At 55.6% G+C, this 63,617-nt stretch overlaps 1 protein-coding gene and 2 long non-coding RNA genes across 4 annotated transcripts in view; 2 read left to right on the top strand and 1 right to left on the bottom strand.

Moving 5' to 3' along the window:
- Nucleotides 1-26,282: 26,282 nt before the first annotated feature.
- Nucleotides 26,283-28,342, top strand: LOC119103938 (uncharacterized). Its single transcript, XR_005094842.1, has 3 exons — nucleotides 26,283-26,343; nucleotides 26,988-27,062; nucleotides 28,211-28,342. It is a non-coding gene; the product is annotated as an uncharacterized LOC119103938 (long non-coding RNA).
- A 659-nt stretch (nucleotides 28,343-29,001) lies between these two features.
- Nucleotides 29,002-36,781, top strand: LOC119103600 (uncharacterized). 2 transcript variants are annotated; one of them, XR_005094783.1, is made up of 4 exons: nucleotides 29,002-29,143; nucleotides 30,684-30,817; nucleotides 35,873-36,078; nucleotides 36,626-36,781. It is a non-coding gene; the product is annotated as an uncharacterized LOC119103600 (long non-coding RNA). The 2 variants fall into 2 exon arrangements; XR_005094784.1 differs by having other exon boundaries at nucleotides 36,577-36,781.
- A 5,784-nt stretch (nucleotides 36,782-42,565) lies between these two features.
- Nucleotides 42,566-63,617, bottom strand: part of LOC119102982 (myocyte-specific enhancer factor 2) — a 26,058-nt gene continuing 5,006 nt past the window's right edge. Inside the window, exons 2-8 of the mRNA XM_037226433.1 lie at nucleotides 60,654-60,759; nucleotides 57,083-57,286; nucleotides 50,764-50,919; nucleotides 46,803-47,025; nucleotides 45,943-46,073; nucleotides 43,949-44,154; nucleotides 42,566-42,749 (exon numbers count right to left, since the gene is read on the bottom strand). Of these exons, the coding sequence (XP_037082328.1) occupies nucleotides 42,566-42,749; nucleotides 43,949-44,154; nucleotides 45,943-46,073; nucleotides 46,803-47,025; nucleotides 50,764-50,919; nucleotides 57,083-57,286; nucleotides 60,654-60,707 (1,158 nt within the window). The 5' untranslated portion in view covers nucleotides 60,708-60,759. The remainder of the gene's footprint in view (nucleotides 42,750-43,948; nucleotides 44,155-45,942; nucleotides 46,074-46,802; nucleotides 47,026-50,763; nucleotides 50,920-57,082; nucleotides 57,287-60,653; nucleotides 60,760-63,617) is intronic.

Here is a 63,617-nt window from a genome sequence, read left to right as displayed (position 1 = left end):
CGCTACCTGCGGCCGGCGCGCGTGGTGCCCTGCGTCGAGCCCGTCGGCGGCAGCATACGGCGCGTCGCCGCCCTGCTCAACGCCGCCGTCGACGACGACAGCGACGGCACGGCGCCGGCGCTGCGCCCCCGCGCCGTCCGGGGCGACCGCGTCGACGGCGGGAGGCCGGCCGCGAAGCGTCCGTTTGCCGGGGCCGGAGCCGGAGCACGCAGGGGGCGCCACCGGCCCGGCTGCCGCGGCTGGCGAACGGGCACCAGGGACGCGGGGTCTCGAGCGGCCCCCCTGGAAAGTGCCCGTTCGACAGCGGACTGAGGCCCAACGCCCGGTGAGGCCAGTCGGCTGTGCAGGTGGAGTTTGGGCGCTGGCTAGCCCCTGGTGTGGTCAGCACCGCTGGGGCGGCCAGTGTGACCCAGCTCGACCATCGGGCGACGAGAGCAGGTCGGTGACTGGCTCAGGACCAGGTCTTGGGCTGATGATTGGCTGTCGGGCTCACGGAACGCACGCACCGGACCGGCCATGTGTTGAACCAGTGTGCCTTGCGGCGGGGTCACCAGGAGCGTTGCGCAGATACTAATATGTGAGGAACGGTTATTTGATGTTGGCTGCGTTGGTTCCGCCATTAAGTCACAGCCTGATAATCTGCGGCAAGCTACAACGGTGTTTTTTTTTTTGTTAGTGCCCCGTGATCATCTCAATACGTGTGGTTGTTTTTCCGAAGTTCGTGATATTTCACGGTCTTTACGGGGCATTTATATTTACACATTGGTCATTTAAGGTTGATTTTGTTGCGGGGTTGTGTGTGTGTGTGTTCACTACATATTCAGGTCGCCCATTATTCATCTTGTTTCGTGATGCAGGGCTTTGATGTGGGCCACCGGCAATGAGGCGGTCTGGCTTTTTAAATCTACTTGGGCGCGGTGCGAGGAACGCTATCCTTCATAATCGCGACGGGCTTCCACCACAATGTGCCGAATGGGGGAGTACGACTCATGACCATCACTGTGCACCTCCTTCACCACAATGCGTGCCGTCATAGCACGCGACATAATGTTGCGGTGAAAGTGTTCGTAAACATGCTCATTTTGTTAATGGTTTTGCGAAATATACGGCAAACGCGAAGCACATCTCAGCTGGTCGGTCTGCAGATCCAGCATACGGTGAGATCTTTCATATGGCTTATTTTTCGCCGCCCGGTCAGCTCTACAGTGTGTGCCTACATAATGGGTACGAACACGGTGCTGTCACGGCCGCCTGCCGATAACGTGGGTGTCTTTCATGGGTGTCGAATTTCCCAAGATGATTGGTTTGGGCCAGAGTCATGGAAGTCGCAATAAGAAGACAAGTACGAAAAACTGCGCTATCCTATATATATATATATATATATATATATACGTATGTTATATATATACATACATATATATATATATATATATATATATATATATATATATATCTATATATATATATACGTATGTTATATATGGCAAGCGTAGTTTACACACACACACACATATATATATATACTATATATATATATATATATATATATATATATATATATATATGTGTGTTGTGTGTGTGTAGACTACGCTTGCCATATATTTTTATTAGCGCATGTGCGCAGTCCAGCAATAACATGGAAGGCTGGCGCATCAGCTTCATATAAATGTAATTGTTTTGTGAACCTGGATGGGTGCAATTGCGCCTGTCTTGCGAACTGAAAAGTGAAATCTGTGCACAATTTATCATTCTGTGCTTCTGTAGTTGTTTGGCGTATAGATTTATGCACTCACAAGAATAGTGTCCACAATATGTCTGGCATTATGGCACAATATGTCTGGCATCCCATTTATATGAAGATTCTCGACATTCCAGAGATGTCGTCGATAAACTATATGTATTTCAGTTAATGTTAAACGAAGCATAAGCAGTCCTTCACGCATCATTTCAGAAAATGGTTACCGACCTTTCCCCAAAACGCTGAAGTACATACCCTACTCTTGATGATATCTTTCCACGCCCACGTCATCAAACACGCATTGCGAACCAGCTGTAATTCAGGGAGACACTGTTCTAGGCTATTATGCCACTCACGGAAAGCAACTCAAGCTCGCTTCTTCAGTTCGAATGTACGTCAACTGAAACGAGCATAATATCAACGTCACGCGCAGCACGTTGATGGTAAAAAAAAAAGTTGCTTCGGCTTGAGATTGAGCTGGCTCCTCAGCGACCATGCTCGTCTGGGAAAATTTAACTCTTGCTCAGAACCGATAAGTGTAAGAATTACGTAGCAAAGCTTTGACCGCGCGAGCTCCCAAGCCTTAGAACCCCGATGCCCGACGTTGCAGTCTCCGTGGGCCGCGCGGTGCCGGTCCATTTGCCAGTATAGATGGTGGTCGCTAAGCGGACGAAAACGGCAGCATTTCTAAAAGGAGCATCTTTGAACGCTGTAGGATGTCAATTCGTACGTGTAGAACATGGTATGGGGGCATGTTTCTCCTGCGCAATTTATATATATATATAAGGGACGGATTACCATGCAGTACACCGCGAACCGGTGCCGGAATTTGGTGTTGGAACTACACAAGTAAACATAGAATCTCTCTTTTCTTGGTGCTGGACATCTGCTCGAGGTCCCCCTTCCAACGGGGCTCTCAGCCCATTGGTGATTGACGCATGCAACTTGCCCAGGACAATCAAGGTGACGCGAGGATGTGTGATAAAGCAAGATAAAGGATAGGAGGAACGGATGATCAGCAGCTGTTTCGCTTTCACTTTATTTGGCTTAAAGCGTTTTGGCCCGTTCAGACCATTACACGCTTTGAAGAAAAAAAGCTAATGAAAGGCGTTATTTTCGAGTATACATATCATCTGAAGTATGTTAATAGGTTTTAGAAAATGGAACAATATCAAGAAGAAGTGGATGATCATAACCTAACAGGGTTTTTAAAGATAATTCCAGGCTGTGCCGACGGAAATAGGCTTGCATAGTATTTTGTTGTCGGTATTCGCCACATTAAAGAGGAATGTGTTTCACCGTTATAGGCCGGTCGCTTGGATGGCAAAGGGGGCGTGGCTGTTGCAAATGTAAATAACTGCGAGTGAGATGTTTGTGTCCAAGTCGAAGATGGGTCAAGACTTTTTCCTACAAACGGCTTGTGCGGTTTACTGATGTCCAAGGTGTAATATCTGGTTTAATGTCATGAAGATGGGCTCTATTGTCTTCTGTCCACTGACGTTGCCAGTCGTTTTGTCAATTACCGAGTGGATGTCTTCATAGTGGCATGATCAACAGGGCTGGATGCAATATGAGGGTCCGTCAAGGCTTCCTTTGCTAATTGGTCGGCCGCTCATTCCCTGTGATACCACTGTGGCCTGGAATCTACACAGATTTAGTTACATTGTCCCGTGTATGTAAATGATGGTGCTGGCTAATTATATTGACGAGGAGGTGGTGCGTTAGATCGGGTTTAATAAGTGATTGCAAAACCGTCTTTGAATTGGAGCATGGCATTTGAATAGGAGCAACTCCTGATAGATACTGATACTGATACTGACTGATACTGATACAGAGTCCTGGTTTCATGAGATTGTCGTTCTATGCGCTGCAAGGACAGAAATAGAACAAATAATTCCGCGAGGTAAATAGAAGTGTGATTGGGTAATCTGCCTTTTTGTGAAAAATGCATGTGGCATAGTACGGCGCATCCAGTGAGGCATTCATTCATAGAACCATGGGTATAAATAAAGTGGCAATTTCGATAATATGTCACCATACGTTTGAATTTTTGTTGTACAATGAGCAGTTGTCACAGAGCTTTTAGGGTCTGTAAACAGAAACAAATTTCCATTGCGTGAACTGCCAGGGAGGCAATGATAAATCTGGTGGAACAGAGACCCACGGTAGAACGCAGTTTAAGATCTGACAAAAGACGGTCACATGGAGCGCGATCGTGAGGCCCGAGCGACGCTCTGCCGGTCCCACGTATGCGTGATGATTTCGTGGCAATATGTGTATGGAGGCAAATGCTGGATGATCAGGATGTTGTCGAATCTTTTTGATGTACCTCAAGGTGCATTCTATGCGTTAGAGGGCGAAAGGTCTATTGCGTGTATATACCTCGAGTCCGGAAATTGGAGATGTCCGTAGTGCTCCTTGTGCGAGCCGCAAGAACATATTTTGAACGACAGCTAGGGATTTTAGATTATTTTTGCTACCACCTGCATACCCTACGGAGCCATATTCAAATTATGGGAAAAAACAAAAATTCATGTCACAACAATAGCGTATGCCGGTCAGCTCCGTATCTTGATCCTGAAATGCATGTGAACGAATTCAAGTGTTTCGTGCATTTGGTTCGGACATGTTCGACGTGTTTGCACATTGATAATCGTGGGTCAAGAAAGACGCCAAGAAATTTAAGTGATGAAATAAAAGGAATGTGGTGACCATCGAGATTAACAAAATATGCCGGTGTATCTCGTCGTCTTTTGCTGAAAATCATAACGGCCGATTTTCTAGAGGAAAACTCGAAACCATGACGTCTTGACCATTGTTCTATTTTATCCAATGCATTTTGGAGGCGTGATAGCGAGTGATCGTATTCTGTGTCTGAACTCCAGATTGCACGGTCATCAGCGAAAAGTGAAGAGGAAATGTCAGGCGGGAGTTCTCAAAGAAATCATCATCGTCAGGATGAAAAACAGGGGAAATACGGCTGCCTTGCAAAAATCCGTTTTCTAGGAGGTGAACATCTGAAACAGCCGATGGACACCTTACATGAAACGGTCGTGTCCCCGAGAGAAATTTACCAGATTATGTGCTAAATTTCCCTTAAACCCCAATTTATAAAGCTTTAAAATAGGTGCCGGCTTATATACCACATCGTAGGCGCGAATAATATCTAGGAATACAGATGTGCCTTGGTGTTTTTGACGAAATGCGCGACGAATGTCTGTTTCTAGGCGTATTATTTGGTCGCAGGTGGCACGGTTCCTCTTAATCCTCATTGTCGATCCGATATCAGCTCATCATGATTTATTAACCAGGCAAGGCACTTTCAAACCATGCGTTCCATGATTTTTCCCAAGAACCTGGTCAGTGCGATAGGACGATAGTTGGCTGGGTCGTGAGTGTCGTTGCCTAGTTTTGGAAGGGGGATGATTATGGCGCCCTTCCATGCGTATGGAAACACATGGGAAGATCGCAGGTCGTTGAAAAGAGTCAAAATGAGCTAAAGCATGCTGTCAGGTAAAAGACGAAAAAAATAATAGGGTAGGTCATACTGACCGAGTGAAGTATTGCCGGTGGTTTAACTGCATTTCGAAGCTCTTGTGGTAAAATGGCACATTATAAGTCTCTGTATTATCAGAAAGGAAGCGGGTCGGAGGCAAATAAAAACTGAGCCGTGACTGATCGATGAATCCTAGCTTGTACTCATCTGATGAGCTAGTGGGCCTTACTTTGGGCAAGGGTGTTCATGATCTGCGGTAGTGCGGTAATTAAAGCATTGTTGACTGAGAACTGGGAGTGAAAATGAAGGCCGTTTGCCAGATAGTGAATGAGCTAATCCCCAATTTTTACTTAACGGAGTAACTGCTGTAACTTGTCGTAGGAGGTTTAGCCAGCAACAACGTTTGGTGGCCCTTATGATTTTCCTGGTTCGAGCGCGCTCGGAATTGCGGGCGAGTAAATGTGGAATATCGTGATTGCGGGCGATAACTGCGAAAAGCATGTTGACGTCTGGCAATGACTTTCTTAACGTCATCTGTCCACCACAGCATAGGCGTAGGAACGTTTCAGAAAGTGAGGGGGGGGGGGCAAGCTCAAGGGCGCACTTCACCAATTTTTTTCTGGAAAACAAGTGCGATGACCGGGGGGGGGGGGAGGGGGAATGGTAGAGATGGCGGTTATGGCTATTTATTGAAATGTAATGACTGCTATTCTAGATATGCATCTAGAGCTATTTCTTACTGGTGCACACTCTTGCTTGTGCGAATCATCTATGTCATTCAGGAAATACGGCTATCTAGCTTTCCAAGATTATTGGTCCATTTCAACGTTGCATTTCCTGGGGAGCCGAAATCCCACGAGCGGGTAAGCATTTTGGGACATTGAGGAGACATCTGTCTCCACAGGGTAGATGCCAAAATATGGCCAGAGCACGGGCTGGTGAAAATTTTGAAAGTGAATCAATAGCTCACAGTACAACAAGTTGTGATGCGCCTTCATTTCGCTGGCTGCTTTTCAAGAGATAAGACTTGTCGCGCTATTTTAGGCGGAAACAAATTCGGAACCTTGAAACTGCCAAAACCATGCGACAAGGGCGATAGAACTGAAGATTCTTCTTTGGAAACCAAGCCACAGAATGAAGGCCCTTCTGCCATATATTCCTTCTCTGAGCCCTGCCCCGTCCGCCGTTGGTGGCCACTGTTCTGGCCCGGCTGTCTCCGAATGACTGGCCGCGAACTGATGGTATGGCTGCTTTGTTGCACATTTCTGGGTCAGCATTGCTACTAATTAGGATGTAAAACATGTGTTGGACACCTGCAAAAGTACCTTTTTGCGAATTACCTTCCCTTACACCACACCACCCCAGAAAACTGCCGCCAGTAAGCTGTCTACTTGAGGCATCAATTGACCCAACGGACACTTACTTGCCCGCCATTCAACGAAGATGACTTAATCTGCTTTTGTGTATAGCCAGAGTCTTGCTAAGGGGAACAAAAGGTTGACGAAATGGTGATACCCTACACAAATTTAATTGTTCACAAGGGATGCGGTTTTCTTCGTTTCATTGTTATTTTTACGTTGTAACCAGAACAGAAACCAGAAGCTGCCGTGAAATCAATTCTGCATACATTTTTTTTTATCACGCGCCCGGTTGGCCGGTTAGATACCCTTCGCTCGGGTGGGGGACCATTTTGAACCCCCTGAGATCTCGGGAACTAAAAGAGCTAGAGACGCCAAATCCACAGAGCGTATTGGCCTGTACGTGAACTCACTGAGGTGAAAGTTTGAGGGTTCTAGATCATGACTCTCCGGTCAAATAAGGTCAAACAAGGTCAAATTCCAGGCTGGTCTCTTAAGTACCCCAGAACCTAGAAAGCTGTTTCTTGGGGAAAGGTCACATGTTCAGTTAAGGTCGGTGACCTTTTTTGACCTTTTGAAGGTCATGGTGACCAAGATCATACAAGACTGCTCTGAGTTTTGCATTTGAATAAGCGATAAAAATTATGCTAGGCAGTATGCTTCTAAAAACAAAATGCTAACCTGGGTCATCTTAGGTTAATTAACTATGTACCTCTGAGAAGTCCGTGGACGATGTATGATGCGGCTCCTGCTATCAACAGATTCCAAATGAGCACAAGAAACTATCCCATACAGCAAGCCCTAGAGTACGTATTATTTATATTAAGTACCATTGCCCTTGTTTAGCAGAACTAAATTGTGTGTATCAATAAAATATTCTACCAAGTGTCCTCGGCGGTCGACGGCCTGGGTGCCGTTACCCCACGTTGGACTGTGAGCGTTACGGAGGAAGCTTTCCTACTTTTTCACATACTAGTCAGCGGTCGGGCCCACGCGCACAGTTGCATGGTATGACGATGTTTAAAGACGAGCAAAATTGTCACGTTTCGCGGGATGAAAATAAGAAGTTGGGCATGGTTGGCAGTTATTACGGTAAAGAGACCTGGGGTCGAATAACTTGTAACCGAGCAAAGAAAACGAAAAAGTTTCTTAAACCTGTGGAAAATATGTAAAAACGCCACAACTAATCACCAAGAACACGAACACATAGCAAGGCTTGGCCCAGCAAACACTTCCAGCACCATCACTGCCATTTTTCGGCGAATTAAAGTACTTTGTGTATGTGCGTAGCAATCTTGCACGGCTAGTCTGGCAGCACCTCAACGTCATACGAACGTTTTATGACGCAACAAAAATGACGTATGAGCGCATTTTGTAATGAATTGCGAAATTTTGTCATCTAGAACAGTCTTTTCCACTTGAAAAATGTACCAACACTATAAGCTACCTGATTTTATCACAGCTGCTGTTTGCGGCCGATTCGCTGCTTTTAACAGCCGACCCTCAGTGTCCCAAACTAGACAGTATAAAGTACTGGATAATATGTAAATATTGGAATTCATCTGGCCGCAAGGACGTATTTCAATTGTCGCGACGCGACCGTCATGAGGTGGACGGTGGCTTTCAATGCAGTCCAACTTTGCAAGTGGCATTTGCACTGCAGTGTCATGAATACCCGCCTAGGGTTTAATTTCTGGCCTCGTTTACTTCGTTGGATGCGACGTGATGTAGCACCCTGTCATCAGCAATGAGAGGCATTGAAACCTCAGGGTAGATGGGCGGGATGGTCCGATCAAGGTAGAAATGGACCTGTGATTATCCAAACCGCCTTTTCAAGACACCGAAAAGGCTGTTGACTCATTGAAGAAGTCACAAGCGACCAGCCCTATTCCCTTTCAAGGAGCTGTGGATTTGATGTTGAAGCCTGATGGCACTCCCCATGAAGGAGAATAATGGGGGGCGATAATAGTTCTGAAATACCAATTTGCGCCATTTTTGTGCTTGTGCTGATTGAAAATGATTACCAGTCGCACAGATCTTCAAGACAGGGGTGTTCTTACTTCTCATTTAGTTCAGGACTTCAGCCCCCCTCAAGTGTGAATAACTGTGCTAATCTGGGAAACATCCATATTTTGGGGGGTACATTGCATAATTTTTCACTGCTCTGTAACCTATCTTCAAAAGTTATGCACCCTAATGGAAATGCAATTATTTCATCAATGTTTTGATAGCTTCTAAGCAATTATTCACAGTTCAACATCTTGTTAACTTCAATCTTGGTTGCCGGGAATTTATATGATGCCCAATGATGTAGGCCATGGAAGGGCAATGAAAATGAAGAGTGGAGTGGTCTAACAATTTGGGCAATGAGGAGGGGGTGCCGTACAGGTTTATTGCCATCTCCCCTTCACCAAGAGTTTTACTTTAAATAGCATGATGCCGTATGGTATTGTGGTCCAACTGTCCTGTGGGGCCAGTGAAAGGTTGGCGTTTGGTTGTCTCTGAGGACAATGTTGGCTGTTTCCTGATGATGGCTTTCCTACTGTAGCAGGAAAGGTCTGGAGTCATTCGTTCTGCAGTACTCTTTGATGTCATATTTTCTTTGCACTCGTGAGCGTTGCATTGCATGGATGCAGATATGTTATGTTTCCTTACTGTTTTTGCTAAAATGGATTGTAAAATTGTTCTGATGCAACCATTAGCATAATCACTGTATACATTTAATTACAGGCTGTGGAGACAGACGCCCTGCCTTAAATGCAGCCTACATTGGCAGCAGAAATCAATATAGTTTGTGTGGTGGTGGCGTAATGACAGGAGTGCCAATTTTTTATACATGATGAGGGAGAGATAGCAACCGATAAATCGTGATAAAAAATCGAGTCCAGAGAAGGTAGTTTTGTGTTATAGTCAGTTTTCCCCTATCTTTTTGTAATTTTCCAGCCAGGAATGCTGGCTGTGGGGGGGGGGGAGGAATCAGTATTGAGGGGACCCATCCAAGCATAGATATTGGGCAGTGTCCCAGAAATTAATTTGAAGTGAAACTGCTGCATTTTACATGACAGACATCACAGATAACCATAGATTTGCACGCTACTTGCATGCAACAAGAAATTTTGGCTTGCTGATTGAATTTCTACCAATGTTTGGATGTTGGTAGTGAAGTATGTCATTCTGCTGTAGAAGTTTATGTTTTCATGAACTGAAATGCAGATTTTTACGTCAGCGTATGAAAAATAAGTAAAAAAGGAAGGCAGCCAATAATTCTAACCCCCTACCCTGATTCGCCAGTTTCTGTGACACGCGGAGTGGTGAAGGGGAGGGGAGGGGGATTCCCTGACATTTGCAAACTAAGAAAAGTAAAGCCCCGCAAAAAATTAAGCAAACAGTCAACTGTCCTTGGCGAGATCTTGTGATTGGTAAGGAGCTTGCTGTTGTTAACTGGCCGCACTGTACCAAGTCGAAGGTAAAGTTGTCCTCAAAACCAAACAGCAACCTCTCATGTCCATATATATATATATATATATATATATATATATATATATATATATATATATAAATATGCCATGAAGTGACATGGAACATGAAGTCGCGTGGCCCTTGTTTAATTATGAGTACAATGACATGTAGTTGTATCTGTTTAGAGCCTATATTTATAATGTAGGGCTTTGTTCATGTAACAGTGCCGACCCTCCGCGCGGCCCGCAGAATCGTCGCTTGGTCCCCGCCGCACCCGCCGGCCTTGAATCGTCTTGCAATGTCGTAAAAAAGCATCGCTCTTTTGAAACCAGAATTGCTGGCGGCACTTTTTCTGTCAACTCTCATACAATGGAAGGCCCAGATGCTACCGAAGATTTGAGCGGGACTGCACGATATGCCGCGTTGGTATTCTCATAGAACCGTAGGGGGCGGGTGTTTCGCATCGCCCATCCTCCCGCTTCCTGTCAGGGCGAGTAAATTGTTCGGAAAGAGCTATCCGCCTGATGTGAAGTTATCGACAAATTTCGATACAGCTGTTGGGGCACGGCGAGAGGCGCCCACCAGTCAAAACATGTCGCAAACTTGGAGCATGCCTAAGGTGGCTGCTTTGATAACGGTTTAGGTGGGGCTCGAAGCACAAACATGATTTTCATAAGGGGGCATCGCCTCGTCGAGGCCACCATGTTTGACATCCTTCCCAGTGACGCTTGCTACTGGCTCGGAATCTGCCACGCATTCTGCTGCCCTGGCTATCAAGGTCCTTCGCTGTTATTTTGCAGTCGAGGAACGCAAATGCAACCGTAGATCGAGTTTGAACGCCAAGCCCCGGCAAGTCCAGAGGGTGGAAGGAAACTCCTGTTGTGATCGGGCTATCTCTTTAGTCTAGGACAGTCTAGGACAGTCAGACAGCCAGGACAGTTTAGTCTGCTTTCCTAGCAGCGGCATTTATTCTGACTGTTGTTCAAGGGCGTATGACTGAACGTTTCGGGTATGTGCATTATATTGAAAATTGCAGTGATGAAAGAGACTTTCGATGATAGGCTGGTTGCTCATGACACTACTGGGCATGGTTTTAGTAACCAGTTTGTAATCTGGTATCGCATGACGCTACTGGCGCCAATTTTTCCTCCAAAATTTTGGTCCGCGACAAAAAGTACAATTTTACCACCCCTGGTATGGGTCTGTGTGGGTCTTTGTGGCGAAGCAGGAGCTGTATGCATGGACCTGTGGGGAGCTTTATGGCGAAACAGGGGCTGTATGTATGGGGCTGTGTGGGGCTTTCTGGCGAAGCTGCATATAAATTGATCGCCTGCCTGACGCCGGAGACCCCCTGACACGGAAATTTGGGCCTGGATCGACGCAGGTGTTTCGCATTGACGCAAAAGATATCTCTTATCGACGCAGGTATCCAATAATTGGCACATATACTCCAGTACTGCATAACGGGGTTCTGGCTGAAATAGAGTGGAGAGCTGTAACGATGCCCCTGACTGACTGAAACACTGACCTGGCCTTCTATCGTCTCACTGTGCATTCTTGGCGTGAATGAGCATATCCACTTCCATTGCCAGACGCCCCCGACCAACACAATAGGCTCTCTAGCACTCTGGGTCCAGTTCTGTCCCTGTTCAGCAAATACTACCCTGGCCGACCCGGAACCCCTTACCGATACAGAACCCTCTGTTAGGCGCTGTGGGCCCCTGACCGATGCAGGGGCCTCCTTGTTTCAGGGGTCCTCACCAATGCAAATCGCGGGTCCCAGCATTGCAGCTGTTTGGGGAATGGGCTATGAGGGCTCAGACCGGCACGGAACCGACTGCCCGTCGTGGGTGGTCTCCGACCAAAATAGAGGCTCCCGTCGTCCTAAGGTGTCCCCAAACGGTGCAAGAGACTCTCTGACTGACATTTCAGGGCCCGGTGCTGTAGACCGGGGTCCTTAACGTGACTCACAGCGAGCCCTTCGCACCTTCCAATCAGCACTTGATCGAAGGCCGTTCTGCGGGCGCCTCGAACCCTTGTTGCACACTGTGATCTCCAGACCGATACAGGTGCCCTTCATTGTCTCGGGGCCCCGACCGATGTAAATCGTGGGCCCGGCCTTGTCCCTGCTTGGGAAATGGACCCTGAATCTTAGACCTGACGCTGCAGTAATCTGGTTGCGCCACGTGTCACGGTCGTCAAGTCTCTTCTGCAGGGGCGTAGTTTCGTAAAATAGACGTATGGGGGCTGAGTGGGGAAGCCCTAGCCTTAACTTTAATACCAGTTGTTTCCTATTTGACTCACTTTCCTCTCAACATAGTGGCGTTTGATTCCCGCCCAATTAAGTAGTAAACTACAGTACTGTTCTAATACGTTTTCTTCGTTCTGCCTCGGCGAAATATATTGCCCTTGGGCATCATTACTTTTTTGGTGTCAATCGTCGAAGCCGTGTTTAGGCAATCGACATAGGGCAGATGTCCGGCTTCAGACGTTTTTTTGCATGTACGGCGTTAGGAGTGAAGGCGTAGTTTGATGTGCGCGACGATTTAAAGCTGCCACAGAAACCTCCGGCTGGTAGCCACAAGGCGGGCTGAGGCTGCAACGCAACACTCGCGATAGGCGTGTTTGACACGGCCCATGCTGTGTTGTACCCATTGTCGGACGACTGTCGCTATCGGTTTATGTAGTCAGGTGGCGACTATCGTCATGTTTTCATAACTGTTACGTCGAACACTCACGTCGCATTGGAGGTTGTCACTTTTCAATGGTTCTTTCGGACGTCGGCTAAAAATTTGTTCACGTTTCTGGGTGGCAACATCTGGCAGGCTTATTTTCAATTTCAGATAAGACATCCTGTCATATCGCGGCAAAATGACGCAACTTGCTACAGTCTGCGAATGTTTAAACATTATTAAATAATGCCAAAACACTCAGACAATAGCATAAAACGATATCGGAGTGAACAAGACATATTAATCTTGTAATCAAAAGCGCGCATCGTGCAAAAGAGCAGAACGTACTCCAGTAAATGAGTAAAAAGTGCAGAAAATACCCGAAGTGACAAGTACGGTACGACTGCGGAGCTTTTGCAGCATGACTAACTCAGCCAGCTGCATTCAACTAAAAATAGCATAGCGGTTTTCTTTCTTTGTTTGCCCTTTACATGTGAAACAATTAGTAGAAACCTTCCTTAAAAACGTCATGATTTAATTTCCCATTTGTACTGTCCTGCTTGTACTTTGGCTCTTAAATGCTGGCGGCCAGACTCACCGTTGGGGGGGGGGGGGGGCAAATCGGACGTGGGGGGGGGGGGGGGAGGGCAGTGGGCCTTCCAAAAAATACAGCTCAACATCCGTGGTATCCTCCAAGTTAAACCGTTAGACATACTTCTTTTCGGTTTTCTCGAATGACATCGATCTGACAATGATCTTAAACTTTGCTGCCATGGTGATTTTTGGCCGACGTAGACTTGACCACTAAGGTGTTTCATCAGTGACAAAACCATGTGAGACAAAACAATTATTTGGCGCAGGAGTCCGAAGATACACGACATAGCAAAAGTTCTTCCCAAAAACTTAAATTCGTGAGGCGCGAGTCGATCGAATTATCGCCGTAAATCGATGCCCGGCGTTGCAGTCACCCCATGCTGGACGGCGCCCGCCGCCGCAGGTAACACCAAGCCGCGGGCAGCAAGTGACACAAAATACCTTTGCGTATAGAAACCATGCTACCGAGCGCTCGTTATGCTGTCGAACGAGAATGCCCCGGTCTAAGGTCTAATATGCGGATCAGATTTTGCCCGATTGATTGTCATTTGGTGGAAACTTTATGTGCTGTTGAGTATGAACTCGTTGTACGAGTGTGCTGGGTAGCATTGCTTTAGACTTTCACTGCTCTAAGACAACTCACGTGATGGAAACAAAATTATGTATAGCATATGACTCAGAATATATTGTTTGGTGTGCAACTTCAAACATACAGCAAGTTCTGCAGCCTGTACCACGGACGTAGAGAGTGAGTGGGAGGTAGGGTGACCCCACGCACATCTTGCTCGTTGCCGAGGCTGTGTATTCGATGCACCGGCCCAAACAGCAATTGCTCACAGACTGGAAACCCAAAACGCGTGTTGGCAGAGATCGCACGGCAGCAGAAATATCTTCGCAGCTGGGATCCACATCTTGCTGAAGCCCCAGCTCCAGCTGAAGACGTCCTCGGCAGTGCGGCGCTGCGTCGCACTCCTAGTGTGAACCAGATAGGGCAAGGTGGTCAGAGGTGCATGCACTTTGTTCCGCAGCTCGCAGTCGGCGAGGTCTCGCAGTGGAGGCTGTGCGACTATTCCGTGCCAGGGAATCAGTTCGGTGTACCTCACGGCCTCGAAGTTTACTGCTGAGATGGCGAAAACCCTGGGCTGAAGGAAACGCTCGGTTTGTTGCTCACGTGCGGCGCGACGATCGGAACCGCCTGTTCGCAGACTATGCGGTTCTCATCCCACACCATGTCCAGCAGCAGCTGTTCCGGACGGACCCAGTACCCGTTACGCGGGAGGACTGGCTGCACCGTGGCCTATGTGCTGCGGCAGGTCGCGGAGCAGCGCGATGCTCCGGAACAAGTTGCGTAAGCTAAAGTTGCAGCCGCTGTTTTGCCGGCTGGTGGACCATACCGACATGCAGTGGCCGGCCACGCACTGGACGAGGACGAGAGGACGAGAGAGCGCCGCTGGAGGTCTCGGTAGAGATGTGAACTAGGAGCAGACGAGCGGCCAGTGTCAACCATCTGGAAACAAAAGCGAATGGATTGGAACAATTCGCTGCAAACTTATCGTTAGATGATACCAAAATCATTGCGCCTCTGTAGTGTATGTAATTATGCCGATATCCAGAGTCCTTAAATGTGACGGAATACATATCAACAAATATGCTAGGAAGCATGAACCAACCATCAAATCATGTGTCATACTATGGTACAAAATATGATAAGTAAATGCTTAACAGTGAGCACATAGCAAATTAGTTCATACTAAATGAACTTTAAACGCTCAATGCTATAAATTCCAAGAAAATGCCTTTTCATATTTACCTGACATGGTTCGATGGTCCGACTCGCTGCTGGGCTGCCACGTTTCGGACAGAGCCGTTTTGAACGCCGGAGACCAGAAGGTACAGCAGCTGCTGGCTGGTGCTCAGCTGCTGAATCAGGTCGATCGGCAGGTTTGGCACGCGCCCCGACCTAGGATTGAATGCCACAACGTCTCTCTCCCAAACCTCTCCGGCACAGGTCCTGCCGATGGGTCCAGAAAAATTTTGGTCCCGTGGTCGTGCCGTCCAAGCTCGGCAGCAGGTGGTGGAGGCTCTGCTCGTTGCCGTGCAGCTGACAGATGAACCAGTGTATGGGTGACTCGGTGGTCAGCTCAGACAGCCGGAACACGTCGCCTATCGTTTCGGTGTTGACGGCTGTGCCATCGCAGCCGGGCACATTGATGTGACCGTCGCACTGCGGGCTCACGGAGTGTAGCTCGTTGAACAAGTGCAGGGCGCGGCCGAACTCGGACGTAAAATGAGTCACGTAGCAGCTGCCTGGCTCAGTGACACAACCACGTGATTTTCGAGGGCATTCGTCTGTCTCCGTGTGGCTCATGTAGCTTCTGCCTTCGCGTCCGTCGGAGTAGAGGATGGTCAAACTTGACTCGTGGATGGCTTCAAAAATTGTAACATTCCTTTCTCGTTCTGTCTCTTGCTCAACAAGTCTTCTCAGGATCTGCGTTATTTGATTTCAAGTAGCGGGTCCGTCTCTGCTGTCTTGTTGCAAGGCGTTGGTGATAGCAGCAGCGGCCCGGATTGAGCCAACGCAGCTGCCAACCGTAGCTGCGGTGTACGTGACTCATTTTACGCTGCGCAGTCAGATCGTTGACATAATAATGTACGGTGGCAGTGGTCTCAACCTGAACGAACACTAGGCGTCGTCGCCACCTTCTACTATGTACGGAACTGTGTAAGAATCCGTGCTCTCGGCTGACTCGCCAGCGCTGAGATTATTTGGTCCCAGAGCAGGCTCGAGGTCAGCACTAGCAGCCAGCGCTGGCTCAGCAGACGGCGCGAACTCAGCAGTTGGCGGGGAAGGCGACCCAGGTTCAGCCGCAGACACCGCCTCACTAGCGGCCGAGCCACAACGCCCCTGGAGTTTCCTGGCCATCCTCCGCCATCCTGGCCATCGCGGGCCTCCCTAGCCACAATCGTAACCCGGTCATATGACCCTAGGGTAAGCTTCCGGTGCCTCTACTGGTCCTTCGTGTCAACCTCCTGATACACTGTGCAGGCAGTTGGACGTGGAAACCTGCACTGAGGCTTGCACTTGCATTTCGCGACATCAAGAAGCTTTTTGAATTTCGCGGTGGCGGCGTTGCTGTGTCACTCTCTTTTTTGATCTCTTGCTCATAGCTCTGTTGGGATGATATCAATCCGTCTCGATCAATTTTGTCACGTATTTTAGATCATGGACAGGGATCGCCTCACCGGTCCACAGTACCCTGATTTCTACCGTCGCGGTCTTGATGGTATTAGTGAGATTCCTCTTCGATTCGCTCAGCCACCTGATGTAGCTCAGTGCTTTCCTGTAGTCGGCAGTTGGTGGTAGGACAGTGGAGCCGGGTGACCTATCACAAATTGCTTCGTGCGCGACCGTGTATCTTTCGGCATGCTCATGCAAGTAACTGCTCGAAAGAAATGTTTTAGCACCGGCAAAACTAAACTAATAAGCCCATATCTGCCACGCAAAAGCACATAAATTGCAAATTTACATCAGAAAGATGGGTTAGCATTAACGAACTTCGACCTGACCGGGTCTGCTGAAGCATTCCCATATCTGCACAGCCTTGGGTTTTACCCAAACGTAATGTGCTTTACTAAAAAGTCAGCTTAAAAGCCGTTTGGCAATGTTTTGCTGGTGCCCTTCATGATATCTATTTCATACTTAATCCACCAAGTACCAGTAGTGTGGAAAGTGGCAGCTTTAAGGGTTGTTGGAGGATGATCCCAGTGCGTAAAACAGGTGACGCTAGTATCGAATGCGGCTTTCTTGGCCTATCAAAGAAAAACTGCTCCCGCCTCACGAATGTCAACATTGGTGCGGTGCGACAGACTTGGAAGTTTATCATCAATCCGTGTGCCAAGGAAACACTTTGTCTCAGCTGATTGGAAGAGATTCACCCCCTCGATGACACACCCTATCGACCACGCGTTTAATGTGCGTGAGACACTTCGATGGATGCCACTTCGACACAGCTGAGCTTCAGATCGTAACCCTGGCTCACAAAGTAATGCTCCACGGCGAGCCTGATATGCTGAGGGCCATATTTGTGTTCAACCGCGGCATGCTTGCGCGACCCGCTCGGCGGGACAGACTCGTGCGCCTCCCTAGGCCGAGAGCTGAGGCCGGGAGGACACATTTTGGGTACCACGCGCCAGCATTGTATAATGCACTATTAGCCCATATCACATAACTGACACAGCAGTGCTTCGCACGCGCGGTGAGAGCACACCTGCTTGAGCGCGTTTACTATTCCTAGCCGGTGATTGGGTGTCTGTGTGGCGTGTTTTGCTATTGCTTTTACCCGCATATTTTTGGCTCCTGTACTTTTGGCACTACTTTTGGCACGGAGCTGTAGTAGCCGCGCTCCATTGCGAATGGCTCTATGAAAGTAATACAATACAATAAGAATACAATGCCACTACAACACAAATACTGAAGCTAAACGTGCTCAACTTTGTCGTAGTTACGATGTTTATGCAGCCGCTGCAGCTATTTGTTTGTGCGGAGAAATCGCCACTGCCACGTGAGGTCGGGCGCTATCGCAGGCCGCCTGGACTCCAAGAGGGTCACTGATCGGGAGAATCGAGATCGGATCGGAGGAGGGCTCGGTGGGATGGCCTTCATCAGGCGACCCACACCCCAGCACCTGATTCCACGGAGGCTGGAGACCGTGAACTGATGCTGGCTACAGACAGACCACGGACCGGACGGTCTGCCGAACACGGGCCATGAGCCGGAGCACGGTGACATCCACCGGCTCTCTCAGCTGCCTGCCAGGATCCAGAGCCGAAGCCTGACTCACCGACAACCGGACAACCAGTCTGTTTCGGTCGGGTGAACCAAAACTACGCGATCTCTGACTTAATCGTCGCCCTGCTTCACCATTTACGCTGACTCTTAGGGCGGGGAGGGAGGGGCGATACGACCTCCTGCCGTTTGCAAGCTAAAAAGATATACTCAGCTGAATACATCATTAGATTGGTCTAAGTTGTATGCCGCTGGGCCAATAATTGACTCCACCTATACCAGGTCAAACGTAAAATTTTCTCGAAAATAGAACGTTTACGCTTCACATGTTCATATATACGAAACCATGCCTTGTAGCGCCCCAAATCCAAGTAGACATGTTCTTTGTTCAATTCTGAGTGTAATAGCATATGGTATCGACCATATATGAATGATGCATGACCCATACAAATGTGGAACACCCCCTTTAATGTGACGATGTCGGCTCGTGGCGACCGCTCTACGACAGTCGGTTGCCGCCTGCCGCCCTCGCAGGCCGTAGGTCGCCGCGCAGTGTCCCTCAAAAACCGCCGGTGGTCTGGAACGAGAATTTCCAGGGAACGTTTTAGGTGTCAAAAACACGGGCAATGAATGAACCACAGGTTGCTGCACTTTTGGGGGCGACTGTACAGCATGTCGTTGTGATATCATAAGCAGAACTTTAGGGGGGAGGGGGTCACGTCGGCCCCGACTCTGTTCCATTAGGGCGTGGTTTGGCCGAGCAGGCAACAGGGGGTACTGGCACAGGAAAGACACTGGACCGTTCCCCGCCGCGATTCTGCAGCGGGTCTTTCAGCCCGCGGCCAGCTACCCGCCCAAACTCTCCGCGGCCCAACAGCGCATGGAAGCATCCAAAGCCCGTGATCATACTGGTAATACGAAATTAATGTTCAGAACGCCATCATTCCGTGTTGTAAGGCCACACATTCTGCGTTTCAGAAACGGCTTTACCGTACACTGTGTGCTACACCCCCCCCCCCCCGCATGGCAAGCTGCGGCTGGTGTGCCTCCGCGCGAGGGTGGTGGTGCCATGCCAGGGACCGTAACATTACCAACTTATATGGATATTGCCTATATCTTGCACTATTCTCGTGGTTTACAAATGACAACAAATATACGGCATGGGAAGTTGTTGTATGAAAACCTCGCTCGTCTTCTTTGCACCGATCTGCCATTTAACCTCCAAAGCTCATGGCCTAAGAACGTGTTGAAAATAGATCTCGCTGCAGGCAGGGGCACGGAAAACTATGTTCGGTTTGGGGAGACAAAGTTCAAAATACGTGAATGGCTTCCCTAAGGTTGGATAGCATGCCCCCTTTAAGCCGAAATGGGCCCTCTGCCATCCATAACTGTTTTTTTCCGGGCCAGAATGGGCTTTCCGCATTCAATAATGGGCCTTCTGCTCAGGATGGCCTTCTAAGGCCAGAATGTCCACCACTGCCGGTAATGATTCCTCTTCAGGCCAGAATGTCCACCACTGCCGGTACTGATTCCTCTTTAGGCCAGAGTGGGCGCTCTAGTCAACAATGGGCCCTCCGCAGGCCTGAACGGTTCCTTCTAGAATGAGCTAGATGGTGCTAGAATGGGGCCTCCACAGTCAACAATAAGCCCTCCACTGGTTAGACTATGCGCTCTACAGGCCAAAATGGGCCATCCACAGTCAATAAATGACTCTCTGCAAGCCAGACCGGGTCCTCTACAAGCTAGAATGATGGGAAGTACAGTCAGTAATGAGCCCTCTGCGAGCCAAAATGGGTCCTCTATAGGTGATAATGAGCCATGCACAGGCCAGAATCAGCCCGAGGGCACCTCGGTATTGACTGTGGAGAGGCCCTTCGACAGGCAGGAATGGACTATCTACGGCTCACAAAGGGCCTTCCATAAGTCGTAATGAGCCCTCTGCAGATCAAAATGGGTCCTCTGAAAGGCCAGAATGAGCCCTCCATTCAATGCTGGGCCGCATGCGGATCAGAATGGGTGTCTACAGACCGGAATGGGCCCTCTACAGGCCCAGAAGTGTCATATTTTGATCAGAATAGATCATAGACAGGTTTGAATGAGCCCTTGACAGGTGATAATAGACTTTTAAAGGCTTACGTAACTCTTAAAGTTTAGACTCGGCCCGTAGCCTACCAGAATGGGTCACATGCAAGCCCTCCAAATTGGGGTGACGCCGCTCCAGCTTTCAAGTTGGGGGGGGGGGGGGGGCGTGGCGAGCTGCCCTCATTGTCCCCCTTAGCTCCTGCGTCGTTGATTGCATGAGGCTGGTTAACCTGGGCAGGTTAAAGGTAAGCCCATCAATAAATGAGGTGTTTCGTCTTAAGCGCGTCCCAAGAAACAAACTTGAACGTACCTGTGCATTTCGGTAACCCTGGCAATACCCCAGTTAATTCGGTCAAAGGTTCTGGACTTCACTGTCACTGCAATCCCGTTAAAGTTTAACATATGCAGTGATCATGTATCATGCAACGATGTCACTACCCATTGGTCGCACTAGTCAGAATGCAGCCTCAAATGTCACGCGAAGACAGACAACCGTTAGTGGAGGCGTTGCTGCTTCCCGACGTAAATATTGCATGTCTGGGGAGACTGCACGATTACACCTCGGATGAGTCGACCGTAAAATCTGTGTAATTTTGGTTCCCGCGTCGCCAGGGACATTAGACATCGCCACAGGATGACCGACACACTGATCGAACTCAGCAGCCCTGGGCAAGGGAGTTGTTCTTGGAGCGTGGCCTACAAACCATGTACTAACTAATGCATGCCGACTGTGCTCCCGAGCTGTGGCGTCGACCTCTCGCCAGACGACCCGACACATACTCAAGGCAACGCAATGCTAGGCCAGTATGCCGCGTGTACTACTACCACACAACGGCAACTCGAAAACGTCAAGAGCGACTTCAACGCGCGCGGACTGCGTTTGCTTGGCGCCCATTTTTGAGTCGCGCAACGCGAGCTTGGAACGGGCTGCCCACGGAAGAGGAATGCCCGGCGGGCCCAGTCGCTCTGAAAACGACTGGCTGACAATGAATGGTATCCATGTCACGCAGACAACGAGTTTTAGCTCTTTTTTGTAAGATATGATGCGTTAGCATGTCCGTCCATTTACGCAAACTGGCGAGGATTAGTAGTAAACCATGTTATGGATGTTTTCGAAATTTACAACTGATTGATTGATGATGGGCATCCACGTAGCAAGCGGCTCCGAGATCTTAATCGGATGGTCAGCTGACTGCAGACCTGATAGTTCACAGGCCTTGGACCACACGGTCAAAAGACGACGGACCGAACTGACGGTTCACAGACCGCGCACCGGTCCACAGACCACGAACCGGACGGTCCACAGCGCACGGACCGGACGGCCCACAGACCACGGGCCGGACGGTTCATGAATCACGAACCGGAGAGTCCACGGGCCACGGACCAGACCACTCACGAATCACGGACCAAACTGCTCGGAGACCACAAACTGGACGCTTAGACCACGGACCGGACGGTCCACGGACCACGCACCGGAGGGTCCACGGACCACGCACCAGACATCACGCTCCCCACCGGTCCTGAGAGCACATGCCTTACGCCATGTGACGTCACGCAAGACCAGCGACTCACGCGAGCGGCAGCGGTCACGAGTCACAGGCGCCGGGGACAGGCACGGTTCGCGCCGGCGGTCCCGCGCGGCCCGGCGCGCCGCTGGCTCAAGTCGCATTACGACGTCACGCGCCAGTGGTGCATCTCATGTCAGCCCGATTCCAGCGTCCGTGCTAGAATGGCGACCTGTCATTGGGCGCGGGGAGCCTAAATGCCTCATCGGGCATGTGTGAAATTTGCCTGCCATTGGCAAGTATGTCTCGCGAGTAGTTTGTTACGGATGACCTTACAAAAGGTGTTCCCTTTTGTAGAGAGCTTAAAATTATTACTCCACACAATAAATTTTCGTCCCAACAAACCCAAAGCAGCAGGAGCAGTGCAACTTTTACTCTTATCACATGCTAACTACAGGCTAACAGGCTAACACACAGCAGGCTGTTGCAGACTAACGCTGTAGCTAGAGCGCTGAAACAGGCCAACGCTGTAGCTATAGCCTTGGGCTGTTTGACGGGCTGAATACAAATTGTTCCGTCTGAAATGGCTTGCCATGAATTGCCAAAGGAAAGCGTTGTCATGAACAATAGAAGGTCCTAGTATTGTGAGGGTGTTTGATGTCCCACAGGAGGCCCTCTAATAGCTGAGAAGAGACACCACTTTGTGCTGTAGACTTCTTGGCTTATAAGACCGCTGGTTCGGTAGAGGCCCTCGTCGTGATGAATTGGATCATAATGCAGTAATATAGGAGGGCCTAGACAGACTAAATGGAGATCCTTTCATGGCGAGAAGCAAACCACTGTGATAACTGAGAGGAGGCCTTTTGGGATGAGCCTGGAATGCCTGTCGTGGAGAGGAGCTTGGGGAGGCCCAAGTTAGACAGGGGCGAGTAATCCAAACATCTGTGATGGCCGAAGTGCGTGGTGTGACAGCAGTGGATTCCCGAGACATTGGACACAGAAGGCATGTGCCACTCGATCACTCAGGCCGTCAATAACGTTCATGACATCATCATCATCATCATGACATCATGACATCGATCAATGACAAATGAAATTCCTCTTCACATTCCCAAGATGCCCCAACATAAACCGTCCGTCTGTACCATTATGCACTGCGAGGAACCCTTTAGCCCGTGTAACTCCCATCTGCGGTGGAAACCCATCAAAAGGTCGTCGCGCAGTCCAGACGCTGAATGATCAGAGGGTGGTGCACCGTCTCCCGACATTAAAGCGCAAATATGCTGCATCTAGCAAGAACCATTGCTGGCGGATATCCTTTGCATCGTCGTTTCTCTCAATAAAGCATGCGTTTTGTGCAGCGGAGCAAGGTGTTATGGCAGCCACTAAAAGTGGGCTGGTTGAAAGTAAATCAGATAATTCCGTTTCTCCTCCACGCGGGCAGAACCGCGCGCGTTACATAAGTGCCTGTCAACCCGCTGCACTGGGCACAGACTACAGGCTCTCGAGAGCCGTAAATCGGCGTCGCGTAGCGGCGTTGATGCTGTTTGTGTCGCCACCACGTCATGGTTCGCGCACTCAAACGTCAGCCGTGCGAACGCTGGAGCGGACCCAGGAGATGAAGATGGAAGGCAGCAGAAGCGGGCCCAGGAGATGTGATGGTGGGCGGCGGAGGCGGACCCAGAAGTGATAAGCGGCAGAGGCAGACCTAGGAGGGATGGCGGGCGGCAGAGGCGGGCCAGGAAGAAGTAATGATGCGCGGCAGAGGCAGACCCAGATGAAGTGATGGTGGGCGGCAGAGGCGGACCAAGGAATGTCGGTGGGCGAAATCGGGACTGGCAAGAGGACTGATTGGATGGCATAGGGCACATACACCTCTTGCTCTCCCTCCTATATCTGCCGGTATGTGGAGGTGAAGCGCGCACGTAATGGATCTATTCTGTGCCCACTTGCGTGAATTGAAATCAAACTGAAACGAACTGCACAACACAAGCTGGAGGCCGAAAGTCAAAACTACTGCCGGCATCATTTCAATGTTATGAGCGAAGGATGCTCCTGACGGTTCATAAACTATAGAAACTAGGCGATGGTGAGATTCATCTCCAGTGTTGCTACCCGCCTAGCATAGCAGGCTGGCCCATCATGCATGCGGGACTTCCGAGTGCAAGATTGCAATAGAATGAAGTGCAACGATACATATGCACAATATAAGATGTACGTCTTATCAAAACGACTCCCACTAGGTGCCGCAATATGTAACAGCCACGATATATTTCAATCATAACCGCCGAAGCAACTCACTGCTTCTGAACTGCGCATATTTTGCGAAATTGCGCATGCAGCGGTATTTTATAATTTGTTACGAACTTTAAGAAATAGTTTTCGGCAGTCAAGAAGAAATTCTTGGATTACATTGGTGGTTTCCATGGCATCCTACGATAGAGTTTTTCACAGTACTTGACTTTCAGTTTTGCTTAACATAGTAAGGTACACTGTGTAATTCCTGTAAGAAATTCGATGAACGATGCTGCAGGATTTTGTGAGTGACTGTGTGGGATGTTTTGACATTCCTTGCAGGTTTGTTATGGATCTTGCAGGATCCCGTGAAGAAACCTGCAGGGTTTTGTGAGATATTCTGACTGACTGTCCGAGGGATCCTGAAAGATTTGTAAGGGATCATGCAGAGCTTTGTGAGAGGTCCGGTGGGTCTCTATGAGGAATCCTGCAGGTTGAGGGGGGGGGGGGAGGGGGAGGGATGCGCAAGATGTTATGCAGGATATTTTGAAAGCCGCGCATTTTTAACTATTAATTCTCAGAGATATCCTGTAGCATATCCTAAGAAATGTTGCTGGAATATCTTGTGAATTATAGGCTATATTCTGAAAACCCAAGCAGGATTTCTGAGGTGTTCTGGATAGTTTGTCTAGGAATATTGTAAGAATGTGTGTGGTATCCTACATAGCTTTAGCCAGGATACTGCAGGGGATCCTGAGATGTCCTGCATAGTTCATGTGAAAAACATCACACCAAAACCACAGAACATACCTACGTGCGTTTTATTTGACTAAGATTAGGTTTATTTCTTCGCTGAATGTGTAACAGGGTGACGGAGTGTAGCGGAGTAAGCTCATCCTGCCCAGGGGTCACACATGTTATCGTGTGTTACACCCTTTCCTCTACCCGTTCTCGCATGGAAGTCTGGCACGTCCGGACGCAGGAAGCCCCTCTGGCGCGGAGCCGGGGCGCCAGAGCGTGCAAGGTGGCGGGGGAGCTGGCACCCGCGAGCAGGCCGTGCGGAGAACATCATCCAGCTGCCCTCCGGGCCGAGAGAGAGGCGACGGGTGAGCCCGCCGTCGTCACGGCCCGATGAGCCAGATCATATCAGAGCGCTGCTCACGGTCTAAACTGCTGCCATATATCGTGACCAGAGCCCGGAAGACGCTTTCGTTGTGTGCACTTGATAGCCTCGACGGTGATATCATTCCTGCAGTGAAGGTGACGCCGAAAAACTCGTACTCTTGAGCTCGGGTTCTTTGGAATGCTTACAAAGCTCAACATCCAGAGCTGCAAAAGACTGTCAAATCTTGATCTGATAAGACTTAACAGCTCGAAAATCTTCTGCACATAACAATTCCTCAAAGTTGATATGCTGATGGGCTGCTAGAACACCTTCGAGCTGTTTAGCGTTTGTGGCCCAAATTCCCCGTAATCATCGCAATTTTGCATTTTTTTTATCGTCATCCGAGTGTAGTTATAACGTGCATCTCACCAGGTACGTTTACACTTGTAAGTCCCTAATAAAGGAAAACATGGCGAAAGAAACAAGTCAGAACGTGGTCAAGATGATCAGTGATAAATAACGAGAAGCTCCCACGAACATTGCAAATTTTGGACATCCACGAACATTGCAAACTTAGACATCCCACGAACATTACCAACTTCAACATCCACGAACATTGCAGGCTTGGGCATCCCACGAACTTTACAAACTTGGGCATCCCACGAACGTTACAAACGGGCATCCCACGGGCATTGCAAAATTGGATATCACTCGAATATTACAAACTTGGACATCCCATGGCAATCTTGGAGATCCCTTAGGCATTGCAAACTCGGACATGCCACACACATGAACATAACATGCACGTTAGAGGACTGCATGTCATCTGCTGTCATGCACGCATTGTTCAGATTTGATGGGATTAACCAGGCATATACATATCCTTGCGGAGCACTTTTTGATTGCCAGCAAAGGCGTATGATGAGATCGCTCTCAATTGTGTCTGCTTTTATTGCCCGCATCAGCAAACTCTGTGTGAAGAAGGAAGTCTAATTTTCCACAAAACCAAACGCTCCGGCTTTTCGCGTTGAAGCATACTGCGCTTACAGTTACTGCATGACAGGCAGCAGGCAAACCCTCGTTTAACCGGCGATTCAGGAGCCCCGCGTCTGATGAATACCGCTGCGCGCGTGCATGCAAGACTGCCAGCGGCACACCCTCGCGAGCCGCCCGCCACTTATCACGTTCGCTCTTTCTCGGCGCCGACCACCGCGTCGCTGACGGCGCGTCTATAAAGCGACGCCGTCGCCGTCTGCGGCCAACAGTGGCCGCTCCGCGCCGGTGAAACCATGAGGGCTCTGCTGCTGTGCACCGTAAGTGGCCCACGGGCCCCGCTCTGTGGGCCCGCTCTGCGGCCCGTTCCGTGGCCCCCACTTTGTGGGCCCCGCTCGGTGGGCCCGCTCTGTGGCCCGCTCCATGGGCTCCGCTCTGTGGGCCCCACTCTGTGGGCCCCGCTCGGTGGGCCCGCTCTGTGGCCCGCTCCATGGGCTCCGCTCTGTGGGCCCCGCTCTGTGGGCCCTGCTCTGTGGGCCCCGCTCCGTGGGCTCCGCTCTGTGGGCTCCTCTCTGTGGGCCCCGCTCTGTGGGCCCCGCTCTGTGGGCCCCACTCTATTGGCCCCGGGGCGAGACATCTGGCCGTAGCCGACACTGCCAGCGAGTGCTGGAGTGCAATCCCAGGTGGAGTATCGCACACCGCTGATTTTTTAGCTAAAATGCCGTTTAATCGTACGTGGTGTAGCTGACCTGTCTGGTGTTCCCCGGTCCCCTCTCTGACCTGTCTGGCGTTCCCCGGTGCCCTCCGCGGCCGCATTTGGGCCGCCGGCCGCCGGCGGTTGGCTTTTGGTGTTACCTTGCCGTGCGCGACTGCAGTTGTTTCGGCGTGACCGCGTCGGCGTTGAAGTCGCTGGACGTGTGTCCGGCCCAGGCGGCTGTTTAACGGCTGATCTGACGCGGCCCAGGTGATGGCCGCCAGCGTCGGCGGCAGCTTGGCCGCCAGAAGGGCTGCGGCCGTCCCCAGACGCATCCAACGAAGGGTGAGTCAGTCGCCCAACGTCTCACACCGAGCACCCGCTCAGATATGTGAGTGCACTCACAGAGAGCACTCACAGGGGCATTCACGCAGAGCACAACATGTGCTGGGACCGCGAGGGACGGCCCACAGTGGCCCTGTCTCGCCAGGGAGCACCTGCCCAGAAAAACGCCAGCTCCTCCTTTTTTTTTGACAAATTTGAGGATCTGGCAGGATCTGCGCAGATTAAAAACATTTTCTGGATTCACCGGTCTTAGTTTTCAAAGATAATGTTCTGCTGAACCTTTCTGAACTCTGTCACTTCTGAGGTTGAGCACAGCTAGAAATACTGAGTACCTTAAATATCATTGTTAATTAGCATCATTAAGTCGCTAAGTGGTACCTCCCGACTCCAGGTGTATACATATATGGTCGTAAATGACCGTAACAACTTTCAACTCTTACCAACTATTTACACTTACACCGCACATCAGCAGGCTCACCGGAGCAACATTTTGCCCAACTTTTGGGGGATATAAACGATTTATTTTTTACGAAAACGACAGTGAGCTGAAATTATTATGTCAAGGTCTTGAATATTGAGCATTTCTCACGGGCAATGTCCTTGCTAAAAAGTAGCAGTATAGGGTAGCAATGCCAAATTGAAAGGAAATAAAACCACTACTTCCGAGTACTCAGCACTTTCCTTTACGAAAAAATCCATGAAGAGCACCGGTCTGAGATTGGAAAGCACGGTGCTGCCACTCATCTGCGACGTCAGTAATGATGTAGTGTAGTTTTTAGTATAATTCTGTCACCTGCTAATGCTATCCCGTTTAAAGCTTCTATGTTTGGCATCATACAGTGGAACGCCAAAGTTTCTACATGTGCTATACACAGCTTACGCTGCAAGCACTAGCGAATACAGACGAATAATAAGCTTTGTGTTTCGTCTGGCTGGGATGGACTGTTGCAGTATGGTCCGGTCTGTTGTAATTTTTTCATTTTCTTAATTTCGTCACCAATTGGCTCGCAAAGTGTCCGTTTTTGTCACCGATCATATTCGATAAATCAGAAGTTTTTCACCCCGGTGATCGACCCGTTCCGACCTTTGACCCCAACGCATGAAATATTCCACCCGGTAACCAGCAAATCACGCGATCCCTCCACCAGGTCGACTCCCCATTCACTGGTGACCTGCACCAAAGCTTCGAGGAGTACCTGGAATCGAAGGGTGTCGGCTTCGACTCGCTGTTCGACGAGCCGTCGGCCGACCCGTCACCGTCCGCGCGTGGTGCGCCACTCCGGGAGCCCTCCGAGCGGAGCGCCCGGCCCCCGCAGGTGTACGAGGACCTGCCTGTGCTCCGGGCGTACCGGGAGCCCTCCGAGCGGAGCGCCCGGCCCCCGCTGGTGTACAAGGACCTGCCGGCACTCCGGGCGGACCGGGAGCCTCCTCAGCGAACCGCGCCGCCGCCAGAGCCGCCTCTGGCGTACGGGGACCTGCCGGCATTGCGAAGGACAGCTCACAGCGGTCCTGCCGCCAGGGAGCGGCCAACCCTGTACGATGACCTCCCAGATCGGCGGGAGTACCCGCTGTACAGGGACTCACCAGCCCGCGAGCACCCATCAGTATACCCGCCAGCCCGGGAGCAGTCACCGCTGCAGCCACCAGCTCGGGAGCAGGCGTCGCTGTACCCATCAGCCCCCGATCAGCCGTCGGTCTACAGAGAGCTCCCGGCCCGCCGTCGGACGTCTCTGGAAGACCAGCAGCCTTTGTACGACTCGGTGGCCCCACCCCAGCCGTCACTGTACGCTGAGGTCGGCCCTCGCGAGCAGGCGCTGTTCGACGCGCCCGCCGCCGGCGCCCGGCCCTCGGCCGGCTTGACTGCCGGTCGCAGCCGGCTCCCGTCAACCTCGCTGGTGCAGCGGCGCCGGCGGCCCGTCATCGCGTTGCGTCCGGCGCCGCCAAGCGCCGACGCAGCGCTGTCGGCGGCAGCCCTGACGACCCCGGCGCGCCGGCAGGGCCTGCCCGACCCGCGTGACTACGTGGCGCCCTTCTCCGCGTCTGAGGCGTCCCCGCCCCGAGCTGCGTTCGCCGAGCGCCAGGTCGGTGCGGAGGAGGAATGTTCCTGACCTGACCTGGTGACCAGGTCAGGATGTGCATCTGGGCTTCTGAGCCCTGGCCGTCTGACCTCCCTGACCTCTAAGCTCTGGCCTATCTGACCCCTCTGACCTTTGAGCTCTGACCTGTCTGACCTCTCTGACCTTTGAGCCCTGGCCTGCTTGACCTCCCCGACCTCCAAGCTGATCTGTGCTGAAGCGAGGTGTCGGGTGATACGGTGCGGAGTTTGGGCAACGCGTGCACTTACTCATATTTTAGCCTAGAGTCGGGTAAGATACGCTATAAAAAGGGAGCCACGCGCGGTTTTGACCCTCTACTGCTGCGAAATATTGCTTGTTACTCAAATGTTCAGAAAACAGTTGACTACCTTACAGAGTAAGCTTGTTGAAGATGCAGGCTGGTGACCAGCACTAAGGAACCCAACATAATGGACCCCATGGAGTGGCATCTCAGCCCGTGAATGGCGTCTTGTAGTGACGCATCGAAGGGAAGGAGCGGCGGGACCACGGTAGGACCAGACCCTGTCCCTCTAAACATAACGGGTCTCTCCCACATACCAGCTGGCTGCAGTGACGACTGGCTGTGTGGATTTGGACCGCTGTGCCGGCGATTTGGACTACTGTAGGGTGCATGGTGCAGACGTAACTTGAAACGCACTAGGGGTCGAACCTTCACATTCGAGACAAACGCCAAAGTTCAGATATTCGGTTCTATCCAGCTCAATATTAGTTGCACCTTTGCACATAATTTCGAGCTGTGAGTCCCACGAGCAGCGGTGAACCGAGCGTGCGCGCCGAGAGGCCTTACATGTTTGATTCGAGGAGGCCGCGCATATTTGAGTCTGGAGACCGTGCATGTTTGAGTCGGGGATACCGTGCATGTTTGAGTCGGGGAGACCGTGCATGTCTAAGTGAGCCTGGAGGACGTGCATGTTTGAGTGTTTGAGTCTGCAGACCGTGTATGTTAGAGTGTGTGAGTCTAGAGGCCGTGCATTTTTGAGCCGGGGAGACCGTGCATGTCTGAGTGAGTCTGAAGGCCGTGCATGTTTGAGTGTTTGAGTCTGCAGACCGTGCATGTCAAAGTGTTTGAGTCTGGAGGCCGTGCATGTTTGAGTCGGGACGGCCGTGCGAACGCGGTCAGTGCGTGACGTGCGCCTGGAGCCTACTCTGACCGCACGCTCCCTGACCGTGACCGACCATAGGCAGGGTGTGACCGACCGTGAGCGCGTGAGACATGACAATCGCTGACGGCAGCGCGCAGTCACAAGACGCCCTCGAGTGATTCCGCGCGACGGCGTGAGTCCGAAGCACCGTGAAACTCGGGCGAACAGCGGCCGACCAGGAATGAGGCCGCCGGAAATCGTCGGTGATTCGGCCGCAAGAGAGTCGTCTGAGCGCGTGACTCGCGTGTGACCGTGTGATGCGGTGCGTGGGTAGGTCGTCCAGCGCCCGCTGACCTCGACGGCCGGCGGTGACCGCGCGCGGACCCGCCCGAGGCACGCTGACCAGCCGGTCTGTGCCGCAGGCGATCGCCAGTCCGCGTCAGGACGACTACGGCCTGACCATCCCGAAGAAGCAGGAGAAGCAGCGGCTCGAGTTTCAGGTGCACGGCCAGGAGGGGCCGCACAGCTACCGCTTCGGGTACGACACCGGCACCGGGTGAGTGACGGGGTGGACGGCGGTGCGGCCGCACCGGTGCCGGCTTCTGGTTTCGCTCCAATGTCGTGGCGTGGCGTCCGTTCTCACACTGCGACGTCACGTGGCCTCTGCCGTCACGGTGCCGGCACCTCCTGGCCCTGGCAGCTGACACCACACTGACATCCCGTGCGGTGACCGGGCCGCTGTGGCTCCCATGGTAAGCCCCGAGTGATAACGCGTCAGCACGCGTCGGAGGCTTCCGCCGATGTGCCGCCACCGCTCCGGCGTCCGTGGACGCGGGATGGGTGCCCCGAACTCGGCCAGTAAATGACGCGTCACAGCACGCGGTTCGTGACATTATGTCTGCCGACAGCTCTTCCCGGGCCTTTTTTAGCTAGCCTATCCGAATCTTTTGAATGCATGAATTTCTGCGATCATAGCTCACTCTGAGCTGTGCTTGTTGTTTGAGTCCTGACGCTTACTATCTGATCGTGCAATTCCGAGTCAACGACAGAATTTTCTGACAAAAGTTGATCGTGCTGCAGTGCTCGGCACGGTCCGCCCTGCCCTCTGACGTCGCCTAACCTTCAGCTGGGGCCTAACCCATGCGCTAGATTGTGCCGTGATGCATTTCACTATTTATGAAGCTAGTTGATGCTGAAAACGTTCAATGATCTGATTATTACAATCCCTCAAAAGCGAAGCCAGCCCCGATTGCTGGCACTGAGGGGAGCAAGACCACCTTTCACCAGGACTATGGTAACACACACGGTCGCTGCGCTGTCGTGCGATTATCAAAAGGTGTCGCACCTGTCCGGCTTTTGTCTTGGGTTCAGTGCAACTTTGTCGGGTCACCCTTACTACAACCTTAATCTGGCTAAGTAAGCAGAGCTGAATAGCCAAGTGAAGTAGAGCATGAAGGAGAGACCGACGCAGAGAGCTATCAAGGAGCACATTTAAATAGTGGAGGCAGCGGGTAAATGATGCTGGACATTGATCCTAATTGAGGAGCAATTCCCAACCATCAAGTAATACGACTTAAAGGCAGGTCTTCGGGGTGGAGTGCGGACCGCACACGATATTCCAATGTAGCACACGTCATGAGATGCTGCACTTGTCCGGGAAAGATTACTTTCCGCAACATTCTCTTCGAACCATGTATTCCATACACGATTGATGTCGCAAAGTACATCACACCACGCTGACGGCGACGTTGTCACGATTAGCACCGGCTCGTGCCGTCCAGCCGCCTTGCGCAGGTGCACGAGCTAGCCGTCACGGCTCGGCGGGCGGGCTGCCTGTCCCGTGTCCGACGCTCTCCTATTAGCCTGACCACAGCTGCCGCCCCAGCTGCTCTCAGCGAGCTCGCTGCCTGTCCCGTGTCCGACGCTCTCCTATTAGCCTGGCCACAGCTGCCGCCCTAGCTGCTCTCAGCGAGCTCGCTACCTGTCCCGTGTCCGACGCTCTCCTATTAGCCTGACCACAGCTGCCGCCCTAGCTGCTCTCAGCGAGCTGGCTGCCTGTCCCGTGTCCGACGCTCTCGTATTAGCCTGACCACAGCTGCACCCTAGCTGCTCTCAGCGAGCTGGCTGCCTGTCCCGTGTCCGACGCTCTCGTATTAGCCTGACCACAGCTGCCACCCCAGCTGCTGGAAAACGCTGCCCGCTGTCTGGGAGTCGGGCCGGCAGCTCCTATCGCGCAGGTTGAGCCGCAGCAGGAGCTCGCTACTAAACGCGTTGTGAAGAGGCTGGAAGTCACTTGAAGGTCTTGGCTACCGTTAAGGAAGCAAAGCATGGATCACCGCTATCTGTTATAGAGCGCTGACACATAACTAAACACGTCAACAAACGTTTTGGGCGCGCAACGCGTGACCCAACTAAATGAGTTTTATTATGTTCAAGCACTTGGTAGCGACCATGACCGCATAAGTTTGGACATGTTGGCTATCTTTCGCCTGACATGAGACTGCCATCAAGCAAAGCACGATTGACAGATTTGAAAGCCACTCACGAGTTGAATACCCCAACTAATGGCGGCACACGCGGGACATGCTCTGATAATGATTGATTCTCTCACGTAACGTACTGCTATGTTTGTAGCATCGATTCAGCCCCAGATCCATGACATACATGGTGCGTAGTTTATTGTGAGCATGGCCGTAGTGCTGCCCTGCCACCCTGTCCACCACGGTGACGCCTCGCGTCTCTCGGAAGGGGGCCCGTCGTACTTCCCCCCCCCCCCGCGTTCAACGCCCGTCAGAATGGCTCTATCTTTTCAAGCCGTGACACTGCATCCGCCGTTCCCAGCAATGGGAGCAGGCTCACACGTTGGCGCCTTAACAGCAAATCCTTCTCTACCGTCCATCTCGCGTGGGTAGTTTGTCTGCAAAGCTACCCAATTTTGCCCCAACTAAGCAGGTCGTAAATAAGTGCAATGGACTTTTCTGCACCGCTTGCCAGAAGCGAAGCCATCAAATTTTAAAGCTGTGCTCACAATCCAATATGAAAGGCTCCGCATCATGTTGAGGCATAAATGCCCCACTGGGGCTGGGAATCCGCAGACTAAGGGAAGTTCGTGCGTCCCAGCTTACGAGCGGAAAGACTACACCACCAAAGCATGCATTAATCCCACTGCCAAACTTAACAACGCTATGCAGTTCACATGAACCCTAGCTTAGCAGAAGCCATCAGTGCCTACGATTAACAGGCATGGCACCAGACCAGATGCGTTAAATGCGCATTTTTCCTTGCGGAGGTTTGTTATATTTGGCGATTTGTGTGGGCCTACCGCTAGCGCTAATTCGCAAGAGATGCATCCCCAAACAGTAACTTTTGCTCAACCTCCTAGGTCAAAAAATTCCTGGAGTCATGCTGGCTCAAACTTCCTTACGTAACTAAGGTAGGCGACAACAAGCTGTGGAACCGAGGGGTGTGTGAACGGATGTCACCTGCGGCAAAGTGTGTCTGCGTGACGTAGGTCCGGGCCGGTCAGGTCCGGAGCTGAGCACCGTCGCACCCGCTCGCCCTCTGCGCACCCGTTCGACCGCCGCCGCCGCCGCCGCCGGCGGCTCTGGCCCAGTTTAGCGGGCGCCGATGCGTCTCATTGGCGGGCTCGTCTCGCGCCGCGTTTCTGCCCGCCATCGGCCCGTCGTGCCAGCCGCTCGGCCTGATGGACGGAAAATCACCCAGCGAACCCTCTCGGCGGCTAATCGAGTCACCGGTCTCAGTGAAGGATGTGACGATGCTTGGGAGAAGCGCACCCGAGCGCGACGCCGGCCAGTTCCGAGCCTCCGCGACGAGAGAAATCGCGGGATGAATCTTGACGGTCGCGCCTGTCTCGGTGACCACCCAGCTGTGATCGCCACGGGAACATGGCCGGCGGCGCGAGTCTCGCTCTCTGGACTGCGTCAGAAGATCCGAACGCGTCTGGTTCCGCCGTGGCCGCGGTTCGCGGCCATCTCGCCCCTCGCTTTCCGCCCCGTACCACGTCCCTGCCGTGCACGAAACCGCCCCAGGGGTGAGGTAATACTGCCCCGCTCTGTCTCCTCAGTCTGTCTCCTCTCCCCTGCGCTCTGTCTTCCCTCCCTGCGCTCTGCCTCCTCTCCCCTGTGCTCTGCCCTCACTCCCTCCCTGCGCGCTGCCTCCACCCCCCTGCGCTCTACCGTCCCTGCGCTTTGCCTCCTCTCCTCTGTGCTCTGCCTTTTCTACCCTTGCGCTCTGCCTTCTCTCCCATGCGCTCCGTCCTCTCTCCTTTGCTCGGCGCCGCTCAAGCCGGTCAGGCACACTTTCGCTGAAATCAGTGGTGCGAAACGGAGCTGTGGCGCGTCGGAGCCGGACCGTGACGAGAAACGAGCCGCACGGCGATGTCGGCGCAGCGCGCCGGGAACGTCACCACTTTCCCCGGAGCCGCGGCGGATATGATGTGGTCCCGCCATCCCTCCACGAGGGACGCCTGTGGCATGAACGTGTCCGGGGGGGGGGGGGGGAGGAGGCGGAGCATCTGACAAATCCAGGGCTGATAGCTCCGGATGAGGTGTAAGGGGAGGGAGAGGCTAAGCCGACGGAGCCCGGCCGACGGAAACTTTTGGTAGCGTGATGGTCGATGCTACACATAACCAGAACAGGCCGATGGTTTACTGGGTCTTGTAGTAATCAGAGGAGCACAACATTTCTGTCATTCGGGCCGACGCGGAGTCCGATGGAGCGAGCGCACATGACAGATGCTCGACACACGTCACACGGACGCAGCCAACGGTCAGACCAAGGTCGTCCTTACGTGACCAGCGTCAGGCGCGGACCCGCCAGACGTGTGCGATGTCGGTCAGGCGGACCAGATGACGGCCAGACGAGTCTGCGCACGACAAGACAGCTCGCCGCCGAGTCAGACGGCTCGCTGTCGGGTCAGATGGCTAGTTGTCGGGTCAGATGGCTCGCTGTTGAGTCAAACGGCTCGCTGTCAAGTCAGACGGTTCGCTGTCGAGTCAGACGGCTCGCTGTCGAGTCAGACGGCTCCAGCGGGCGGTGCGGGAGCTGAGGATCCACCGGGCTGCCGGTCGGCCGGTGCCGCTGTCGGCCCAGTCGGTGACCTCCAACGGTATCGACCGTCGGAGCCGGCCGGCGCGGGGGCGAGTGCCGCCTGCGGCTGCAGTTTGGTCGATGCCGAGGTGCCGTGATTCCAGTCGACCGCAGCCGACAATGGGGCACTACGAGGCACAAGTCCGCCGGCTAGCGTGCTTGTGGGAATGTGGCGGAGCCGTGGTAGAGTGGGGAAGCCTCTTGCGCATCACGAAAAAAGTCATGAAATCTGACCTTCTCCGAAAGGTCTTCGGAGGGTTGGCTGGGATATTTATGGCACCGCTTCCAATGAAGCGACAGCGGGCTTGTGCCACGATACCTGCTGACCATAGTGTGATACCGAATGTGCAAAAGGAAAGAGGTAAATATTAAAGCTGACAAACATGCTGAGATCCGTGATGGTATTATAAGTGTGGTGCAGCATACATTTACGGAACTATGCAAATCTCAAACACTACTCGGGTGTAGTGTTGCCGTAATGTTTCTGCCGCTTTCTTCGCAGGTACAACCGCCAGTTCCGGTTTGAGGAGAGAGACGGGTACGGAAATCTGAAGGGGCGATACGGCTTCTACGATAAGTCTGGCAAGCTGCAAGTTGTGAACTATTCTGCTTCCCCGAAGGGAGGATTTCATGCGGAGGGCAATTTCGGAAAGTTTCCTGAAGCCGGTCATTAGATAAGCTTTCTACAGAAACACCCGCGAACACGAGGTATGTACCAGTCAGTCATGTACCAAGATGCAAGAAGTCAAAGTCGGATACCAGAGCATCCCTCGCCAAAAATTACAAAGGAATCTTAGGGATAGAAAGACGGTTAAAATGAATTTAAATTCTGGACCAAAGGAGACCTCCTTGAGAACAATTGGAAAAATGCCGAATCCTACGGGAGCATTTGGCAGACTGTACGCAAAGATCTTAGATCTTGGGAGAGTTCTCAACAACTTCACAAAGTAACGTCCCGAGAAGAGGTGAGGTCCCGTAACTTCGTGGCCTATATTTCGAAATTGTAGCATCACTTTTCCATGCACTCCACGCAAGCAGAGCTAATTGCTTCGCTGACGCAGCACCCACGCCGCTATCCCGATGGCAAGTGTCATACCGTGAGTGAAATGCAGCAAAGTACGCCTGAGAGTATCAGCGACCCACACGATAGCCTTCCGGCTGTTTGTAACCAACTGCGCGTCCTCTGAACGCCTTGGCCGTCGACAGGCATCGTTTGGCCAAGGCGCTCAGTGCTGTGTGCCTGTGTGCCGCGCAGCCCCGGCTCGCCAGCGGCAGCCGTCAGTCGGCGGCGGCGCCGGAGCTCGGCCGTCACGCCCGCTCCGCTCGCCTGGACTAGACGGCCGCCCGGTCCACGAGCGCCAGCTGCGCACGTGACATACTTCGGACGGCGCCGTACCCGACACCACCTCAGGGCGGGATTCGCCGCTGGCGCCGTCTAGTGGTGAGCTCTGGAGTCACAGAGTGCCCGGGTCGACGGCAGATGTCGCCCGTGATGGGCGTGGTGAATCGATAGTTTCGTGCTAAACCCAGGGGGTAATTAGTTATCTCACGTTGATATTGATTTTCGCGAGATAGGTCGCGCCCATTACAACCTGTTACCGGGAGTTTCGTTGTGTGTGAATGCGCTGTTGTCTGTTAATGAGTGCTGCCTGAAAACTTGTTAAAATACACCGATGCCAAATATCAACCAATGCGGTCGCGAAACTATGTGCTTTGCCTGAGCAGGTAAGTGGTTATTCAACACCAACATTAATCATTAAACGTGCATGGCAGAGACACTTCCGGACGTTGGTCACGTCTTTTCCACTTTCCGTCGTCATGGGGCTAGGATGTTTTTTACCCGTTTCCATGCTGGGGTCCTAGTCCTTTGTTAGTCTTCGTTTGCCTTCGGGGCCTTCGTTGCTTTTTTCATTTCGTCGTCAAACAGTTTCAGCTTCAGTTTTGGCGAGGGACATCACTTTCATTAGCGATAAATTTGCCCATAGCGGTACGCTGGCGAGCACGGCCGCAAGTCGAAGCGAGTTTTAGTGTAAGCCAAACGATCGTTGGATGCCGTCAGCGGCCCAGCCCAGTCCATTAAGTCATACAATAAGTCCAACAATAAGCCACTTGTTGGAATGATTCGTGAATGCAATGAACTGAACTGAACTTAGCCCTGACACTCTTCTCACTGTCATGAAAATTTCAACAAGAAGCAGTTCAATTTTTTCACAGTGTAGTTTATATATGTATATACATACATACATATGTATATACATATATATATATATATATATATAAATATATATGTATGTGTATACATATCTGATGCCCTAATCCGTAGTTTTTATACGCATCTGCATCCGCACTGATCAAGCTGTATTTTTGGGAACATTACAGTTTCACTGCGTCACATCCCCACTCCCAGCACATCCCCAGCAGGGGAACCGTTGTTTTCCTTCAATTGTCAAAAATTCGAATGACACAGACCAAAGCCGGACTCAGATTTGACAGTACAGGACTGGAGCGACGCGAAATCGACATGTCCTGGCGGAGGAAAGAACGAACAATGATATCGACAAATTGTGAGCCGCTGCATGTAACGGTGTCGAGCGCTGCTCATCGATCCGCGGGTTCTAGGGTGGATGCGTGACTGCTGATCCACGGGTTTCGCGGATGTATGGTTATCGCTACCAGTGTCGGACCTCGGCAGCTAGAGCGCATAGCAGCATGAAGCCGACTGCGTCGTTGAGGCAATATGCCGTCTCACGTCGCTAAAAATCCCAAACTGTCGGACCGATCCGTGCGGGAGTTGACACATGCCAACTTTGCGAAATTGGCTTCGACTGCGACAGGTTGTAGTCTAAGCCGAGATCGAATGACTATGGAAACTGGGGGAGGGGGAAGGGGGGGGGGACTGAACAGTGTTTCGCGACCGTCAGTTTAGACCACAGCAATTATTGTCGCGTGCTGGCCACAGGCACCAAAGCCCTATAATTGTCCCAAGGTCATGGCTACCATCGAGTAAAAGTTTGGATCTTTCCAGGCCCAAGACCAGCGAAATTTCGAGAAGTCTTTGGCAAACATGAGAGTCAACTCCATCCTGGTCTGCGTGCCCCCGCCTGCCGAACTCAGGAGAATGGGTTACTCTGACGCATTGTGAGGCCCAGTCGTGTGGGTTTCTAGAGCTTCCAAGTGTCCATCCATACAACTGCATATTGACGTCGTATACACGATGCCAAAATTTACTTGCGCCATTCCCTCGCGTATCCCACACCGCAATAGGCGCCTTGTCACTGTATGACAGTTTACGTCAATAAGTGCCCGGGTTCCGGGAGCAACCTGCGAAGCCCAGGTGGCGCCGGCTAAGCGAATACAGCACCGCCGCAGCATCAGCGAAACCCATCGCCGTCGCGGCACCAGCGCAAATCCAATCGCCTTCGCGGCAACCAGCGCAATCCATCACCGTCGCGGCACCAGCGAAATCCATCGCCGTCGCGGCACCAGCGCAATCCATCGCCGTCGCGGCACCAGCGAAATCCATCACCGTCGCGGCACCAGCGAAATCCATCGCCGTCGCGGCACCAGCGCAATCCATCGCCGTCGCGGGCACCAGCGAAATCCATCACCGTCGCGGCACCAGCGAAATCCATCGCCGTCGCGGCACCAGCGCAATCCATCGCCGTCGCGGCCCCAGCGAAATCCATCACCGTCGCGGCACCAGCGAAGTCCATCGCCGTCGCGGCACCAGCGAAATCCAGCACCATCGCGGCACCAGCGAAATCCATCGCCAGTGAACAAAACTGCAAGCCCGGTTATCGAGGCTGGCGGGGCCATATCTACACTGCATTTGCACGTTGCGGCTCGAGTCTCACGACCGACCAACATACTCGCGTACGTTGATTTCTTTTATTATTACAAAATTTGCGAACAAAGCACGATGCCCTGGGGGATCGCTAGAGGCCCGGGGCGGAACACAGGTCCACCGCGGCGCGTGTGAGAGCGTGTGTCCGTGTGAAGATGTAGGCTGGTGTCGGTGTACAGTCAGAGGACCGGACGGCCGGCGCGGGCGGGACGCTAACCCTCACACAGGGACAAACAAATCACCACTACATTACAAAGCTCAGAAAGTCAATAACCCGGTGACATCTGCACACAGAGGTCGCCACCGGCTAACAGAGCGCACGCGCTACCACGACCACAGTCACTGGCTCCGAACGCTAGGGGTCGGCCTGCGTGCACGCACTATTCAACGGCGGCCCAACCAAGGGACAATGTCATCAACTAAACACAACGCACGCACCTTGGCCTCCTGTCACAAGTGAGTCATAGATTTAAAATTTCCAATGTAGCGTTAAAGCTTCTGACCACTTTGTAAGGCCAAACGACTTGTATAAACGGCTACCTTTATACACACGCTATATTAAAAATAGTAACAATTTTAGGTTCGTAACGCCGCACAGGCGACCTCAATGCCCGTTCCAGGAGGGCAAGAATGAAACAGCGACTGGCGCTCGCCGCTGACCGCCATGAAACAACGCCGGGCACGCGCTGCGGACAGCCATGAAAGGCGGCTTGTCATAGGGCCCGGCCGGCCGCTGGTAACTGGTCTCCATTGCACTGGGGCCCGCTGGCGGCGCCTCGCCGGAGCGGCGGCGTGCGCCCCAGCGGCCGGGGCCGGCGCGACGGCCGCCCTCGCCCGCCTCCCGCCACTTGGTTTGTACTGGAGCGTCGCCGCACGGCGTCGGAGCGTTACGCTACGTTTTGATTACTCTTCTATGGCCGGGGTGAGGCGCGCTGGCACCGGCGCGAGCCGGCGAGCCCGGCCGCCAAGAGCACGGAACCAAACGAGACCGACCGGCACCGATTGTCAGCCAGCACTGTCGGGGTGGTCCAGCGAAAACGGAAACCATCGCCGCGCCGCCGCCCGCCGCACGATCAAACATATACATATATATCTATACAGAGGACACAAACAGTGGCGCACAAACAGGAACAAATAGGCTTCGTCTGTGAGTGCATATCCAACAATAAACACAATTTGTACAGTGGAGCAGAGAGCAAGCCGGGGAAGATTGAGCACATGGACACAACACATCGGGCCGCTGGTGGTGGGCCTGGACTGCGGCGCCGGCCCACTTTTGATTTCGCCGGTGCGTGGCGCGCCGGCGCCCAGTCGCACCAGTGCGAGAAGTCCTCACATTATGGAGCGCAGGCAAACAAGGCGAGACAGAGACGGGCGCGCGCGGCGCCGCCCGGGCCGGGCGCCCGCCGCCGCCGCCACCGTTGAGATCGGCTCCGCACCGCGTGCGCGGCGGCGGCCGCTGCTATGTACACGCCCGCTCACGCGCCCGGGGCCGGCGCACACCTCCTGAGAAAATAGACACTCTTCTGCGTCCACATCGGTCCAGTCTTGCACCGCGTGGTGGCGAGCAAACCCGTATCAGTGGCACTCTTCGCTCCGCCCTGGCTCTGCGCCGCCGCCGGAGGCGCGCGCACCGCGCGCGCGGGCGCAGACGCGGTCGCTAGGTCGCCCACGGGTTCGGTCATGCGCGGTCGCTTGTGCATCGGGCCAGACTCGTAGTCGCTTAAGCTGGGCTCCGGCGAAGCTGTGACTGTGGCTGGGGTTGTTGGGCGTCAGGTGGCCGGATTGTACCATGCCTGCAGCGCAGAGGACGACGTCAGTGAGGCGCCTCGACAAGCATGCGCTCTCTCACCGGCCCACCTGCCGGGCGCAGGGGAGAGCCGGGCGGTGCTGTTTATCTCCGACAGATCGATGGCGAAGCTTTTTTACGCCTCAAAACAAAATATGGGAAGTGGATGACGAAGATTCAAGTGCAGATGCTACAGAAATAACCAACGACGCACTCTGCGACCCTCCCCTCCCGGCACGCTGACCGCACATGACGTCAAATGGGCTGCAACAGCGGGCACTCTCTCATGCACAACATGCACGCGGCGGGACAGCGTCGCAACAGATGCTGGCAGCCCCCGACCACGACTCCATTCCGGGCATTGTTAGAATTCCCTGTCCCGAGCTCTAAGACAGGCAGCTGGAACACCAGCCTGTCATACGATACAATGCTCTTGATATGGTGACTGGAATGTCTGCACAGAGGTTTAAAAGTTCCACCACACAGTTAATGGCTTAATTCAGCTTTGGTTGTATAGCCACGCTGGTTGTGACGAGCACGCGAACCCGTAGCGCGTCCTTTGATCTGCACTGTTTTCCTGATTGTTTTAAACGATAGTCGCTGCATCAGGATAACCTGTCGACCGTTGATGGATGTAGAGAATTGCCAAATTACGGCAATGGAATACAATATTCCGGTGAGGATTCTCAAATCAGAATGTCTCCTGTTATAGAACGTAAATCCGTCTGGTGTAAACTGGCAATAGCTCCACCTTCATTGCAAAGCCTGGCGCCAACCACATTTGCTCGGCTCAAATCCGGTTTACGTTCCCCACTGGACCTTGAACACCCCAGTCCCCGGGGAGCCAGCGCAGAGGATGAAACTGGTGAGATCACACGTCCAACGTCTGAGAATCTACGTGATTCCCTGCCCCACTGCACCAAACGATACAGGATTTCAGGCCAGAAGACCCGTCCCAGGGAAGAGAAGAGATGAATCCGGACAGACCTGTCATTTACTACCAGACACAGGCCTAGCGTCTATGCAGCTGAGCAAAAGGTGTACAACCGCTGCCCAGCGTACGCAAACAGAACAGGCCTACACCCGCAGAGACCGGGGCGATTGAGACACGCAGAGCTGACAGCAGGAAACCTCGTGGAATCAGTCGGTCCAAAGCAGCAGAAAGTGGCTGCCCTCTGGTCTTCGGGCCGAGATAAAGTTAAGATTTCCTTAATATGATATAGGACCAGAAGAAGCCCGTTTCGACGGCTCAAAAGCTTAAAACATTGCACAGCTCCATTCCCTGCTTGTTCCCAAGGACACAGGGGAGAGCAGGCCCGGGACGGCGCCGAATATACCCTGATCGCTCCCGGTCAGAGCAGCTGAGCACTGACCCCCCCTCCTTAGGCCGCTCCACGCCCGCACCAAACAAACCCGACCATGACCGGTCAGATCAGCTCAACACTGACCTCTGCAGCCCACTCCACGCCGACACCAAACAACTCCGACCATCACCGGTCAGAGCAGGTGAGCACTGACCCCTCTCCGCAGCCCGTTGCATGCCGGCCGAGCAGGCGCGCCACTCACCTGGCGCCATATTGCCGGGCGACAGGTGGCCGGTGGAGCTGGGACGCATGTGCTGCATGCCGTTCGGGGGTGTGGCCGTCGCGAGGCGGTGAGACGGGCTCGCTCTTAATCATGCGTAGCGGGGAGGGCGAGCCGCCGTGCGGAGGCGGCGAGCTGCTCGAGACGGAGACGTGCGGCACGCTGCAACAGAGGGCGCCGTCAGGGACAGCTGCAACCAGAGGGGAGCCGTGAGGGACAGCTGCACCGAGGGGCGCCCGTCAGAGACAGCTGCAGCTGAGGGGCGCCATTAGGGACAGATGTAGCAGAGGGGCGCCGTCGGAGACAACGCAGCGGAGGGGCGCCGTCATGGGACAGCTGCAACTGAGGGGCGCCGCCAGAGACAGCTACAGCTGAGGGGCGCCATTAGGGACAGATGTAGCAGAGGGGCGCCGCGGAGAAGCTGCGAGGATGGGGCGCCGTCAGGGACAGCTGTAGCGGAGGGGCGCCGTCAGGGGCCGCTGTAGCAGAGGGGCGCCGTCAGGGACAGCGTAGCAGAGGGGCGCCCGTCGGAGAAAGTTGCAGCGGGAGGGCCGTCGTCAGGGACAGCTGTAGCGGAGGGGCGCCGTTGGAGTACAGCTGCAGCGGATTGGTGCCATCAGGGACAGCTGTATGAGGGGGCATCGTCAGGGACAGCTGTAGCGGAGGGGCGCCATCAGTCAGTTGCAGCAGAGGGGCGCCACCAGAAACAGCTTTCCCCGAAACCAACCGTTCATCAGTCAGCGCGGCGACAGAGACAATCTGGGCACATAATCCACACAAATGCTCACTTTGACCCAAGGGGTGACAGGCGTGGTTGACATTCCACACACGCGGTTAAACGGCCGTTGCATAACTTTAATCGTGACAATCCACCCGTCGCTGGCGTGGTTAGCGGCTCCGGAATTCAACGTTCAGGGCAACAAATGACGTCACATAAAGCACGGAAATGTTCGCTGGTATTTCATCTTTGATGTCCCACAACATGTGTGAACAGTTTACAAACTCCTACAAATGTCTGTCCTCGGTAGGTGCTAGCCTCATCCCAACCCATACACACACACACACGATCCGCAGTCATGAACACACATATGCCGGGCAGCGGCCGCGTGGAGAGATAAGACAGCGAAAGTAAGCACACCGTGTTTTCTAGCAACGCTTCTTCTAAGAACTGCATCAATAACGGGCTCGGTGGGGACAACTGGTGGCTGATATTAAAGAGGCAATGGCGATACAAAAATTCGGGACACTAAGCCCATATCGTCTCTCATCATAGACGGACAACATGTCGCACAGAATTTCGCTGAGTCTTCTTAATGAGATAATTCTCAGCAGTTTGGCCTAGCGCCGTGGGAGCGCCTTACTTGTGGTGCATGGAGGGATGGCCTCCTTGCGGGACGACTCCTATGCCCACGGATGTGTTCCACGGGTGAAGCGAGTTCAGATTTGACAGCTGGATGTCCTGGTTGACAAATTCCTGGCCGCCGAAGGAGGCTGGGTAGCTGAGACCAGGCGGGAGGCCGGAAGCCGAGGGCATGCTTGGCCCGCCGCCACCGCCACCTCGCGGCATCTACAGCAAACACCAAGCTGGGTCAGTGCGCGCCCCGGCCGAGAGGTGTCGGCACCGTCGGCTTCAGCCAGCGGCAGACCGGCGGCTACACAGCACCTCGACCCTGGACGGAGCTTTGTAGATCTTTTGGGCTGTTACCCCCCCCCCCCCCCATACAACTGTTTGAGGCCGCACCATTCCTCGCCCAACTTTTTGTCTTGGGGGTCGTTACCGTACTCAGCCAACTGCTTGTCTTGTCCCATAAAGTTGCGTCGTAATCGTAAAAATGATGTTGCAATCCGCAAACGAATCCGAAGACTAGGCTAATTGAGTATGTCTCTTTAGCACCCTCAAATCAACTTGAAGAAATTCTGCTGTTCACAACCACGCAAATCGTGCGATGATTCCGAAGCCGCTGCCATGATTCGTGACATCTGCCATGGTGGCGTGATTTGTGGCAGCTGCCTTGGTGCCGTGATTCGTGGCAGCTGCTCTGGTGCCGTGACTGCTGCCGTATTCCCGTCATCAGCGTCATAAAACAGCCACAGACATGCCGTTACTTAGGTGGCGACACGACAACGTCCTGAGATCAGCGCCGACGCCCAAGGCCGAGCGGAACACGACTGCGACTGCGCCAGCCTGCGCCAGGAGTTTACGTACGCCCCGTGGGAGATCCTCTACTGCGCCAACCTGCGACACGAGTTCGCGTGCTCTCTGTGGGAGACCCCCTACTGCGCCAGCCTGCGCCACGAGTTTGCGCACGCCCCGTGGGAGACCCTCTACTGCGCCAGCCTGCGCCACGAGTTTACGTGCGCCCCGTGGGAGACCCTCTACTGCACCAGCCTGCGCCACGAGTTTACGTACGCCCCGTGGGAGACCCTCTACTGCGCCAGCCTGCGCCACGAGTTTACGTACGCCCCGTGGGAGACCCTCTACTGCGCCAGCCTGCGCCACGAGTTTACGTACGCCCCGTGGGAGATCCTCTACTGCGCCAGCCTGCGCCACGAGTTCGCGCGCTCCATGTGAAAGACGCTATGCTGCTCCAGCCTGCGCCGGGAGCTCCCGTGTTCCCTGTAGAGACCCCCGACTGCGCCAGCCTGCGCTGGGAACTCCCGTGTTCCCAGTAGAGACCCTCTACTGCGCCAGCCTGCGCCGGGAGCTCCCGCGTTCCCTGTAGAGACCCCTACCGCGCCAGCCTGTGCCACAAATTCGCGTGCTCTCTGTAGGAGACCCTCTACTGCGCCAGGAGTTCGCGCACTCCCTATGAGAGACCCTCTACTGCGCCAGCACGCACTGGGAGTAGGAGTGCGGCTGGTCACGCGCCGCGAGGGCTTGACAACAGGTCCCTCGCAACGCGTCCTCCGCTCAAACATGGGCGCAAAGGGACTGAAAGTTGCTGAACACAACGCAGGCGTGCAACATCGACACCTTCAAGAGTCACGCACAACATGCCCAAGGCGGGGAGAGGTGACGTGACCAATGCACAGCAGCATATGACCGCCTATATGCCATTGTGCCTCAAAGTCTTAGTTCACATTGTAAATACACGCTTAAATGCACCCAAAAGCTTAGCGAGGCCTCGCCACAAAGGCGGCAGCGATATATGATGGCGGATATAAGCACAGAAATCACGGTTTTTCAGCATTTATGAAAGTTTTCATGCCGCCATTCGCCGGTTCCATACAACAACCTGCGTGCTCGAGAGCTGGGATGGTCGTCTCGTCCCCGTCCCCCATGAATCCAGGGCTGTGGATCCAGAGCCACGATGTGGATCCATGGATCCACATCACGAGCCCGGTGCTGCCGTACCGTCGCCTGAGCCCCGTTCGGCGAGTGCTGCGGCTTCATGCTGTGGTTGACCTTGTGGAACATGCTCGGAGACGTTGATCCTGGCAGTGGAGAAGTCGAGTTCGGGTAGCCGTTGGACATGTCCAGCAAGCCTGCGGGCGAGGAGGGTGCCTTTGTTGGTTGTTGGCGCTTCAGGACACGCCGACCACAATGGCCATTTTGTGCCCAACGCGGAGGATGCTGCTGGCTGCCGCGGTCGCCCAAGCCGAAGGGTATCACATGCGGTTGGTACACGCACCTCGCCAATGCTGCTTGATTGTGGTGCTATTGATTCCAGATGTGGCGCATACTAAGATTCCAACACGGAACAACGTGTGTCGTGACAATTTGACAGTGAACACGAACATGACCTCGGTTAAGTATGATCAACGCGCGAGGACGATAACGCAGCGTTTTTTTGCTTTGTTTTTGTTCGTTTGTTTCTTTAAGATCAACCAGCTTTGTCGACGAGATCGACTGACGGCCGTGCAGCGTCCGCGGTCATGAGAGCCGCTCTTCAGATGGCGCCGCGGCGGACTGCCGCCCGCCCCCCCCCCCCCCCCGCCCCACTTCCACACCGCACAGCCGCGCCCACACGAGGGCGCCGACCGGCTCCTGCATGCCGGTCATGTGTACCAGCGACGTGCCCTCGCGACAGGCGCTGCCGGGGACTGGGAGCCAGGGTCGGTCCGGCCATTGGTCACCGCTGAGAAACAGACGTCTGATTTCCTATCCTCGCCGACAGAACTCTGGACGCCGGTCACGGGCAGCTGCCATCGCGCGTCAGCACTGCAGCCGTGCGACGTGGGGAGAAGAAGGGAGGGGGGGGGGGCGGACCCTACCTTGAGACGAGCCGGGGCGCGGACTGAGCGAGTGCTGCATCTGCGGTGAAGGCTGCATCATGGCGCCGCCGCCGCCGCCGCCGGCCTCCGAGCCGGCGCCGTACGGGCTGTTGACGGCCACGCTGCCGCCGCCGGCGCCGCCACCGCCGCCGCCACCGCCGCCTGTCCCGCTGCTGCCGCCGCCTCCGCCGCCCAGCTGATACCCGCCCAGGGACAGGCCCACCTGCAAAGTGGACAGAGCGAAGTCAGCGTCGGCCTGCCGGGAGGAGCCGCCGCACGCCGCGGGCTGAGGTGGCGGGTCGAGGCCACCTGACGCGCTGACCTAGCGCCGCAAGGCGCCCGGTGGCCTCCTGGCAGCCGTCCGCCGGCAGTGAGATGTCCCTCACTATACTCCAGAGACCGCCGCTGCATGCTGGTCGCTCAACAGGCAGCCACTGACGCACATCGTTTACATTGGGGCTAGAGATGATAAACACGCGGCCATGGAACGGGCGGCGAGCCCCAGTCTTGCACAGGCGACGAATTCCAACGAAGCCACGGGATAATTCCTTTCATTGTGGGTTTGTGGCAGACCTGCTCAGATACAAGTTCGCTCCTTAGGCCTGTGAGCTGGCCGGCGCAAAAAAATGTAATCCGACACTCACGCCGTCGCCAAACCAGGCCCAGTCCGCCTTGGTTTGCACTTGTGTGGTTGGCCTTGTAGAACATGCTTGGAGACGTTGATCCGGGCAGTTGTTCACGCGAAACCACCGGCCCATATGCATCCTAGGTGGCATGCGCATCCGCACCAGCTCACGCACCACGGCCCCAATGCGCGCGCCCGGTCAGGGGCCGACTATGCTCAATCTCGCCTCGCCCGGGGCGTTCTTAATGAGGTGCACCCAGCGCTTCGGCACGTCCACACTTCACACACCGATACCTGAGATCAGACCGGTGGCGTTTGCTGTCGCGCCGAGTCGACGTCGCGCATGTGGGCTCCGTGAGCGGTGGAGCCCAGCCCGGGGAGAAGGGGAGGGGCTGCCCGTACAAGGGCCGACGCGCGGCCAGGCCGCGCCGCGCCACCCACCGGCCAGACCGGCTCACCGGCCGGCGAGCCACGGCGAGCCGGCCGAGCAGGGCAGCGTGGAGCGGCCAGTGACGCCGGCGTCAGACGGCACGCCGCTGGCCGCGTCAGTAAAGACCAGCAGGCGTCAGACGGCGCGCCGCTGGCTGCGTCAGCAGCGACCAGCAGGCGTCAGACGACGCGCCGCTGGCCGCGTCAGCAGCGACCAGCAGGCGTCAGACGGCGCGCCGCTGGCCGCGTCAGCAGCGACCAGCAGGCGTCAGACGGCGCGCCGCTGGCCGCGTCAGCAGCGACCAGCAGGCGTCAAACGGCCCGCCTCTGGCTGCGTCAGCAGCAGCGACCAGCAGGCGGCACGACCAGACCACGGGGGCCTGGCCTGGCCCTGCCGGTCGATGCCCTAGGCCAAGGACCTCGCCGCCGGAGTTGTACCGCTTCTGGGGGGGGGGGGGGGGGGGGGCTAACTATTCCATCTTGATGTTCTGCCCTACATATCCTTCGCTGAACTGCTGGCTCAGTTTTGGTTCTGGTCTGCTTGGTCCACCCTGTTCTGCGTCGTCCTGTCTTATAATGTTATGTATTCTTCTGAACGGCCAGTCATATCTCCTTTGAGTGACTGTCCCTGGATAGCAGTCCTGTTCAGTCCTCCCTGCTACTACAGGTTCTGAAACTAATGTCTAGTGGTCATGTAAGTTTCCGGTGATGCTTGCCCTAAGTCGCTGTCTTGTCCCATCATCCATTATGAGCTCCATCCCGTCCTTCCCGTCCCTGCCAGTGTCCTGTCCGGCCAGTCGGCCCGGCCAGCCCCGTCCCTGCCAGTGTCCCTGTCCGGCCAGTCGGCCCGGCCAGCCCCGTCCCTGTCAGTGCCCTGTCCGGCCGGCCGGCCCGGTCAGCCCCGTCCCTGTCAGTGCCCTGTCCGGCCGGTCGGCCCGGCCAGCCCCGTCCCTGTCAGTGCCCTGTCCGCCGGTTGGCCCGGCCAGCCCCGTCCCTGTCAGTGCCCTGTCCGGCCGGTCGGCCCGGTCAGCCCCGTCCCTGTCAGTGCCCTGTCCGGCCGGTCGGCCCGGTCAGCCCCGTCCCTGTCAGTGCCCTGTCCGGCCGGTTCGGCCCGGTCAGTCCGTCCCTGACAGTGCCCTGTCCGGCCGGTCGGCGGCCACCATGACATCAGACCGCCGGCCGGTCGCGACCTTGACCGCGTCTCTGGTATTTGGGCAGACACCCGGCCGCAACTATGCGCCTGCCGCTGCTCGACTCCTGCACGACTCAGCGGCACGAGCCCCCGCCCCGCCCCGCCCCGACCCTGTGCGGGAGGCAAGCGGGAGGCACTGGCGCAAGCATGACCAAGCGAACCCGGCCGCCCTCCGCGCTATGGCAAGGATGTGCTTCACGTGACCCGAAGGGCCAGGCCAAGTCCGGAAAGCAGTGAGCGGCCGCCGTCGCCGGGGTCGCGGCACGGCTCCTTTGTTCCGCCGCAGCTTGACCTAGGTCAGATTTCGCGTACCAGACAACACCACCTCCGGGCAGGCCGCGGCGAGCCCGGTGACAGACTGCACGGCATTCGCGTGCGGTGAAGCACTCAGCTCGCCTGCGCGGTTCGGCCAGCGGCGACGGAACTCAATGTATGATGAGAGCCTGCCGCATGGACGGAGACGATGCAATGAACGTTGAGCGTGGCATCCCATTACAGGCCGGATCCGGGAGCGAGTGAGCTACATCGGCCAACGGCCGGCGAAAATGCACGACGTCTGTGCACGAACGGGTAAACATCGCCACCGCTGCAAGGGCAGAGAGTGCGCCGTGGGGCCGACGGCCCAGCCGGCTTCACGGTGGCACACACTCCTCAAAATTGGTCTCGTGGTCGTGCAGGCTAACGAATACGCCCAGTCACTCGGTTGTACTCGGAAGGCCATGCCGATTGCGGGGATGACACCATCCAGAAGAGGCGCGCCGGCCGGCGCCCCAGAGGTGGTGAGAGGTGCCCCCGGCGGTACACGGCGGACGCCACGGCTCAAGCTGGAGGGGCACCAGACCAGTTCGGGTGCTGGCCGGCTGACCGGCGTATCGTGGCGGATCGACCGACCCTAACCCCGCCCAGGCCACGGGGCGCGGCCGGCTAACGATTTTACGGGTCGTCCCGACACGCCGAGGCGGTCCCGGTTCCGCGCTGGGACACCCCTGCCCGCCCACCGCGCGTGACAGCTCCGCGGTCCGCTGGGAAGGCCAGCCGGGGACCTCAGACCGCCCGCGCTCGCCGCTCTCCTGGTTATCCGGCAATAAAAGCCGTCAGTCTCCCGAGGGACGTAAATACCAGGCTAATCCGCCTCTCTCTAGCTAGCCATGAAGCAGTGTAACTGTGCACGAACCACGACTGCTTGATCATACCGATACAGGTGCTCATCTTTTCTTTGGAAATTATAGCTCGACAAAGGCGGCGAGCATACAGTAACTTAAAAAATCATAATAGGCCGTTCCCGACGTCGCCTGCAACGAAAAGCAAGGCCAGCTGCTAGAATTGCAGCCATGCGTGGGAGACGTCAAATGATGCAGCCTGCGCCCCTTAGCGACAGACTCTGCCCACAGCTCCTGTCCAGCTGCAGGTCAGGCAGCCTGCCGTCAGGAAGTCCCGTGACTATTGGACCCGCGCCGCGGCTCCCGCCCGATACCGACTCCGCTCCGGTCCTGATCCGGTCCCCAACTCTCCCGCTCCGGTCCTGATCCGGTCCCCGACTCTCCCGTTCCGGTCCCGATCCCCCGACTCTCCCGCTCCGGTCCCGATCCCCCGACTCTCCCGCTCCGGTCCCGATCCCCCGACTCTCCCGCTCCGGTCCCGATCCTCCAACTCTCCCGCTCCGGTCCCGATCCCCTGACTCCCACGCTCCGGTCCCGATCCGGCGCCCGACTCACCCTGTTGCCGTTGAGCTGGTTGCTACGCTGCATCAGCACCTGGTACTCCTCCTCGATCTTGCTGTACTTGGGGTCGGCGCGCGGCGCCAGGAAGTCCTCCGGCTCGGGGCTCTCGGGACTAAGACCGCCGTTCTTGTGCTCCTTCTTGTTCAGCGCCTGAAACCGCCGGCAGTGGTAAGCCGGTGAAAGGAAGGCTCGTGGACACAGGTGGGGGTGAGTGAGTGGGAGGGGGGGGGGGGCTGGGCACGCCGGCATACACACAGGAGGGTCACGAGGGGTGTAGTGGGCTTCCGCACAGGTGAAGACGCGAGCCTCCGCACGGTCATATACAACGGGACATGCACAACCACGAGTCACCAGCGACGGCACAGACATGAACGGTGGAAATCGCCACAGACGTAGACAAAAAACGTCAGGTCGGACACAGACAGCGAACTCCTGCGTAGACACGACAGACTTTTGGTCGCCTGCATGCACCAACGCCGGGATGTTTGCAGAGCGCGCGGCCGCTGGGTGGCGCCGCCCGCATAGTGGACGACGGTCGCGCTCGACTCGACCGTCGCCGTCAATTAACAACATTTGTCCTTTGCCATTAGCACAGTGGACGGACACTAGCGATGGTCCATGAGCGCTCGCAGTGGCCGACTCGCTCGCCATAGCAGCGCATCTAAAGCAAACAGATGTTCCGATGGGGCCGCGAGGCCGGTCCGTCCCCGCCGCCACCGGCTATCGCGGCCGCCTATAAACGCGCCACCGGCCGGCCGAAATAGTGGCCGACCGCAAACATCCGCCATGGTTTTGGCCACGACCGTGACACAGCTGCCGGTGGCGGCGGCAGGGGGCCGCGGGTCGGTCGGCGGCCGGCATGGAGACCAGGGAGGCGGCGCGGCGGCCACAACGCCGCACCGCTGACCGCTCCCGCTCAGAGATGTCCTAGTCGGCCGGCGTCGATTTCGGCGCGATTGCGACCTGTTCCACCGATCCGATCGGTGAGCTGTGCTCCGGCTTGAGCTAAGGCTGACTCAAAAGCAGGCTTGCATCCGGTCAAAAGATTTAAGCTGGCGGGCATGCGGCCATGAAAATGGCAACAGCAGCGACCGGGAGGGCTCACTGGATACAATACGGCGAAGCGGGGCTCCGGCGGGGCGGGCGCGGCGGGAGGTGCGGTGGGTCGCGGGCCGTGCCAAGCAGACGCCGCCGCGGCTGATTGCTATCTGCGACCAGGGACTGGGACAACAAATAGGCGATTGAGGCTCCTGCGATAACAACCCTGGGACTATGACGCCTTCTTCACGCAAGGAGTCCGCAGAAGGTAGCCCGATCTTCGCTGGGTTCGCTGGGTCGGGCCTTGGGCCGTATATCGGAAAAAGATGTAAACACCTGGACTGTTGGCGACATTCCCTATTGCCCCACTAATCCAGTGACTTGGTTCGCCCGATGTAACCGACGGCGCGAATGCACGCAATAATCAAAACGCCGCGCACACAGGACACCTCAGAGCACTTCGTACGTGTCGATACGCTTGGACGTGTCACCATTCTATTACCGCTCCCATCATACGGAACAGCTTCCCAACACAACCGAGGGACACAGGCACAGAGAGGGGGAGGAAATGTGCTATGCTTGCCGCACAGAGATTCCAGCTGAGCGGACATGCACGCGGTGAACGGGACGACCCGGAGAGGCCAACCGCACGCGGGAGAAAACGTCGCCACGTCATGGTGCAGTGGTGAGATGCTGCCACTGGACGCTTTGTCTGCAGCGTAGCCGCCGCGGTCTACTCTCCAGCGCGTCGCTGCCGCCACACTCAGCTGAGTTCGACGCGGTGATAGGGGGAAATTAAGTGCAGAGCAAGTCGCGAAGACGAAGCGTCTTGGTCGGCCATGGCGCCACTGCAGGCCCGGGCGTGCGGCTGTGTTGAACGGGACCGTTCGGCACGTTTGGAAGTCGCAGCTGTACTTATCTTGATCTACGAGATCACCGGTACTTCAAAGACCTCCAAAAAGCTTAATCTCCTTTCAATAAACTCTGGTTTTCGCAGGCTTACAACAGAGTTCACGCAAACCACCACCCTACGTGCACGAAGCTTTGAGAGCCAAACCACTCGCGACAGAAGCTTTGATGGTCTCAGTGACCCCGGCCAAAGGAAGACCCTCTGCCGGCTTACGCTAAACCAGATAACAGGGCAGCGCTGCGCGTGTCTCGCCTAACGAAGCCGGAAGGGCTGTTCGTGTCCTTGGCCGTGGCCGGTGGGCGTGCGGGGCTTCCGCCGGCGCGAGCGCAAGACATTCCGGTCCGGGCGCTCCGCGAAACAGGGGTCAGCCAGTTCCGAAGCCAGGAGTGTAAACAGCGATACCGCCGCTGACAAGGTCTGTTGTCGCACCAACTGACGCAATTCACAGCCGCACACAACACATACGAAAGTGAAAACACTGCACTAGAGTGGTATATATATATATATATATATATATATATATATATATATACATGCATGCGTGCGTGCGTGCGTGCGTGCGTGCGTGCGTGCGTGCGTGCGTGTGTGTGTCCTGGCGGATGACACGGGATCAGAGCCAGGCACCGGCAGCGGCGGCCAGGAGCTGAGGCTGACGACAGATCAGCAGCGCCGGGCCGGGTCTGGGCCTGGGAGCACAGGCGCAGTGACGGGCTGGAGCGTCCCAGGCGAGGCCAGAGCAGAGAGCCCGCCTCTACAGCTGCCGGCAGCAGTCCGTGTGACGCGCGGAACAGGTCCCTCGCCGGCGTACATGGACTCCGCTCACTGGCGCGCCATCATCGTTATGAGAATTATTGGCCAAGACAACGTTTACGGCGAGGAGACTAAGCCGGCGATGCTTTGCAGATAGCAGCACGCATGCAATGCTGTGGACACGACTCACACAGGACATATCAAGTTGATCTGAGATCAGGGAAACAGCTACGGCCTGAACTGCAAGCCAGTCGGGCGCACCGGCATGCCACGGAGGCCCGGCCGAGTCTGGCGCAGATGCCCAACTGGCTAAATGGACCGAATCTCACGCGCCAGGTGCGGCGGATCGCAGATCCAGCATCCAAACATCCAGATCCAGTCCGAACGTGATCGTCCAGCACCCAAACAAGCCACCTTCGGCCGGGAATGAGGCGGTACAGTCGACTGACCACCCGACTTGATCCTCCCATCACGGCGCCGCGAGGTTAATGGGAAGCGTCTTTTTCTGACCGTTTAGCGCGCGCATCCACAGCATGGTCGCTGGAGCCGTGAGCAGCCGGCGCTGGCACCGGCCGAACCCCCAGAAACATGCCAGTGCACTTAGCCGCTCCGGAAACGACCAGCCTGGACAGGGAAGCCGGCAACACACGGTCGAGTCGGAGTCGTGTTCGGAGCGAAGTCTTAGGGCGGGAGGCGCCTGCTCTGCCCTCGACGGTGGGTGGCTCACCCCACCCCTCCCCACCAGCCCAGGGACAGCCGGGCGGCAGCCCCCGCCCCGGATCAGCTGCGGACGCCCGGCGCCGGTCGATACGACCTGTGGCCTCGGGGTCATCCCAGCCGCCGCGGGCGGCTGCCCCCTCCCCTACCTCCGATTGTGACGTCACGCTGATCAATTGGAGCGGGCCTTGACTGCGCGCCCCCTGCCGGCCGCTCTGCGGGGCAGCGCCAGGGTTCCCCGACAGATCCCGACACACAACGTGCATTTGGAAACCGCGTTAAATAAAGTTTCATTGACATCAACGCGGATTCTGGCTGCCTCCAAAGGGACTTTCTACTTGCTGACCCTGTAAAGAGCCAAGGTGAATACCACTGAAGCGGCGCAGGGACCTGACCTGAACGAGTCCCTGGACGCCCTACAAAACAATGTGACTGGCTTCCCCACGGGAGACTTCTCCAGCCGCCGCTGAATGGATCCAACCGTAATCAACCAATGAAACCCTTAGCCAACGCTACAGCGTCGCTCTGTCCGCCCGGGCAACGTCTGCCGTGTGTCGCTGTCGTGTCGACGTCGGCTGGACCTCTCGCTGCGCAGTGGGCTGCCCTCAGCACGCGACACTAACAAGCGGGCCGGCCGGCCGCGTCGCTGCCCCCAGACGCGGCCGCAGCGGCGCTCGGAGCCGGCCGGCCATAACTCGGGTTCAGGGGCGCCCGGACGCGCCGCCACGATTGGATCGGCGCACGCCGCCGCGTGCAGCGCGGTCGCCAGCGCTGGAAAGCCACCCACAGGCAACAGCACGGCGACGGCTGGCTCGGATATCAACAACCGGCGCTGCTCATGCACCTGGAAATCCAGCGATTGGCGTTTTTTTTGGCCTTACGTTCATTAATCATCGGTAGTTAGTCCTGGAATTGCCGGAGTAGTCTTGCACGACCAACCGATGAGATGGAAGAGCCCTGCACGTCGAAGGGCACCCGAAACCCAGCGTTGGTGTGATGCGATCCTGACCTACTTCACGTTCACATCTCGAATATCTCGCTGCAACATTCAGGGACGGAGCAAGACATTGGAATCGCAGCCTCACCGCTATTTAGAAAACTGCATCCTGCATGGGAATCAGATCAACGTCATACACAGATGAACAGGTGATATCGCTCCCCGAACAAGTCATGGACGCCGACATTACGAGTGGCGGAGCGGCGGAGTGCCCATACTAAGAGTGTCGGAGTGTCGCGTCGCAGTGGCAGAGTGGCGGAGTGGCGGTCTCAACGCGTCTGCCGCAGAGCGCCGGCCCCGTTCGGCCTCGACCGGGCCGCCGCCGCTCCGCCGTCCGAGCGCCCCGCCTGGCTCGGCACATCTCGCGCGCCTCAGCCCCGCGGTCAGGGGCCTGATGACTGCGTACTCCATACGCCGGCCACAGGCCCGCAGAGCGCCGTTCATCAGCGGACGGCGGCAGGATGCCTGCCGCGGAGTGCTAGCGCCGGCCTGCATATACACGGTCCAGTGCGCAGCCGCCGGAGAAGCCGGGCTTTACGTCGCGAGTGGAGCTGAGATGAGTCACGAAAACATGACACCATGACATCAGGGGAGACAACAACAATCTGCGGCGTCAAGCTTGGGAAGGCGTCATGCGAGATAAGTTGGGTTTTTACTCGTGCCGCTTTGAGGCTTTCGAAACTACATCGCTAAAATCGCATCGTACAGACAAAGGCAAACAAATAATCAAAACATGGCAGACAAACAGACAGGCAGACAGACACGGACGGGGACAGGCGTACAAGCACCATGACTGGGATTATGATAGTTATCAACTGGGCGGGGCGGCTGCTGCAACTCAGACACAAATGCTCACAACAAACACACACCGACAAACAGACAGGCAGACAGACGTGACTGATGCACAGTGAATGACGCAACAGTTCACGTAGTTATACATCGATCCTGGCTGTCCTACACCTCCGCAGCCCACAGCCCATCATTTCGTAACACAAAATACCGAATCCACGGACTTTAGATGGTGCTGTGTTCCTTCCGTGCATGCACGCGATATAATCATATTCCATGGTTGCATTGTTGCATGGCAGAGTTCACCAAGTGCAAACACGCTGATTTATTAGCGGATAGGGTACGCCTAAGGTGCAATCAGCCGCGTGAATTCGTAGTTTTGATTTACGAGAGGCCGGTTCCGGTTACTCAGGTCGCAGGCCGCCGGCCGCCTTCATCACGGCGGACCGGCGGCTGACCTCAGGTCATACGACAGCTATGAGCAGCTCTCACCCGCCACCAGCACACCCCGGTGACCGCCACCTCACGCCTCCCCGGCCTGCACCGGTCGACAGCGCATGCACGGTGACGTCACCTGTGGAGCCGAGAGACGCGTGCGCCCGGGCAGCCGCCGCACAACCCCACAGATCGAGCCGCAGCCGCGTAACCCCGACACAAGCAGCCCAGCAATGCGATCAGACGGCAGGACCTCCACCAGCCCCGCCACCAGCACCAGCGTCTGCAGCGCCACCTGAAGCATCGTCTCCCACAGCGGCTCCGTCACCTGCAGACAGCATGCTCTACCCCAAGCCGGAGGGCCACCGCCACCGCCGCCGCTGCTGGCGTCGCCACCGCCCGGCTGCGTGCCTGCCGAGCGCCTGGCCCATACCTCCTGGATGTCCCTGTTGGTGCGCGATTCGTGAGGTTCGTTGTACTCGGTGTATTTCAGGAGGACCTTGTCCATGTCGGTACTGGCGTATTGGAACAGCTTATTGGACGAGTTAAAGATGATGAGGGCAATCTCACAGTCGCACAGCACGCTAAGCTCGTACGCTTTCTTCATCAGGCCGAACTTGCGCTTAGTGAAGGTCACCTGCCAACGAGGTCGCAGCTGTCAAGGCGCGGACGCTCACCTCGATCACGTTTCGGTTGGTCAGCGATTCGTGCGGCTCGTTGTACTCTGTGTACTTGAGCAGAACCTTATCCATGTCGGTGCTGGCGTACTGATACAGCTTATTGGACGAGCTAAAGATGATGAGCGCGATCTCGCAGTCGCACAGCACGCTCAGCTCGTACGCCTTCTTCATCACGCCGAACTTGCGCTTGTTAAACGTTACCTGAAATCGCAGGCCGGGTTATACAGGGACGATCGCGGCCGAGGGCGCCCGGTAAAGTCGGCGGCGTCCAGCGCGGGGCGAGAGCCGGCTGCCGGCGGCGGCAGATGCGGCGCGGGTCCCGCAGCCCCGCCACTGACGCCGCCAGGCAGGTGCCAGCGCCGGACGAGGCGGGCCGTCGCCGGCCACATCGGCCCGCCGCGCCGCCAGGCAACCGCCGTCCGGGAGCGTACAGCGCCCGGGGCCGTTCGCATGGCCGGCTACCTGAACCAGGGTCGGGTGTCGCCCCCCCCCCCCCCGTCTGAGCATGCTGGCGTGGGACGGCGCTGGGGCAGTGGCCGGTGGATGAGGAGTCACGATCCGGGCCGCGCGGACTGGCCGACCGCATCGCCACCTTCCGGGAGATGCTCTCACTCCAGACAACAGGTACTGAATCCGCTCACAGGATGCCACTCCGAGCGTGCCTTCCAGATTTTCCTTATCAAAAATAAGTCGACACGGTTATTTTCTTACGTCCGCAGACCAGCGAAAGCCGACTTCGTTAACTTGGCTTTCGTGTGAGCGCCGGCGCTTCATCAACCTGCCGCCCATGGCGTCTCACAGTCGGCGGGGACGCCGAGCCGCCGGCCGACACCCTCATGTACCCCCTGCTGACAAAGCGTGACCTGCACCGGGGTCAGGGCGCGCGTGCTGCGGCGCTGGAGGACCCCCGCCAGTCGACAGCGGTGGCGACAGGTGATGGTGGCGTGGTTACGTGTGTGCCTGTGCTGCCTGCCGTTTTTTTTTGGAACACACTTGATAAAGAACGACGAAAGCTGTTTGAGCATGTGATCGCAGATACCGACTTGCTCTAAATCTGATGCCGTCGCACGCGACCAAGCTGACAGCAGACGACAGATGTCGACACGCTGAGCGCAGTATGCTCGCTCCTTTTTGTAATGCTGTGCAAGGGAAGAATGCACATTAGTGTATAATGAAGCAGCCTAATCAAAATTAATCCCATCAGGCCGGATCCAACGGTTTCGTCCCCGCCATAGCCCGCACCGCAATGATAATGATCCTGTTCTGCAACAAACCGCACATGAGCTTGTTTCCTATCATGCATGCAGCTTGCTAGCAAATCACGGTGATACTAGATATAAGATGTTTGCCATGCAAAGGTCATCGCAAAACCACGTCAAGGAACAAACTCCGTACACATGAGCCTTCAATAATCTTGATACAAACCGTCTAAATAGTCGAGATTACTACTCCTGGCGTATACGGTCCCCGGGGGTTGCTCGCCGTTACACGGTTTAAACTAACGCACATAGCAGTTCAGCCCGTGCAATTTTCCTGGCGTGCCCTAGTCCCGGCGAGTCACTTTTTCGCGCGGAAAACCACGTCCATCTGATATATCATGGTGACCTTCAGCGCATGCCGTCGTTTCCGTTTGGACACTGCAGCCCGCTGAAGCGCACCAGCGGCAGGCCCACTGCCGCGGCCGTCTGCAGGGGAAGCCGCACAACACGGCCCCGTACACCAGCTGACGGGGACGCGACTTCTGCCCACTGCCACGGCCCGGTGCCGCGCTGAACCCTGCCGACTGGGCTCCCCTCACTGCGGCCCGCTACACACGCCCCCCCCCCGCCCCTGTGTCCAAATACCTACCAGAACATTTTACACGTCGCCAGAATGCGGGGTAACATCAGCTCCGGCAACACTGCGGCACCTGCGTATCGGAAAATGTTTGGAGTGTCTTCGCGCAAGAATACAGAAGAGATACCCTCTTTGAGACATACCCTCCCTGAAAACCTTGGAAATCTACATTTATGTCTGAACAAACATTTCCAAAAGCGTGAGTACATGGGCGCGGGTAGCCTTGCATTGGCGGCCGTATTTCATGGTCTGCAAATTCACACAAATTGTTTCTACCTTAGTGGCACTTGAGGGCCATTTTCCCAGCATTTCACACCTTACTGTTTGTACTTTCTGTCCACCCGAACGCGCAATGCATTAAGTATGTGCAGTAAGTACGTGCAATAGGTACGTACATCCAGTGCAATAGGTGTATTCACTTTATTTGTCTAACATAAAACAAATCATGCGCACGGTAAAACAGCCTTCGTGTGCGGCTTCACAACATGGCCCGGCAGCCGACCTGACCCAAACCGTCGGGGGGAGGGGGGAGGGGTGGGGGGGGGGACGGGAGGCGGCTTGGCAGCCGACCTCCCGACCCTAACGGTCGGGGGGGGGGGGCAGCCCGACAGCCGACCTCCCGACCCCCACCGTCAGGGGGGGGGGGGCGCGGCGCGGCGCCCGACCGCAACTCCGTCGCAGTCACCCAGCCGGCCAGCACGTCTGTGCTGGGGTTAGTTAGCCCCATCCGACTAACGGGCACGATTCTAAGCGTCGGTGACCACCAACGGGCACCTCACGTGCAGCGGTGACCGCCGCCAGTCACGTCACGTGCGGCGGTGACCACCGGCGGCCACCGCAGTGTGGCGGTGACCGCCACGGGTCACCTTACGTTCAGCGGTGACCGCCACCGGTCACCTCACGTGCGGCCGTAACCACCACCGGTCACCTCACACGCGGTGGTGACCACCGGAGATCACCTCATGTGCGGCGGTGGTCACCACCGGTCACCTCACGTGCGGCGGAGACCGCCACCGGTCACCTCCCGTGCGGCGGCGACCACCACCGGTCACCTCACGTGCGGCGGTGATCACCAGCGGTCACCTCAAGTGCGACGGTGACTGCCACCCGTCGCCTCACGTGCAGCGGTGGCCGCCAACCGTCGCCTCACGTGCGGTGGAAGACGTTGATGGTAACCTCACGTGCGGCGGTGACCACCTCCGGTCACCTCATGTGCAGCGGTAGGCCACCACCCATCGCCTCACGTGCGGCGGCGACCGCCGGCGGTCAACTCACGTGCGGCGGTGACCACCACCGGCCACCACACGTGCAGCGGGAGCCGCGGACGGCCAGCTCGCGACATGCTGCGTCGCCGTCTTCAGGTAACAGTATCTGGTTTCCACCGACTGGGGGTAATCCCCTCCCCTCGGGACCAGTCCACTCCCAGCACCGCGTCTGGGAGAGGCGCCGGCCCGGAGCCCGGCGCCAGCCCCACCACAGGCCGGCCGTGACGTCATAGGTCACGCCTCCGACCCGGCGGCACCACTGCGCCGCATCTCGTCTGCCATAGGTCAGCCGGGCGTGACTCAGCCGGACGAGCCGACGACGTCACGTGCGGCGGCGGTTTAGGCGCCCGGAGTCATCGGCCAGCGGTTTGACACGATGAAATAACAACTATCGGTGACTGAATTATGGCCGTCTTCACTTGGCAATCTACTCGGGCTATGGAAAGGACGACGGCTGATACACTGACCTGTCTGTTGCGCTCGTCGGTGATACGAGATATTTGAATTTTCTTGCGACCCATGATGAACTCCTCTGGAGTTGGCTGGCTTCGTAGAAGATCACCGGAAACAAATCTGAAACGTTCAGAGACATACGTCATTTTTGGAAGGAAGCTAAACGCTCTTTGCGAAGAATTGTTAGCATTTCACAAGCATCACGCCGCACTTTCGTTCAAATCCAGCGGTGCGAAGAGCTCCGTGGAGGTTGCTACATGCATCCAGAATGACTGTGTTCGGGCGTTCTGGGGTGGGGGAGAAGCGCGCAGGTCTCGCCCTCGCCCTGGGTGGGGACGGGGAGGGCGCCTTTCTCATCTCTGGGTACTCGCCAGTCACCAGTGACGATGGGTCTCGAGTTTGTTTTGATTTACGTCAGATTCCTGACTTCGATGCATTGCGTTTGGCCAGGCGACTTCGCCTGTTGCGGGGTCATCATCATTCATATATCGCTCTGCCGGTGATCGCTGAATAAATAAGTCGACAATAGGCCATGCGCAGCTGGAGTTCGGCATCAGCTTCTGGGTACAGACAATATCACCGGACAGCCATAAGACAGCCAATATATCAGCGCGTATGGTCACCGGACAGGTGCTGGGCTTAATCATTCTGAACAGGTGCCAGGCTTAATATTTTGCACGTATCTAGTCCAATTGTCCGGCCAGGTGTCATCTCCAACAGCTGCCGGCCCGACAGTCGGCACAGGTGCCGGACCGACAATCTGAACACGTGCAAAAAAGGTGCCAACCGACATTCTGAACAGATGCCCACCTGACAGTCTGAACAGGCGCCCACCCGACAGTCTGAACAGATGCCAGACCGACAGACAGGTGCCGGCCTGAGAGTCTAAGCAGGTGCCAAACTAACATTCTGAACAGGTGCCGACCAGGCAGTCTGGACAGGTGCCAGACCGACAGCCTAAACAGGTGTCAAATCAGCAATCTGGACATCTACCAGCTCAGACAATCTGGACATTGACCAGACCGACAGTCTGGACGGACGCCAGCCCGCCAGGCCATCAGCCAGACTGGACGGACGTCAGCTCTCCACCCAGCCAGGACAGCCACCAACCAGCCAGCCAGTCTGGACAGACGCCAGCTCGCCAGCCCGCCAGCCAATCTGGACAGGCGCACCTCCCGAGAAGACGAGTGCACTTCCCACAACCACCATTACCAGCACCAGCACCAGCACCGGTGCGCTGGCCCGCATCACCCGCAGCCGCCCAGCTTTACCGCACCCTGCGGTCGCGCCGGATCCGGTGGCGTGCGGCGTCGGCACCAGAGCGCCGCACGCACGGCTGCCCCCCACCAGCGGCGCGTCTCTTGGAACCCGGCTGGAACCAAGCAGGTCGCTCGCTGAACTGAACACGTCCTGACCGCGCACTTCCCGACAGCCGCAGAGGCTCGCACTCAGTTAGGTCATCACGTAGGCCTAGATCATGGGCGATATCAAAGTATGATAGGTGTGCTTCAAACGATTCCTTTCAAATAACACTGAAGAAGCATCTCGACGTTAAAAAGCTTTGTCGAGCCAAGGGCGCACTCACCGGTATCGGCGGTCCCCACCGGGACCAAGTAGCCTCCACAGCCACCAACTCCCTCAAACTCGGAGTCGGCAGCGAGCGACGAACGGCTAAGCCGGTGCGAGCACCGCCCGCGGAGCCCGGGGGAGGGAGGAGCCGGAAGCTCCGACACCCGGCCCGCCTCGCCTGCCGACCACTGACCCGGCGGCGACCCCGCTCCCAGCCCGACAGCCTCACCACCACGGAGCACTGCAGGCGCCGCTGCGGTGGTCACGGTCGCCCTGCTGACGGCGGCGCGGCGGGCGGCACACTGCCGCCGCTCAGCCGGCCGGCCCGGACGCCGCGCGGCGTCACGCCGTACGGATAACAGCAGTACGCCGACGGGATCGGCCGCGTCACCCGCACCGGGATACAGACCCTGACGTCCGCGCTGGCCATCCCCGGCCATCGGGGCATCCCCAGGCCGTCCCAACCCCTTTCCTCGTTTGCTTTTTGGATCAGAGCCCTTTCAACCAGAAATGATCATTTTAGGGCTGTGGGATGAAGGAAATGGTTAACGGTCAGGCAGAGTTGCATGCACCTGGGTGCAACCACCGAGCTTTAACCCGCGCAATATTAACCCGGGTGCCCGGTCGGGTCCTCCTTCCCACGGGGCTCTCGACCCAATCGTGGCTGACGCATGCAGCCTGTCTCTAACCAACGGGGAGTCACAAGGATGCAGGATGAAACAGGATAGAGGACAAGAGGATCGAATTGCACCTGACCTGCCTGTCCCCGGTCCTCCAAGCCCGCCTCGAGGGCGCAGGATCGACGCCAGAGGGCTGATCTAGCCTGAGCCGGTGTCGTTCGGAACCGGGACCCGGACGAGCCGCACCGGGCCCCGCGCCGTTCGGTCGGCCCCGGCTTGCCCCAGTCGGCCCCAGTCGCAGAGGTCCCGACAGCGGCGGTCGACCATGCCAATGATCGCCATCCATTGTGTGTTTCTCCTATAACAACAGGGTTTGTCTGCCGGTCATTCGCTACCCGGCCGCGCGGCCGCGCCACTGTGCGCCTCACAGCACTGTCAACAACGCCGCCGTGTCAACGCCGATTGATGGCCGTAGCGCTAACGCGCCCCGCCACACCGCTAAGTGCCGGCGGGCGGCCCACTGGTCAGCCAGCCGGCGCCTCAGCGCCCTGTTATCGCCGTCAATTCGCCGTCAATAGCGTCAGGCCGCGAGTCATTTGCGGACGGCGCCGCGGCCGGGTCCCCGTCGGTCCTGGAGCTCGTTAGCCGGCGGGCATTGTCCTCCGGACGCCGTTACGGCCGCACGGCCGGCGCCACAGCCCAAAGCCAACAGTGCAAATGTCCACCGGCGGGCGGAATGGGTGCGCACTGTTGTGTGCATGATACGATCGGCAGGGGAGAGTGATGGTG

This window comes from Pollicipes pollicipes, unplaced genomic scaffold (assembly GCF_011947565.3).
Source record: "Pollicipes pollicipes isolate AB1234 unplaced genomic scaffold, Ppol_2.1 Scaffold_5724;HRSCAF=6776_pilon_pilon_pilon, whole genome shotgun sequence".
NCBI lineage: Eukaryota > Metazoa > Arthropoda > Thecostraca > Pollicipedomorpha > Pollicipedidae > Pollicipes > Pollicipes pollicipes.
This window is presented reverse-complemented; position numbering and strand designations above follow the sequence as displayed.